The sequence below is a fragment of the Sycon ciliatum genome, chromosome 7 (assembly GCF_964019385.1).
Source record: "Sycon ciliatum chromosome 7, ocSycCili1.1, whole genome shotgun sequence".
In the NCBI taxonomy this organism is placed as follows: Eukaryota; Metazoa; Porifera; class Calcarea; order Leucosolenida; family Sycettidae; genus Sycon; species Sycon ciliatum.
Window position 1 is genome coordinate 6,905,056 of NC_088649.1, and position 72,089 is coordinate 6,977,144.

A 72,089-nucleotide genomic window follows, 5' to 3' on the forward strand; every position below is an offset into this window, starting at 1 on the left:
TCTGTCAGTTTTGTGCCTAGTTATTGCACTTTCTGACTGTATATAGTATCATGTTACAGTGATGGAGAGTTACTCTAAACTCGTATCCATATGTCCTTTTTTCTTTTACAACAATGGGTTTGCTAGAATTTTGGCAGCCCGCAATACGTGCCAATTGTATACGTGTGTTCTCAACTTCAAGTACATCACAACTTGCTGTTACCATATCAAGCTGTTAAGGGAATTTACAATTGTCGCACAAAAAGATGTTAGTTTTAAGGATAAATATCACTCATACCTTTCTTTGTCGCTGGCGACGCTACACTTCGTTCTTCAGTGCTCAGCTTCTATTCTGACACAAGTAATGAATCCATCACTCGCCAAAAACCGCTGTTTCGGAATGAAGAGTAAGAAGTGATACTCCAAGAGCAACGTAATCTAGTTTGGAAGCCACTGTGAATATATCCTGTGGTAGTCTGCATCATCATCATCATTACCAGCTCTCGAGCTAGTTAGGGTAGTACCTTCACTTCAGAATGTTCTGCATCAATCATTTGCGAATGACTTTGTAGGCTGTAGGCAAGCCGTGGTGAAAAGATTTCAAATTTGTCAAAGGTGCCATTCTTCTGCTGGCTGTTAGTAGTGTCGCGGAAGATATCATTATTGTTATGAATATTAAATAACTGCTATTCTGACACAAGCTGAGGATCTATCACTGACTGAGAATTCATCTTTTCAGAACATAAAAGGTCTATTGATAACTAGAAGTAGAGGAGGGGTGATCGTTCCTGCACAGGTATTATGTAATTTGTATGTCCGTATAGTGGAGTGGACAGATTCAAAAAGTTTCTTTTCAAGAAAACGCAACCATCATGATGGGGGACATATCCTCAGTGCTAGAATTGGTGTTCTACTATCTGCTCATGAATAGTTCTTGTTAAATGAGGATGTAGCCCTCTATTTTGTCCGTCCTTGTAATCTGGTCATTTTCAAGACCATCATTTGTTGCCCTCAGTCTGTTGGTGATGGCCCTCATTTTCTGGGATGCTTGCGTGGCTAAGCGGAGCCTGCCCCAGTCATGCACTTTTCTAAAGTAAGACAATGTCGGCTTGTTGGAGGTTTATTTGTAGCGTTTAGTCGTAGACGCTATGGCATGTCTCGTTAGCAGACCCATAAATAATGTAATAGTTTGACGATTATTGAGGGATGCAAATTTTAAGGTTCCCTTCAGACACCCTGCCAAGGCGCCTTTGAGCAGTCGATCTACACCCCAAGGAGACGTGGGGGAAAATTTGAGCGAAATCGGAGTGGTCCGCTTGCACAAATTGTTTAGAAGTTGCTCAGTCAACAAAGCCTTCCGTCATATCTTCGACCTAAATACAGTAAAATCTTCTCGGATCAAAGTTCCCTTCTGTAACTAGATACTATACACAGTCAGAAAGTGCAACAACTAGGCCCAAATCTGACAGGGTACTGAGACATTCGACGTCCTGACACCTAGGTTCAACACATCTCCGTAGCGCTAAACGACAGCCTTCCAACTTGGTAGGTTCAAGGTTATAGAAAGACCAAAGAGGGGAGAATTTTAAATTGCACACCTGATTAGCCGTCACGAACCATACGGCAAAACGTACGTCGTGTGAAACAACTTGTTTTTTAGTCAGGTAGTCCATCACAATGTCATGCATGAGGGGTACTGTAGGCGTTTCACCTTCGGCTTGTACAATTCGTGTTCACTAAGCTTCCCCTTCATTAACTTATCTTACGTAGTTAGACCGCTTTGCCAAATCGCCTACTGGTCTCGTCATCGTCCAGTAACAATCGACATTCTTTGTTCCGTTGGGACTGTACCTTGTGCTCCTTTTCGTTGCGCTTGCCTTCCCGTCTTTGGTCTTTCCCTAACCTTGAACCTTCCAAGTTGGAAAGCGGTCTGTTAGCGCTACGGAGATGTGTTAAAGCTAGGTGTCAGGACGTCGAATGTCTCAGTACTCTGTCAGTTATGTGCCTAGTTATTGAACTTTCTGACTGTATTATTGTATCTAGTTACAGTGATGGAGAGTTACTCTTAACTCGTTTCCATATATCCTTTTCCTTTCTTCTTTTATTATTGGCTCGATGCCCGAGTTTCAAAGTTCCCATCAGACAACTTTTCAAGAGCTTTGTACAGACCATGGAAACGTGCCTGCAAATTTTGAGCGAAATCAGAGTGATCAACTTTCACATAGTGTCTACAAGTTGTGGTCTTCTCAGACTTGCTCAGTCAAGAAAGCCTTCGCTCATATCTTCGATCTAAATAAAGTAAAATCTTCTAAGATCAAAGATTATGCACGAATAATACTATTACCTTCAAATATGATACATGAGAACGAGACAATGGAACAAAACTAAAATACAGAACTACATTATTCACATCAGATTGAGATTCTAGACTATCATAGTCTATCGCGTGTGTGACTATGAGCATATTCGTGAGAATAGGATCAGAGAGTGGAATATTCTTAAATTGCTGCGAATGTATACTATCTTTGTTACAGACAAACACACTCTCTCTCTCTTGTTTGTAGAATTCATAAGCACAAAGAGAAGAATGGAATTTTCACACATAGTAAAACACGTTCTAACGACGTTTAGGCAGTTAATTTTATGTTATGATAACACTTGTGTCCACGAACACTTGATGATGCTCTGAAGACCTTTGCGCTCTCTCTGCACCTATACGGACGGTCTCCTGTATGTATACGTTCATGGTCATGTAGCTACGATGACGGTGTGAATGGCCTTACACATGTCTAGAACGTGGAAGGTCTTTCTCCAGAATGGATCCGTTCATGTCTGCGTAAATTACAGGATTTTGTGAACGACGCACCACATGTCTTACAATTGTACGGTCTCTCTCCAGTATGAGTACGTTTATGAACATATAGAGTGCTTGACCGAGAGAAAGACACACCGCATACATCACACTTGAATGGTCGATCTCCAGTGTGAACACGCTCATGCTCCCGGAGGTGAGATGCTTTTTTGAACTCTTTTGGGCAAAACTGACACCTTTGCGAGCTCTTATATTTAGAACGCTTTTGCGAATCCTTATTCTGAGCCATAGCCTTTGAAGAGTCAGAATTTTGTCCGATAGGAGGCCTGCTTCCAACCGGCATGCCACACGCATCAGGTTGCTCCAATGTTTCATGTGGCCTTCCAACAGAAACTCCGGTATTTGACGCTGTGGCTTGAGTTAAGGCGTCCATTTCAAACTGAGCAGATGGTCTCACAGCCGATGCACGTTTCTCATACCCGCTGACCACTGAAGTCGAGTTCCATATGTCTTCCGTTTCAGACGGTGTACTAGAAGTTGCTTCATCCCTTTCGCTTTCGTCGGCTGTTTGAAAGATCTGTTCGTAAGCTGGCTGACGGTTAGAAGTGCTGCCTGAGTGAATTGTGTTCCTCGTCCAGTTTATTAATGGCGGGGGAGAAACAGGAATTAGGCTACTGGTATACTCAGGGGTATGTTGCTCGTGTCCTCTCTCTTTTCCAGTGAAGCGGATCTCATACACGACGCTTTCTCCGTCTTTGCTTCGCCAATGTTTGACCCAGAAGATATTTGAACGGACGATGGACCATGCTCTCTAGAAGTTTTGTCGAGCTTATTCCTCTTTGACTTCATCAATGGCGGCATTGGTGGTAGTCCAAAGGAATCCAGACTACAGTCAGACTTCAAGTCCTCAAAGTCTTCCATTTCGCTCTGGACTGCAGCAACTCTGGAAGGGAAATAGCACACAGAGTCAATATGACTCGCAACAACTTCACGCAGTGAACAAAACTGCGAATGCAAAAATGTTTCGCTCTGTGTACTCTAATATCGTGTTTTAGTGTGTCAAAAGCCATAATATTGTGAGTTGGTAGGAATGGGTTTACTCTATTTATGGCAGCTTGCAATACGTGGCAATTATTCGTATGTTCTCAACATCAAGTACATGGCAACTTGTCACCATCTCAAGCTGTCAAGGACTTTTGCATCAATTCTCCCACAAACAGATGTCAGTAGGCAAAGGAGTATCTTGTCACTCTATGTGATTTATGATAAGTCATACCTTTCTTTGTCATTGTTAACACTACACTTTGTTCTTCAGAGCTAAACTGACATTCTGACACAAGTAAAGAATATATGACTCACTCACAATTCGCCTTTTCAGAATGAAGAGTAAAAACTGGTGTATGTACTCCCTGAACACGGTGATGTGTTTCGGAATTCACTGTGAATATATGTAGGACTCAGTATAGAGTCCATGCACAATATGATGTCCAGCACCCTATATAGAGTCCATTGGTCCAAAATCCACTATACAGAGTCCAGGAGTCCACTCAGTTTTGATCAGCTTCATCCTGCCGCGAAATCCCCTATAAGGAGTACACCTTTTCTACAAGTCCCCTATTTACGGTCCAGGAGTCCAGTTTATCCCGTCACGCTGTCCTGTGTGTTGTGCCCATAAGAGAACAAACACCTTTTTCAGTTTTGCTTGCCTCGTGGCAGCGCATTCCTTTCTTCCCTTCAGCCATGGCTGCCAGTTCTGCTGTGCAGTTGCTGACAGTAATCTGTCTCGAGGTAACCAAGGAGGTTCTCTGAAGACGTTTCATTAGTGCGCGGGATAAAAGCAGAAATTGCAGAACGAGAAAAGTTCAGCACAGCTCAAATCTGACGAGTCAGGTACACTGACACTCTCTTTCGTTCGACGCCACAAGGATCCCCTGTTTGGCTGACCATTGCTGCCAGTAAGACGTTTGAACGGTTTCATCAGAGCGAGGGATGAAATCAGAAAGCGGAGAACGAGAAAAGTTCAGCACAGTTCCAATCTGATGAGTCAGATACACTGACACTCTCTTTCGTTCGACGCCACAAGGATACCCTGTCCACCGTGTCAAAAGGCTGTCCAACTACATGGCAGGACAATGACCGAGGTAAGGAAGCTTTTACTAGTTTCGATTGGTCTGCTGTTCTGTGGGTATGCTCAGTGATTTTTGTTCCATTTTCAAAGAGCGTATCGCGTTTGTTTGATGTTGCTTGAATGAATGCTCTAAAAGTAATCAACCACTTCGTAATAGTCCTCAAGGATTGCAAGGACTTTGCATCAATCGTATACGATCGTCTAGCTATCATCAATTATTATTGTATTTCATGAGAAATGTATTTTTATCCCTGTGATAATTATGTGAACTCCACGACACTCTTCTAGGCTCTAGTATGATGTCAAATACAATGGGATCCACAAACGCAGTGCCAGTGTACTAGTAGTAGTAGGAGGAGGATTTCTTGTAAACTTAGAACACATTCTTCGCCTGCAAGAAGGCCAGATTAACTGTCGACCATTACCTTCTCTCCATGTACTAATAGTTAGGCTATTGCCTTCGCAATGTTCTGCCTCCATCATTAGCGAATGACTTTATAGACTGTCCGTGGTGGAAAGGATCTCAAAACATTCTTCACCTGCAAGAGCGCCAGACTAGCTGACGATCATTACCTTCTCTCCGCGTACTAATGGTTAGGCTATTGCCTTCGCAATGTTCTGCCTCAATCATTAGCGAATGACGTTCTAGGCTATCCGTGGTGGAAAGGATTTACAATTTCTCGAGAATTCCGTTCTTCTGCAGGTTTCAGGGAAAGTTTTGTGAGAATTAAAAGCAATAATTATTATCAACACTGGATCGGTTGGAAAAGGATACCACCACTCTTCGTGACCCTAGGCTTGGTAGATGTATTTATTTCACATAATATATGGGAACAAGACCATTGAATAGAACACAAATACAAAACAAAATAATCCACGTCAGATTACGGTTCTCAACTATCATATCGTATCACATTTGTGGCTACGTTCAGACTTGTGTGAATGGTATAAATGACTGGACATTTTCAAACTGCTACAAAAATGTTCTCTCTTTCTAAGAAACACACACAATTCCTCTCTCACACAACCATACACTCTCATGCACAAATATCTCTCTCTCCTTCCCTCTTTGTCATTCACTTGCTCGTAAAATATGTTACAAAGAAAAGGAGAAATGCATTTTTTTCACATAGCAAAAATCTTTAAAACGACATTAATGCTTTTCATTTTTGGTTACGAATACGCTCGTCTTTAGGAAGACATGATCCACACCGGAAAACGTTGGCGTCCTCTTCGCACCTTTACGGAAGTTCTCTTGTATGTATACGTTCATGGTGACGTAATGTGTAACCGACTCAATGACCTTACACATATCTTGAATGTAAAAGGCCTTTATGCAGAATGGATACGTTCATGTGCGCGTAAATGGGACGATTGTGTGAACGATGTGCCACATGTCTTACACTTGTGCGGTCTCTCTCCAGTATGAGTACGTTTATGAACACATAGACTCCAGGACCGAGTGAAAGACTTCCCGCATACATCACACTTAAATGGTTGATCTCCAGTATGCGTACGTTTATGAACACACAGAGTGTTTGACCGAGAGAAAGACTTCCCGCATACATCACACTTGAATGGTCGATCTCCAGTATGAGTGCGTTTATGAACACAGAGGCTACTTGAGCAAGTGAAAGACTTCTCGCATAAATCACACTTGAATGGTCGATCTCCAGTATGAACACGTTCATGCTCGCGGAGGTGAGAAGCGTCCTTGAACTCTTTTTGGCAAAACTGACACCTCTGTAATGTCTTACACTTAGAACGCCTGTACGTATCCTGATTCTGAGCCATAACCTTAGAAGAGTCAGAATGTTGTCCGATAAGACGCCTGCGTTCGACTGGCATGCTAAGCGCATCAGGTTGTTCCCATGTTTCAGGTGTCCTTCCAGCAGAAACTCCAGTATATGGGGCTGTGGCTGGAGTGAAGACGTCAATTTGAAATTGAAGAGGCGGCTTCACAGGCGATGCACATTTCTTATACGCGCTGAACGGTGAAGTCCAGTTCACCACGTCTTCCATTTCAGACAATGTACTACACGCTGTTTCATCCCTTTCGCTTTTGTCGGCGGTTCGAAATGTCTGTTCCAAAGCTGGCTGACGATTAGAAATACTGGCTGAAGAAATTGTGTTCCTCGTCCATTTTATCAATGGCGGAGGAGATACAGGAATTATGATACCAGTATACTCAGGGGGTATATTACTCGTGTCTTTTCTGTTTTCCAGTGGAGCGGATCTCATACACGACGCTTTCTTTGAGTTTGCTTCGCCAATGTTTGACCCCGAAGACGGTGGGACGGACGATGGACCATGCTCTCTAGAAGTTTGGTCGAGCTTCTTCCTCTCCGACTTCATCAATGGCGGCATTGGTGGTAGTGCACAGGAATCCAGACTACAGTTAGCCTTCAAATCCTCAAAGTCTTCCATTTCTCTCTTGACTGCAGCAACTCTGGAAGGGAACTTGCATAACACATGTAATATTACTGGTAACCACTTCGCGCAGAGAATAAAACCACGGATGCAAAATGCTTCGCTCTGTGCATTCTAATATCGTGTTCTAGTGTGTAAAATGCCATTTCAGTTGATATAAATTGGTTTGCCATAATCCTGGCAACCCGCAATGCGTGACAATTATACGTTTGTTCTCAACTCCAAGTATATGGAAAGTTGCTGTCACCATCTCCAGCTGTCAAGGACTTTTGCATCCATTGTCGCGCGAAAAAATTTTAGTTGCCAAAGGACAATCTTGTCGTTTGTGTGACAAATGATCACTCCTGCATTTATTTGTCGGTGTCAATAATACAATCTGTTTTTCATTGCTCAACTGTGATTCTGACACAAGTAAAGGATCTATCACTCACTCAAAATGCATAATTTCAGAACGGAGAGTAAAAACTGATAATCCCAGGGCAATGTAATTTGATTTGGAAGCCACTGTGATTATATCCTGTTGTAGTCCGCATCGCCATCATCATCACCATCATTACCTGCTCTCGAGCAAGTTAGGCCATTCTCTTCAGAATGTTCAGCCTCAATCACCCTTCTTCTTAGTTATTGCTGCACTATTCATGCCCACTTTTCACACTTACAGTCCATCTGTATCTTCGGCCTCAATTCTTGTAATACTTGCGCCTCATTTGTAACCGTGACTTACTTGGATTTTTACCCTTCCTTTTTCGCTTGATCACGTTAGTTCCGTATTTTCCACTGATGATCTGACCTTGAAAATCGATTCTGGAAACACACAGTTTCAAACCTTGAGCAAGTTGTCATGTTCCGTGGTGATATCTGTGGCATTCATACTTTTCATAATTATTAAACTGTTATCAACATTCCCTGTACTATTCTGAAGAGAAGGGAAAGAAAACGTTTGATAGAAGAAAGGGTCTACTGAATTGTGTGGATTTGAATTGTTGCATGCGAAGGTACAGATTGCGAAACTGTTATCTACACGTAGATTATTTCTCAATCTTTAGCCGTGGTGGAAAGGATTTCAGTTTTCTCATATCTGCTATTCTTCTGCTGGTTTCAGTAGACGTCTCTGAAGATATTATCAATAATTATGAACACTGGATCGGTTTTAAGAGGATACCAGTATCCGTGACCATAGCCTTCCGGCGGCCTTTAAGCTTAGAACCATCTGACATATTTTGCAAAAGGTCTTTTGCTGACTAGACGTAGCGGAGGGATAAGCCTTCCTCCGCAGGTATGAGTTTGGACGTACATTGTAATTCAGCATGGCGGGGTAGAAAAATTCAAAATTGTTTATTTCAAGAAAATTCAAAAGGATGATGGGGGACATGTTCTCAGCGCTCGAAGAGGTGTTCTACTATCCGCCAGTATATGGGCCTTGCAATTTAGGACGAAGCTCTCTGCTTTCTCAGCGCTTTTATTTGGACTATTTTCATTGGTAGCGTCAGGGGGCGATGGCCCTCATCCTCTGGGATACTGGCGTGGCTAAGCGATGCTGCCCCAGGAACTCTTCTAAGGTGCGGCAATGTTGGCTTGATGAACAAGAAAACACAATTTGCCAAGATGAAAGATGTTAACAGAAATGAAGAGAATAATTGTATGGAGAAAAAAAGGAAAGAAAAAGAACCGCATTTCCACTGATCATCGGAGCTTGAAAATCGAAAGTGTCTACTGAATTGTGTGGGTTTGTGTCGTTGCATGCGATGTTACAGATTGCGAAACTGTTACTTCCACGTAGATTATTTCTCAATCTTTAGCAGATTACTTTGTAGGCTGTCCGTGGTGGAAAGGATTTCAAATTTCTCAAATCTGAATGTCTCAATACTCCTTGTCATTTTTTTGCCATTTTGTCGCATTCGTTGACTGTATATGATCTGGTTACGTTTGTGGACAGTAACCAATCATAAGTCGTAATATCTTGTCCTTCTCCCTATTTACCGTAACTTTTATGTGAGTGACAAAACACGTTCTCGTTGTGCATGTTGTCACAGTGTGGCTATCATGTCCTGATGTCCATTGTCATGCCACGCAACGCGCCTTTTCAGTTTGGTCATCAATGACTTCTATTCCTAAGGCCCCGGTCACACCGAAACAAGCCACTTTGGGCTTGTTATCGCTGGCGCTCAGCTGGCTTGCGTGGTCCCTGTGACGCGGTCACACCAGACTTGAGTGCAAAGCTTGAATGGCTTGTTTTTCTTACCCGCCAAATTTTGAATATCTCGAAACACACCAATGTTTGCAAGAAACCGGAAAGCAGAACGTTCACGATCTACAACAACAGTACTTGTTCTAGTGTTCAGTTTTGATGAAGAAGCAAAGGAAGCCCGGATTCTGAATTGCGAAGTCGTGCTCTTTTTATTTGTTCGGTGTGCATGGACGCGATGGTTCGGGTGGTGTTTCCTGATGTCGAGCTTTCTGCCCCGCCGGTTGCCGTTCTTCAACTCAGTTGCAATCCACTCTCTTCTTCGTACCCGGCTTTCTTCATGAATTCGGTCGTGAGTGTGGTGCCTTGTCTTGGCCTCAAACCACAGCTCCAACAATCTACGCAGCAGTCTAGAGGCACAGCGGCAGAAATCCAGGGTCGTCGGACAAAATCCAAATCAAACTGAATACAGTGTACAGTTTGTAGTTGGATAGACAGACTCACGGTCAAAACCAAAGGCACAGGGATAGCACGGTTCCACGGACACAAGAATGAACATCAATATCGGTTCATCATGTCAACTAGCTGCAAACATGGTGTGCTCCCAGCGCACTCAAATTATTTTTTGAATTTCGGCTTTCAGCCGCTTGTACAAGCTGTGGCTGAAACAAGCCGGCTGAAAGTCGTTTGTAGGACCTTTTTCAGCCATTTCCATGGTAATAGTGACGTGAACAAGAGCTTTTTTCGGCTGTTGCCCCCGTAGGCGACGTTGGCGACAAGCAACACCCGTCGTATGCAACTCACTTTGTATCCACTGCTACACTTTCTGTAGTGACGTCTGAACTTCATGTATGACTAACACTGCTATTGATGTATTGACTTTCAGTCGGTTCCAGTTACAACTGCCGGTTCACATGATACATGAACTGTCTGACCCCTTTCATGCATTCGTATGCAGCTGTCACCTAACACCGGCACCGTTTTTGTCATCTACTTGTACTAGTATGTATCATTTGCCTCTACGCTAGGATCGGTAGTCCGTGATCCGTAGGCGTAGAGGGGGCTTGTTTCCCTTGGTGTGGGTTTTAGGTTCCTGCTTCGGTGGTGCAGGTCACTAGTTGTTGGTCTTGCTTTACTGGAGTTAGTTGTTTGGCATGAGAATGAAAGAGTAATAATACCGTATTCTTATAGTACAGTAACGACGTTACGTTTGTGGAATGGTGAATCAAAACGAGAGGTAGAAACACTTGCTGTTTGGCTTGTGACAAGGAGCCTCCTACGTTATGCAACTGTTCAAAAACCACTCTCTATTTCTTCCAAATCAGCTTGTCAACACGCGAGTAAAGGGTAGAAAGTGAATACATGACCTGCATCAGTAGAAACATTCAAAGGTGTTACACCTTACAACACATCCTTCACCTGGAAGAGTGCCACCCTAGCTAAAGATCATTCCTTACCTTTTCTCAAGGTACTAGTAGTTAGTTTATTCCGTTCAGAATTTTCTGCCCCAATCATTAGCGAATGACGTTGTAGTCTGTCCGTGGTGGAAAGGATTTAAATGTTCGATGCCGTTCTTCTTCAGGTATGAGTAGAAGTTTCGGGAGGATTTAAGAACAATCAATACTGGATCCGTTGGTAAACGATACCAGTCCTCGTGACGCTAGGCTTGGTAGGTTCATTAATAATTCCACATAATACATGAGAACAAGACCAACGAGTAGAACACAAATACAAAACAAAATAATCCACATCACATTACGGTTCTCCACAATCATAACATATCACATTTGTGGCTACGTTAAAAAACTGGACTTTTTTAAACTGCTGAAAATGGTTCTCTCTTTCTAAATTCTAAGAAAAACGCACACTCCCTCTCTCACACATACACATACACTCTCATGCACTCACTCTCTCTCTCACCTACTTGTTCGTAGAATTTATTAGAACGAAAAGGAGAAATGCATTTTTACAGTCAGTAAAAAACTTTCAAACGACAAGTATGGTTTTCATTTTAGGTTATGAACACGCTCGTGTTAAGGAAGACATGATCCACACCGGAAAACCACGAAGACATGATCCACACCGGAAAACCTTTGCGCACTCTTCGCACCTTTACGGACGTTCTCCTGTGTGTATACGTTCATGGGTACGTAGGTTGTGTAACCGATTGAATGACTTTCCACATGTCTTGCACGTAAAAGGTCTTTCTCCTGAATGGATACGTTCATGTCTGCGTAAATCGAACGATTGGGTGAACGACGTGCCACATGTCTTACACTTGAATGGTCGATTTCCAGTATGAGTACGTTTATGAACACATAGAGTGCTTGACTGAGTAAAAGACATCCCGCATACATCACACTCGAATGGTCGATCTCCTGTATGAATACGTTTATGCTCGCGGAGGTGAGAAACTTGTTTGAACTGTTTTTGGCAAAACTGACACCTCCTTGATGTCTTACACTTAGAACGCTTGTCTTGATCCTGATTCTGAGCCATAACCTTAGAAGAGTAAGCATTTTGTCCGATTGGACGGCTGTGTTCAACTGGTATGCCAAATGCATCAGGTTGCTTCCATGTTTCAGGTGTACTTCCAGCAGAAACACCAGTATATGACGCTTTCGCTGGAGTTACGACGTGAATTTCAATTTGAAGAGGTGGCTTCACAGGCGATGCCCGTTTTTCATACGCGCTGAACTTTGAAGTCCAGTTCACCACGTCCTCAATTTCAGCCAATGTACTAGACCGTACTTCATTACTTTCGCTTTTTCCGGCGGTTAGAATAGTCTGTTCGAGAGCTGGATTACGATTAGAAACACTGGCTGAAGTAATTGTGTTCCTCGTCCATTTTATCAATGGCGGAGGAGAAACAGGAACTATGCTACTGGTATAATCAGGGGGTATATTACTCGTGTCTTCTCGGTTTTCCGGTGAAGCAGAACTCATGCACCACGCTCTCTCTGTGTTCGGGTCGCCAATGTTTGACTCAGAAGATGGTGGAACGGACGATGGACCATGATCTCTCGAACTTTGGTTAAGCACATTCCTCCTTGACTTCATCAATGGCGGCATTGGTGGCAGTTCATTAGACTCCACGCTACAGACAGACTTTAACTCCTCAAGGTCTTCCATTTCTCACTGAACACTGACAACTCTGGTAGGAGAAATTCAATTTGACCAATGGACGACTTACAGGATCAGTGCATAACAGAGCCAATACCACTCGTATCCACTTTACGCTGCGAAAAATAATTTTAAGGATGCAAAATGGTTAGCTCTGAGCTTGCTGTTATCGTGTTCTAGTGTGTCAAAAAGCTATGATCGTTGAAAAAAAGAGGTTTGCCATAATTATGGCAGCCCGCAATGCGAGACAATTGAAGGTATGGTTCCATCTTCAAGTATATGGCAACTTGCTGTCACCATCTCAAGCTGTGAACATACATGGCTCATTTATCAACTGTCGCACAAAAACATGTCGGTTTGCGAAAGCAGAATCTTGTCGTTTACAAGTAAGTGGTAAAATATCACTACAACTTGTCATTGTCAATGTCGTGATCAACAAAACTCTGAAGCGCTGAACTGATAACCTGACACAAGTAAAGTATCTATCACTCACCAAAAATGCACCTTCTTCAGAATGAAGGGTACAAACTGATACTCCTAGGGCAACGTAATCTGGTTTGGAAGCCACTCTGAACATATCCTATGGCAGTGCCCGTCCAATACGTGCCATACCTGATTGGCAGGTACTTGTAGAACGTCAGTATCGTTGGCCAGTGTCGTGCAATGTTATCTACAGAGATGATTATCAAAATAACTTGTGGTGCTAGTGGACATTATGACGTTACACGTGAATGGTCGTTCCCCGTTATGAACACATTCATGCCCAATATGTGCAGATGCGGACGTCAAGTCCTTCGGGAAAACGGTTAACCTGACACTTATCAATATGCCGTTACTTGTACCTTTAAATGTGGCCTCCGAGGTTTCAATTTAAATGTTAATGTCAGGGACGGGTGTAGGCTCCGATTGTGGCCGCATAAATATTGCCGTAATTTGATAGCGGAAAATGTGGAGCATGATTTTGCATCCTTCCGCAGGTAGGAGCATAACAAGATGATGGCACTAATTGTAAAGCTCTAGTATGTAGGCTACACTATTGTGTACAATGCACCTGATCCATGCTGGTTGTCTGCAGGGTAAAGGATTCGGAGCTCATACAGACAGTTCAAGTATTTCAGTAACAAGAAGGGTTCTGTATAGAAATCATGGCGATGCATCGTTGTATTCTCAACATCGTCTTCTTGAAAATTCTTTCTCATGATGTTTCAGTACTTATAACAGAAGATAAGAGTAAATCAGCATTTTCAGGTATCTTGGGGTAGACGAGATATCGACGGGTAGTAGGCAAAACTCTGTGTGCGTAATGTTAAGCATGATACGAAGTTATGACTTTCGCCGTTTTGGAAGTTACCAGCCATGGCTGTGCAGGCTGTAATCTTACAACTGCCATTGCAAATATCGATGCTGGTGTTTGCTCTAGGTCTAGCCGATATCGCTCTAGAAATTGATAATTTAGGCGGCAAAGTTATTGGGAGTTTTCGATTGCACGCATATCGGTCAATTCTAGAATTAGTAATTGTTGATGCCCGGTTCGATTACACAAAAAGTGACAAATTCCGTCGTTGGAATTGATTTTATCCTATTCCGTCAAATCCATCAATTCTGATATATGAAGAGAGGGCGGAATTTCTCTGATTCTGGCACCAGAATTGCACACTCGGTGTGTTACCGGTCAGGTCATGCATGACCCAATTCAAGGAAGAGCCTCCCTCATGGCCGGGGTGCGCGAAAGCAGGAACAAGTGCATGTACCGGTAGTTGCTACTTCTGTCGTCCCGAAAAGCTAATTGCCGCTGTTGAGTTTCCGCTGGGAGCTGATTATTAGACCAGATCATTTTTGGTGGTCCTTTCGTACAGGCGTTCAGCTTTATCGAAGCCCAACATGGAGCCTTCGCCGGGATGGATGGGTACGCGAAGCTGGGTCGACTCGCACGCGAGGGTGTACGTGATATCTTTTTATGACCAATTTTGTTTGTTCGTTTACATGGCCGGAATTCGTACATTTTGGTCATTCGAGAATTACAAAACCCAGTTCGAGAATTGTGTAAACATGTAATCGAAAGCGCCCATTATTTATTATTGTTTGTGTCAGCAAGAGTACATGTACTTGTAGTACAATTTGCTCCCAAAATAACTTCGGGACAGTCTGTTCATGGTTTTCATTTGTATTGGGCTCGTTCTCTGCACTTGCGATAATTTAGCGGCAATTCTAATGTTGTAGCGTTGTTCTCTTGTAATTTAGTGGAGCCTGTATTGCGTAACTGAGTTTTAAGTTTCGTTACATTGTCGACAGATCTTCTGTGTACCGGTTTTGTGGCACAATATTTATATCCATTTGTCGGCTCCATTCTTGTGCAATCATGCATATGTAGGTTGGTTCTCTTCATGTTATTGTGACCTATTTCATAGATGTTGGTTGCCTTGTTGCTTTCTCTCCCTCTCCTCTCACCCAAGCCATACTGCATAAGCGAAGCTGTTGAGGCAGCATACTGCTGCTACACTGCAACGCGGGAATGCGTATAAACAATATTTATAAATTCGGAACGACGCTTCACGCAGCTTCATTATAGCATCTTGTATTGTGGCAACACTGGCCAAGACTCAGATGCACTGCTTCTTCACACAGCTGAACAATTCTTCTTTCTTCTCCACGTTTCGGTCACTCTGACCATCTTCAGGATGAAGCAGACACGGAAGCAAGGCAGACTTTAAAACAACAAGCTGGCTAGGTGCGTGCGGAATACAGCGGGGAAAAAAAAAAAAAAAAACAACAACTCCCAAGCGAAAAATGACACATGCCACATGATCACAATAGGGGTGCAAGTCCTGCGTGTGAGAGACTAGGGCGGTGACAATTATGTACAACCTGTGGAATACAGCAGGGGGAGGGGGAGGGGGGGGGGGACACTCTCAGGCGAGAGAAAAAAACCCGGCAACAGCCACATGACTACAGTAGTGTGGACAGTGCTAACATTTTTTGTTTTGTTTTCCCCGCTGTATTCCGCACGCACCTAGCCAGCTTGTTTTAAAGTCTGCCTTCCTGCCGTGTCTGCTTCATCCTGAAGATGGTCAGAGTGACCGAAACGTTGAGAAGAAAGAAGAATTGTTCAGCTGTGTGAAGAAGCAGTGCATCTGAGTCTTGGCCAGTGTTGCCACAATACAAGTTGCAACAATTTACTAATAATAATAATAATAATAATATTACCATTCAGATGGAGAGCCAAGGTTTAATTTATACAAAAGAGAAAGTTAGTAGTTGGAACTACAAGTTACGCTATACTGTCCACTAACACCACCAGTTACTAACCTTCCCCTCCTTCTGTTATTTCTATAACTTAGAACCTTCCAAGTGGGAAGGCTGTTGGAGTGCGCATCCAAGATGTTCTAGAGCTTTTAGCCAGTTAGTTGTAGAACGTCAGTACTGTCGGTCAGTGTCGCGCAATGTTATCGCATGAGCTGATTGTTTAGTAACTGGTGGAGTTAGTGGACAGTATAGCGTAACTTGTAGTTCCTTGGTCATTCTCTTTTGTATAAATAATACTATTTTTTGAACTAGCTCTGCGTTTCGGTACTGAGCACTCTGTTAGACAGCGTGGAACCACTCAGGATTAGAGGCATAGCTGATGTTCTCTCAATCTCATGATGGAAGGAGCTACGGGGGAGATGGGTAGATTATTCGCAAGGAGAGGTTGACATGTTGAACGAGTATGACGGTTACGAGTACGTAGACTAATAAAAAATGAAATGTTCAAAGGTAACTCAAACTATGAGCTGATTGTGTTGTAACTGCTGGAGTGAGTGCACATTATAGCGTGACTTGTAGTTCCTTGGTCAATTTCTTTCTTAGATAAATATGGTGGTAAAGACACACCTGGCAATATGGCGGTAAACACACGCCTGCCCACACACGCTCTCTAGGGTGCAAAGTTCCGGCACAGAGCTCTCCTTCTCACCACCACCACCATCAGTTCGCGCCTGGCGCCTGGTCGATGCATGGCTGGCGGTATCCGGCATAGCAGGCTGGTACATCAAGTAGCGCATGGCACATAGATGATGACACAGCAACGACATAGCTCTGTGCCAGAACTTTGCAGCCTAGAGAGCGTGTGTGGGCAGGCGTGTGTTTACCGCCATATTGCCAGGTGTGTCTTTACCACCATATTTATCTACCATAAGTACAGCTGCAGTGGTGTCTTCATTTTCATTCTCCAGAATTTCTTTCTTCTACAAACTAATTTTGGCAATGAAATATGTTTTTCAAAATATTTCAACTAATGAATATAAGAAGTAATGTAATGTTTTCTCTTTTCTATGTTGATCTCTGGCATGCATGGACACCTTGGTCAGGGGATACTCTATTTTTGTGTACTGAGTATGGCCATGCGCTACTTGAAAGTACGAAAACGCACACTTTTCCCGACTTTGAGGCTCCATAACAACAACGAATTGAATAATGATCTCCCTTGCCAAAGCATAATGTGAAGATTCTGCGAGCATAATGCGAGCATCCATGAAGTCATAATTCCATGATATCGCGAGCATAATCCACCGGAGCTTAGTCCCGTGCAAACCATGCAAGAAAATACTGTGTTCATCCAGTGTTTCCTTGGCAGTGTGCGGTGCTGTCACTGTCAAACCGAGAAAAGACCTGCGGATCACCTGCCGCAATGAATCCTAAATGAACTCTGTTTTGACTCACTTTGACTCATTGATTCTATTTTTTATTCCTGCGTCTTTGCAAGTCCCGTTGGCGCTTTTTCAGGAACTTCTGGTATGATGCATTAAATTTTTGGTGTGATTGTGTGCGATTTGTGTTTCTTGTAGGCATTATTTTCATTTCTATTTTGTCATTGTGTAGCTGTTTCTGTTGTTGGGGATTACTGTTTCGTTTTTGTATTCTTTTATTTTTTAAATCTACTTCAAAGTCCTTACAAATAGTCTACATGGAGATAATAATTTTAATATAGCTATGAATAGGATGAAGACCGCAGACATCACGCAACCAACGTAGTTGCGTGATGTCTGCGGCCGTCATCCTATTCATAGCTATATCAAATTTCTTAGTTGATTATTGTTCTGGGCGTGCCAGAGTCCCGGCGTACTGTTCGAAAACTACTCTCTGCCTTCCAAGTCCGCTTTTCAACACGCGGGTGAAGGGTAGGAAATGACTACATGTACTGTGCGAGTAGAAACATTGAGAGGTGTTGCAACTTACAACACATTCTTCACCTGCAAGAGTGCCAGAATATCTGACGATCGTTACCTTCTATAGCTTATAGTGACATGCTCTTCCCTTCGCAATGTTCTACCTCCATCATTTGTGAATGACTTTATAGACTGTCCATGGTGGAAAGGATCTCAAAACATTTTTCACATGCAATAGAGCGAGGCAGCTAATGGGGTCATTTTCGGCACTTGTGCCAGGGGTTGTGAGACGTATCCACTCACCCCACCGTTAGGCGCTGCATCTGCCGCTAGGGTTTATCGGGTGTTACTTTTTTTTTTACTTTTTACTTTTAATGGCGAGGCTAGCTGACGGTCATTACCTTCTCTTGAGATACTACATGTTAGGCTATTGCCTTCAGTATTGTTTGCCTCAATCATTAGTAAATGTCGTTTTAGGCTGTCCGTTATGGAAAGGATTTAAAAGTTCTCAAATGTGCCCTTTTTCTGCAGGTTTCAGCAGAAGTTTCGTGAGAACTAAAAACAATTATCAACACAGGATCGGTTGGGTAAGGATACCTGTCTTGGTGACCCTAGGCTTGGCAGATTTATTAATTTCACATATGATACATGAGAACGAGATCATTAATTACAACACAAATACAAAACAAAATAATCCACCTCAGAATACGATTTTGGACTACCAAATTCTATCACATGTGTGGCTACGATCAGACTTGTGTGAATAGCATCGTAGGCTTTTTTTGGACTTTTTCAAACTGGTGGCAATGCATTCTAACTTTCTGATAGACACACACAGACAGTCTCTGTCTCTCTCTCTCTCTCTCACACACACACACACACGCACGCAAACACTTTCAAACACACACAAACACTCTCAAACACACACACACACTCACTCCCTCACTTTTATGCACTCTCTCTCTCTCTCGCTCTCTCTCTCGCTCTCGCTCTCTCGCTCTCGCTCTCTCGCTCTCTCTCTCTTGCTCGCTCTCTCTCTCGCTCTCTCTCTCTCGCTCTCTCTCTCTCGCTCTCTCTCTCTCGCTCTTGTTCGTAGAAATTGAAAGCACGAAAAGGCTAAATGCATTTTTACACATAGTAAAACACTTTCAAACGACATTTTGGCTGTTCATTTTATTGTATGAATAGTACGCTCGTGTCTACGAAGACTTGATGCACACTGGAAAACCTTTGCACACTCTTCGCACCTATACGGACGTTCTCCTGTATGAATACGTTCATGGTCACGTAGATGGCTTGACCGCGTGAACGACCTTACACATGCCTTGCACTTAAAAGGTCTTTCTCCAGAATGGATACGTTCATGTTTGCGTAAATTTGACGAATCCGTGAACGATGTGCCACATGTCTTACACTTGTGCGGCCGCTCTCCGGTATGAGTACGTTTATGAGAACTTAGAATGCCTGACTGAGTGAAAGACACCCCGCATACATCACACTTAAATGGACGATCTCCAGTGTGAATACGTTCATGCTCGCGGTTATGAGAAACGTTCCTAAACTCCTTCTTGCAAAACTGACATCTTTGTGATGCCTTACACTTAGAACGCCTGGATGGATCCTGATTCTGAGCCCTAACCTTAGAAGAGTCTGATATTTGTTGGATAGGACGTCTGTGTTCAACTGGCATGTCACACGAATCAGGTTGTACCGATGCTTGACGTGTCCTTCCGGCAGAAACTCCAGTGTTTGACGCTGTGGCTGGAGTTAAGACGTCCACTTCAATCTGAAGAGATGGTTTCACTGGCCATGCGCGTGTATCATAGGCGCTGAACGCAGAAGTCCAGTTCTCGACGTCTTCCATTGCTGTTGGTGCACTAGAAGTAACTTCATCCCTTTCGCTTTTGCGTTCGGTCCCATGTGTCGTTTTGAAAGCTGGTTGACGATTAGAAATACAGGCCGAAAGAATTGTGTTCCTCGCCCGTTTTAGCAATGGCGGAGGAGAAACAGGAAACGTGATACTGGTATATTCAGGGGGTATACTACTCGTGTCTTCTCCGTTTTCCAGTGAAGCGGATCTCATACACGACGCTTTCGCCATGTTTGCTTCGCCAATTTTTGCCTCAGAAAATGGTGGAACAGACGATTGGCCATGCCGTCTAGAACTTCGGTCGAGCATATTCCTCTTTGACTTTATCAATGGCGGCGTTGGTGGTAATTCATTAGAATCCACACTGCAGCCAGGATTCGACTCCTCAAAGTCTTCCATTTTCACAGTCAGAACCGAAGCAACTCTGGAAGGGAAATTGCATAACCGAGCCAATATATCGTGCTCTAGTGTGAAAAGCCATTATTAGTTGATGACGGATTTGCCATAATTCTGGCAGCCCGCATTTTACGTATATTCTCCACTTCAAGTATGTACATGGCAACTTGATGTCACCATCTCAAGGTGTCATGGACGTTTGCATTAATTGCCGCAAAAAAGGTGTTAGTTGCCAAAGAAGAATCTTTTCGTTTTAAGTGATAAGGATCACTGCTTCTGTTCTTTGTCAGTGTCAACATTACAAGTTATTCTTCGGCACTGAACTGCCATTCTGACACAAGTAAAGTATCTATTACTCACCAAATATTTACTTTTCAGAATGCAAAAGGTTTATTGCTGACAAGAAGTAGCGGAGGAGTGAGATTTCCTGCACGGTTATGAGTTTGGATGTACATTGTATTTCAGCATGGTGGAGTGGAAAAATTCAAAAAACAATTTTAAGGAACAGGCCAAAAGGAGGATGGGGTCGTCGGTGCTAAAAGAGGTGTTCTACTATATGCCAATGAATAGTTCTTACTAAAGGAGGGCGTGGCTGTCTATTTTGTCTCCCCTTGAAATATGAATATTTTCAAGACGATCATTTGTTCCGTCAGGGGATGATCGCCCTTATCTCTCTGGGATGCTGGCGTGGCTAAGCGGTCCTGCCTCGGGAACTCTTCTATGATCTTCTATGATCAGGCAATTACGGCTTGAAGGAGTTATATTCGTACACACCCACCGTGGCAAGTCTCGTTTGCAGACCCATTAATCATGTGATGTTTTGACCATTTGTTAGCTTATGCTAATTTCAAAGTTCCTTTTCAAACTACTTTTCAAGGGCTTTGCACAGTCGATCTACACACCAAGGAAACGTGCCTGCATATTTTGAGCGAAATTGGAGAGATATTATCTACAAGTTGTAGTCTTCTCAGACATGCTCAGTCAGCAAAGCCTTCGCTCATATCTTCTTTCTATATAAAGTAAAACCTTCTGAGTTCAAAGGCTATACCAGAATAATACTATTAACTTCTGACTTAATACATGAGAACAAGACCATGGAATAGACCAGAAATGCAGAACTACATAATCCACATCAGCTTGCGATTCTGGACTATCATAGTCTCGATTGATGATTTCATTTTGTTTAATGTGGTGCGAATCTATATTATCTTTCTAACAGACAGACAGACACACACACACACCCACTGCACTCTCTCTCTGTATTATATTTGTACAATTCATGAGCACGAAGAGAAGAAAGTCATTTTCACAGATCGTAAAACACTTTCTAACGAAGTTTAGGCTGTTCATTTTATGTTATGACTACACTAGTGTCTACCAAGACTTGATGATGTTCTGAAGTATTTTCGGAACTCTCTGCACCTATAAGGACGTTCTCCTGTATGTGTACGCTCATGGCTGTGTGGATGACCTCACACATGTCTTGCATGTAAAAAGGTCTTTAAAGCAGAATGGATACATTCATGTCTGCGTAAACTGAATGATTGTGTGAACGATGTGCCACATTTCTTACACTTGTGCGGTTTCTCTCCAGTGTGAATACGTTTATGAACACATAGAGTGCCTGACTTAGAGAAAGACATCCCGCATACGTCACACTTGAATGGTCGATCTCCAGTATGGGTACGTTTATGACCACAGAGAATGTCTGACCGAGTGAAAGACTTCCCGCATACATCACACTTGAATGGTCGAACTCCACTATGCGTACGTTTATGAACACAGAGAACGTCCGACCGAGTGAAAGACTTCCCGCATACATCACACTTGAATGGTGGATCTTCAGTATGAATATGTTCAAGCTGGCGGAGGCGAGAAACTTGTTTGATCTTTTAGGCAAAACTGACACCTCTGTGATGTCTTACACTTAGAACGCTTGTAAAGATCCTGATTCTGAGCCATAACCTTAGAAGAGACAGAGATTTGTAAGATATGACGCCTGCTTTCAACCGGCATGGCACGCCCATCAGGTTCCTTCCATGTTTCACGTGTCCTTCCAGCAGAAACTCCAGTATATGACGCTGTGGCAGGAGTTAAAACGTCCATTCCAAACTGAGGAGTTGGTTTCGCAGGCGATACACGTTTACCATAAGCGCTGAACGCAGAAGTCTGGTTCTCGACGTCTTCCATTTCAGGCGGTGTACTAGACGTTGCTTTATCCCTTTCGCTTTTTCCGGCTGTTGGAAATGTCTGTTGGAAATGTCTGTTGGAAATCTGGTTGAGGAGTAGGAATACTGGCTGAAAGAATTGCGTTCCTCGTCCGTTTTATCAATGGCGGAGGAGAAACAGGAAATATGCTACTGGTATACTCAGGGAGTATATTACTCGTGTCTTCTTTGTTTTCCAGTGAAGCGGATCTCATACACGACGCTTTCTTCATGTTTTCTTCTACAAAGTTTGACGCAGATGGTGAAACAGACGACGGACCATACTGTCTAGAACTTTGTTCAACCATATTCCTCCTTGATTTCATCAATGGCGGCATTGGTGGTAGTTTATTAGAATTCAGACTACAGTCTGACTTCGACTCCTCAAAGTCTTCCATTTCTCACTGAACTGCAATAACTCGGGTAGGGGAACTTCAATTTCACCAATGCACGATTTACAGGATCAGTGAAAAACAGAGCCAATATTCCTCCCATCTAATTCACGCAGCGAAAAAAAACTACCAATGCAGAATGGTTCGCTCTGTGCGCGTGAATATCGTGTTCTACGGTGTAAAAAGCCATGTTAGTTGATAAAAAAAAGTTTGCCATAATTATGGCAGCCCGCAATGCGTGACAATTGAAGGTACATTGTAGTAGTAGTGACAATGCATGGTGACATTCAGTGAGGCCTTGACCAGTCTAGCCTGCAGTGTCCTGAGAAGCTGACTAGGCGAGAGATCTTTTCTTGGTGTGGTCGTCTCACAAGCCACTACCTGGTCCTATCTTGGCTTCGACCGGCATGTTCGTTTCTGAACCGTTTGGCTTCCTCTAATGGTGCTGGGTGGGACTCTGACTTGCCTTTTGCTGTTAGGTTGTGTTGTGTTGAGCTTACAGATCGCCTTTCTGCACAAGACCCCACCACTGGTAGCTAGAATGTTCCAACATCGCCTGACTCGGAATGGACTCTGTATTGTGATGCTTCTTATGTAGCTCTTGGTGTCGTTCTCGAGGTAAATGGCACTGCTGTTGAAGATGCATGTTGGCTGCGACAAGCAGGTGGGAAAAAGCACATCAATGTAGCTGAATTATAAGCCGTTGTGAAGGGTCAGAATCTTGCCCAACAAAGGAAAGCACAGAAAGTGAACATTGTTACCGATTCCAAACCAGTGTATCGTTATTGATTTCCTGCCAACTATGTCACTGTCTGTCCGGTGGGTTCCATCGAAGCAGAATAAGGCTGATGTTTTGTCGCGTGTTCCAGCGACATTTCTTACCGTGTTCAAGTCCTTTGCTAAAACCAGTGATGTTGTGTCTGCTGCTGTTCCCTTCCGAGACAGTGTTATCAGTTTAGCAGATATTGCTCACCACCAGTCAGCTGACAGCACTATTGCAGAAGCCATTCTGCATATAGCTGAAGGTCAGCCTATGTGTCCTGCCGCCTTCAAGAAGATCAGGAGCCAACTCGTCGTGGAAGATGGCGTACTGAAACGCAGCATCAAGCTACCGCTCGGGGAGATTGTGAATGTGCCTGTTATTGCCAAGTCTCTTGAGAGTAGTGTCCTCACTCACTCGCATACACGGACTTGTCATGGATGCTGGGAAATTATGTACCGTTTTCTTCGTGAGCGTTGTCTCGTCGCTGATCTTGCTTCTAAGTGCCAGAAGTTTGTTACGTCGTGTCGTGAATGCTGTGCAGCCAATCCTCGACGAGGTGAGTCCGTACCTCCTGCACGTGCTAGTATTGCTGAGGGTCCTTGGAACATTGTCCAAATTGAGACTTTGGAGCTAGGAGCTGCTACTGACTACCACTGTGTACTTGTTTATTACGATACCTTCAGGAAGTGGGTAGAAGTTGTGCCCGTCATGATACTAAAAGTGTTGCGTCTGCCTTTGTTAACGTATGTGCCTGCTGGGGCCCGCCATCTGTTGTGCGATGTGACAATGGCACTGAATTGTTCAACCAAGTAACTTCTGCGCTGTATGATGCATTTGGAGTTACAGTTAAGAGAGGTGCAGTAAGGCATCCACAGTCACAGGCAGTCGCTGAACGGTTTAACCGGACATTGGTAAACCTGATTCGCAAGACATTAGGTGATGCAGTTGATTGGCATGCTGAGCTTGATATCTTGCTGTACTACCATCGTGTACGTCCACATGCACAAACACACATTTCGCCATTCCAGGCTATGGTGGGATGGCAACCACGCAAGTTACTGGTTGAAAACGTACAGTGTGAGAAGTCTGGTAGTACTTGGGCTGATTACATTGAAGCTGCAGCTGCACGAATTCGTGATTATCTTGAGCTTGAATTGTCGACTACTGATTTTGTTGAAGATGTCACTAATAATCCTTATGTTATTGGAGACTGTGTCATGCTGCGTAGGTCTGCCCGCAGGCAAAAGTGTACTTCTCCTTATAATATGAGCCAGGCTGGAAAGTTGAATCTGTTATTTCCCCTAGCACAGTTGTTATTATGTACACTGCTGATAATAGGCGACACTCGAAGCGTGTGAACGTCGACTTTCTGAAGCTGGACCCTGGTGAGTCACTGGAAGAGTCTCCAGATACCTCTGATGTTGACGATCTCCCTGATGATGATAACCTGGCTGTTGTGTTCGATTCGTCTATCAGTGAACCTGCTCGCTATGGTCTGCGGGACCGACACCAGCTACGGCCGCCTGCACGGTACACTTGACTATTGTGCTCAGAGTTTCTAGATTGACTGTTTCTGCTTGATTTGCAATTGGGTCCTTTATTGTTTTTTGTTTGTTTGTATTTGGTTTGTTTTGCCTTATGTCACCAGGGGGCGTGTAGTAGTAGTGACAAAGCATGCTGACACTCAGTGAGGCCTTGATAGAAGTTACTGCTAATTCATTGACCTTTGGAATGACTGTTGCCGATTCGAATCCCACAATTGCATGTGTTACCTTTTTGTGTCTTTTCCCATTTATGCCAATGATGTAATCATTACTCATTGTAGTAGATAGAGTAGTCACCTGAGCTTCTCTGCTTGGCTGTTGCTAGGCGCCAGTGCCTGGCCCTGGTATAAAGGCAGTGGTTTCTCCTCATTTCACTCTCTTTCTCTTCGGTCCTGATGGCGTCGTGAGCTGCTGCTGGCTACTGTTCAAGTACTGTAACTATGATCCTCTCTTCCCTCTTCTTCTATTCCTCCATTGTTGTATGAAACTATGTATAACATCAAGAAAGAGTGTCTTGTTGTAGATGCGTGAGTGCTTTATGGGCGCTAGAGTTTGAGCTGGTTACGATTCAGTAACAACACGCATGTTCTTGCTGTCTCAAGCTGTCAACAGATATACTTTGAAGTAGCTTTAATATGCATCAACTGTCGCACAAACCAATGTTGGTTTGCCAAAGGAAAATCTTGTGGTTTTACAAGTAAGTGTTAAATGAACATTACTATCAATTTTTTCATTGTCAATGTCGTGACCAACAACGTAGAGCAACGTAATCTGGTTTGGAAACCACTGTGAATATATCCTGCTGTTGTACGCATCATCGACATCGACATCACCATCATCATCATTACCTGCTCTCGAGTTAGTTAGGGTAATACCTTCACTTCATAATGTTCTGCATCAATCATTAGCGAATGACTTTGTAGGCTGTCCGTGGTGAAAAGGATTTCGAATTTTTCAAAGCTGCCATTCTTCTGCAGGCTGTTAGTGGTGTCGCGGAAGATATCATCATTGTTATGAATATTAATAACTGCTATTCCGACACAAGGTGAGGATCTATCACTCACTCCAAATTCACATTATCTGAATTCAAAAGGTCTAATGCTGACTAGAGGTAGCGGAGGGGTGAGCTTTCCTGCGCAGGTATGAGTTTGGAAGTACATTGTATTTCAGCATGGTGGAGTGGACAAATTCAAAATCGAGAAAAAACAAAAATAATTATGGGGACATGCCCTCGTTGGTAGATTTGGTGTTCTACTATCTGCTCATGACGACGTAGCTCTCTATTTTATCCGCTCTCGTTATGTGGCTATTTTCAAGACGATAATTTGTGGCCTCAGGGGGTGATGGTACTCATCTTTTGGGATGCTTGCGTTGCTAAGTCGAGCTGCTCCAGTCATGCACTTTTCTAAAGTGACACAATGTTGGCTTGATGGAGTTTTATTCATTGGTTGGTCGTAAGCGCTGCAGCATGGCTCGCTTTTTTCAAGACGATAATTTGTGGTCTCAGGGGGTGATGGCACTCATCTTTTGGGATGCTTGCGTTGCTAAGTGGAGCTGCCGCAGTCATGCACTTTTCTAAAGTGACACAATTTTGCTTGATTTAGTTTTATTCATTGGTTGGTCGTAAGCGCTACGGCATGGCTCGTTTGAAACCAAAACATCATGTCATATTTTGACCATTGTTGAAGGATATGCCATTTTCAAAGCTCCCTCCAGACAATTTTCCAAAGCGGTTTTCCGCAAAGGAAACGAGTCTGCAAAATTTTAGCTAAATCGGAGAAGTCGACTTGCACATACTGTCTGGTCTTCTCAGACATGCTCCCAAAAATGGTCAAAATTGCCTTCGCACATATCTACGATCTGAAAAAATACACGTTCTCAGATCAATGGTTATGCTATAATAATGTTATTAACATCTGACATAATACATGAGAACGAGACCATGGATTACAACAGAAATACAGTATAACATAATCCACATCAGATTGCGATTCTCAACTATCATAGTCTATTACGTGTGTGGCTAGAACCAGACTTGTGTGAATAGCATCAAAGAGCGATTTCTTTTTTTAAATGCTGCGAATGTATACTATCTTTAAAACAGACACACACACTCTCTTTCTCTCTTGATCTTACAATTCATAAGCCCGAAGAGAAGATAGGCATTTTCGCACATAGAAAGCACCCTTCTTACGACTTTAGGCTATTCTTTGTAGGTTATAAATACACTGGTGTCTAGGATAACATGATGATGTTCTGAAGAACTTTGCGCACTCTCTGTACCTATATTCACGTTCTCCTGTATGTATACGTTCATGGTCATGTAGTTAGGATGACTGTGTGGATGACCTTACACATGTCTTGCACGTAAAAGGTCTTTATGCTGAATGAATACGTTCATGTTTGCGTAAATGGGACAATTGCGTGAACGATGTGGCACATGTTTTACACTTGTGCGGTCTCTATCCAGTATGAGTACGTTGATGAACACGTAGATTGCTTGACGTAGTGAAAGACTTCTCGCATGCATCACACTTGAATGGTCGTTCTCCGGTATGAGTACGTTTATGAACACATAGACTGCTTGACAGAGTGAAAGACCTCCCGCACACATCACACTTGAATGGTCGATCTCCAGTGTGAACACGTTCATGGTAGCGGAGGCGAGAAACGTATTTGAACTCTTTTTGGCAAAACTGACACCTCTGTGATGTCTTACACTTAGAACGTTTGTACGGATCCTGATTCTGAGCCATAACCTTAGAAGAGCCAGAATGTTGTCCCATAGGACGCCTTCGTGCAACTGGCATGCCAAACGGATCAGGTTGCTCCCATGTTTCAGGTGTCCTTTCAGCAGGAACTCCAGTATAATACGCTGTGGCTGGAGTTAAGACATCCATTTCAAATTGAAGAGGTGGCTTCACAGGCGATGCACGTTTCTCAAACCCGCTGAACGCTGAAATCCAGTTCACCACGTCTTCCATTTCAGACTGTGTACTAGATGTTGCTTGTTGAAATGTATGTTCGAAAGCTGGCTGACGATTAGAAATAAAGGCTGAAGGAATTGTGTTCCTCGTCCATTTTTTCAATGGCGGAGGAGGAACAGGAATTGTGCTACTGGTATACTCAGGGGGTATACTACTCGTGTCTTCTCTGTTTTCCAGTGAAGCGGATCTCATACACGACGGTTTCTCCATGTAATCTTCTAAAAGGTTTGACGCAGGAGATGGTGGAACGGACGATGGACCATACTCTCTAGAAGTTCGGTTGAGCTTAGTCCTCTTCGACTTCATCAATGACGGCATTGGTGGTAGATCATTAGAATCTACACTGCAGTCGGACATCGACTCCTCCAAGTATTCCATTTCTCACTGAACTGCAACAACTCTGGAAGGGAAATTGCATAATCAAGGCAATATTACTCGTAGCCACCTCACGCAGTGAAAATGAAATAACGGATGCAGAATGGTTCGCTCTGTGCACTTTAATATTGTGCTCTAGTGTGAAAAGCAATATTTGTTGATAAACTATCAAACATGGGTTTGCCATAATTCTGGCAGCCCGCAATGCCTGACAATTGTACGTATGTTCTCAAAATCAAGTACATGGCAACTTGATGGCACCATCTCAAGATGTCATGAACGTTTGCATTAATTGTCGCGCAAAAAAGTGTTAGTTGATAGTGGAGAATCTTGTCGTTTCAAGTGGTAAATGATCACTCCTACTGTTCTTTGTCAGTGTCAACACTACACGTTGTTCTTCAGTGCTGAACTGCCATTCTGAAACAAGTAAAAGATCTAGCTCTCACCAAAAATTTACTTTTCAGAATTCCAAAGGTCTATTGCCGACTAGACGTAGCGGAGGGATGAGCTTTCCTGCACAGGTGTGAGTTTGGATGTACATTGTATTTCAGATGGTGGAGTGGAAAAATTCAAATTGTTCTTTCAAGAAAACGCGAAAAGGAGGATGCGCTACATGTCCTCAGTGCTAAAAGATGTGTTCTGCTATCTTGTTGTTTTGTTGTTGTTTGTTTATTTAGAGTCGAAGACCATACAGGCAAAATTTGTCTAAATCCATGATATCGACTAAAAAGGAGAATAAAGTATTAACGATTATCTGCTGATGAATAGTTCTTGCTATATGAGGACGTAGCTCTCTATTTTGTCCGCACTTCTAAATTGGCTCTTTTGAAGACGATCATTCGTGGCCTCAGGGTGTGATGGCTCTCATCTTCTGCGATGCTTGCGTGGCTAAGCGGAGCTGCCCCAGTCATGAATTTTCTAAAGTGAGTAAATGTTGGATTGATGGAGTTTTATTCGTAGTTTGGTCTTAAACGCTGTGGCATGTCTCGTTTGCAGACCCACAAATCATGTGATGTTTTGACCAATGTTAAGGGATATGTCCATTTCAAGGTTCCCTTCGGACACCTTTTCAAAGGATTTGAACAGTCGATCTACCCCCCCCCCCCCCCGCCTCCCGAAGAAAACGTAACTGCCAAACTTGAGGGAAATCAGAGAGATCCACTTGCACACATTGTCTAGTCGTCTAAGACGTCTCTTAAAAGTCAAAAAACGCTTCGCAGAAATCTACGATCTGAATTAATTAAACTTTCTCAGATCGAAGGCTTTGCTTGAATATGATTATTAACTTCTGACATAATACATGAGAACGAGACCATGGAACAGAACACAAATACAGAATTACATAATCCACATCAGGTTGCGATTCTCTACAATCATAGTTTATCGCGTGTGTGGCTAGGACCAGACTTTTGTGAATACCATCAAAGAGTGATTTCTTAAATGCTGCAAATGTACACTATCTTTCAAACAGACACACACACTCTTTCTCTCTTGTTTTTACAATTCATAAGCGCAAAGAGAAGAAAGACATTTTCACCAATACAAAACACTATCTAACGACTTTTAGGCTATTCATTGTAGGTTATAATATAACTTATAAATACACTGGTGTCTAGGATAACATGATGATGTTCTGAGGAACTTTGCGCACTCTCTGCATCTATATGCACGTTTTCCTGTATGTATATTCATGGTCGTGTAGTTAGGATGACTGTGTGGATGACCTTACACATGTCTTGCACGTAAAAGGTCTTTATTTAGGAATGGATACGTTTATGCCTGCGTAAATTAGACGAATGTGTGAACGATTTTCCACATTTCTTACACTTGTGCGGTCTCTCTCCAGTATGAGTATGTTTATGATCACATAGATTGCCTGACTGAGTGAACGATTTCCCGCATACATCACACTTGAATGGTCGATCTCCAGTATGAGTACGTTTATGAGCACAGAGATGGCCTGAATAAGAGAAAGACATCCCGCATAAATCACATTTAAATGGTCGATCTCCAGTATGAGTACGTTTATGAGCACAGAGACTACCTGACTGAGTGAAAGACTTCTCGCATACATCACACTTGAATGGTCGATCTCCAGTATGAACACGTTCATGCTCGCGGAGGCGAGAAACGTACTTGAACTCTTTTTGGCAAAACTGACACCTCTGTAATGTCTTACACTTAGAACTCTTGTACGAATCCTGATTCTGAGCCACAACCTTAGAAGGTTCAGAATGTTGTCCGATAGGATGCCTTCGTTCAACTGACATGCCAAACGCATCAGCTTGCTCCCACAGGTCAGGCGTCCGTCCACCAAAAACTCCAGTATTTGACGCTGTGGCTGGAGTTAAGCCATCTATTTCGAACTGAAGAGGTGGCTTCACAGGCGATGCATGTTTCTCACGCCCGCTAAACGTTGAAGTCCAGTTCACCACGTCTTCCATTTCAGACTGTGCACTAGACGTTGCTTCATCCCTTTGGCTTTTGTCTGCAGTTTGAAATGCCTGTTCGAAAGCTGGCTGACGATTAGAAATACTGGCTGAAGGAATTGTCCATTTTATCAATGGCGGAGGAGACACAGGAATTGTGCTACTGGTAAACTCAGGGGGTATACTGCTCGTGTCTTCTCTGTTTTCCAGTGAAGCGAATCTCATACACGACGATTTCTCCATGTTTTCTTCTAAAAGGTTTGACGCAGGAGATGGTGGAACGGACGATGGACCATGCTTTCTGAACGTTCGGTTGAGCTTAGTCCTCTTCGACTTCATCAATGGCGGCATTGGTGGTAGATCATTAGAATCCACACTGCAGTCAGACATCGAATCCTCCAAGTATTCCATTTCTCACTGAACTGCAACAACTCTGGAAGGGAAATTGCATACCCGAGGCAATATTACTCGTAACCACCTCACGCAGTGAAATGAAAATTTTGGATGCAGAATGGTCTGCTCTGTGCAATTTAATATCGTGCTCTAGTGTGAAAAGCAATATTAGTTGATGACATTAAAAAATGTGTCTGCCATGATTCTGGCAGTCCGCAATGCGTGACAATTATAAGTATGCTCTTAAAATCAAGTTCATGGCAACTTGATGGCACCATACCAAGATGTCTTGGACGTTTACATTAATTGTCGCACAAAAAGATGTTAGTTACTATGGGAGAATCTTGTCGTCTTAAGTGATAAATGATCACTCCTACTGTTCTTTATCAGTGTCAACACTACACGTTGTTCTTCAGTACTGAACTGCCATTCTGACACAAGTAAAGGATCTAGCACTCACCAAAAAATTCCTTTTCAGAATGCAAAAGGTCTATTGCCGACTAGACGTTGCGGAGGGGTGAGCTTTCCTGCACAGGTGTGAGTTTTGATCTACATTCTATTTGAGGTGGTGGAGTGGAAAAAGTCATAATGTGTTTTTTAAGAAAAGGCAAAAAGGAGGATGGGGTACATGTGCTCAGTGCTAGAAGAGGTGTTCTACTATCTTGTTGTTTTGTTGTTTGTTTATTTACAGTCGAAGACTAAACAGGCAAAAGTTGCCTTATTCCATGATATCGACTAGAAAGGAGAATAAAGTATAAAAGACTATCTGCCAATGAATAATTTTTGCTAAATTAGGACGTAGCTCTCCATTTAGTTTGCCCTTGGAATTTGGCTCTTTTGAAGAGGATCATTTGTGGCCTCAGGGTGTGATGGTCCTCGTCTTCTGGGATGCTTTGGATGGCTAAGCGGAGCTGCACCAGTCAGGCACGTTTCTAAAGTGACAAAATGTGGGCTTCATGGAGCTTAATTCTTAGCTTGGTCGTATACGCTGTGCATGTCTCGTTTTCAGACCCATAAATAATGTGATGTTTTGACCAATGTTAAGGGGTATGTCCATTTCAAAGTTCCATTCGGACACCTTTTCAAGGGCTTTGAAGAGTCGATCTACCCCCCCCCCCCCCCCCTGAAAGAAAACGTTCCTGCCAAACTTGAGAGAAATCGGAGAGATCCACTTGCACACATTGTCTGGTGGTCTAAGACATGGTCTCTTAAAAGTCAAAAACGCTTCGCACACATCTACGATCTGAATAAATTGAACTTTGTCAGATCGAAGGTTATGCTAGAATACGATTATTACCTTCTGACATAAAACATGAGAACAAGACCATGGAAGAGAACAGAAATACAGAACTACATAATCCACATCAGATTGCGACGCTGGACTACCATAGTTTATCGCGTGTGCGGCTAGGACCGGACTGTGAATAGCATCAAAGAGAGATTTCTTTTTTTAAATGCTGCGAATGCATACTATCTTTCAAACAGACACACACACACTCTTTCTCTCTTGGTCTTACAAATCATAAGCGCAAAGAGAGGAAAGACATTTTCGCCCATACAAAACACTATCTAACAACTGGTAGGCTATTCATTGTAGGTTGTGAATGCACTGGTGTCTACGATAACATGATGATGTTCTGAAGAAATTTGGGCACTCCCTGCACCTATACGGCCGTTCTCCTGTATGTATACGTTCATGGTCATGTAGTTGGGATGACTGTGTCGATGTCCTCACACCTGTCTTGCACTTAAAAGTTCCTTATGCAGAATGGATACGTTCATGTCTGCGTAAATGGGACGATGTTGTGAACGATATCCCCCATTTCTTACACTTGTGCGGTCTCTCTCCGGTATGAGTACGTTTATGAACACATAGACAGTATGACTTAGAGAATGACATCCCGCATACATCACACTTGAATGGTCGACCTCCAGTGTGAACACGTTTATGAGCGCAGAGACTGGCTGACTGAGTGAAAGACTTCTCGCATACATCACACTTGAATGGTCGATCTCCAGTGTGCACACGTTTATGAGCGCAGAGATTGCCTTACTGAGTGAAAGACTTCTCGCATACATCACACTTGAATGGTCGAACTCCAGTGTGAACACGTTCATGCTCGGGGAGGTGAGACTTTTTTGAACTCTTTTGGGCAAAACTGACACCTTTGCGAGGTCTTATACTTAGAACGCTTTGGTGAATCCTGTTTCCAAGCCATAGCCTTAGAAGAGTCAGAATTATGTCGGATAGGACGCCTGTGTCCGACCAGCATGTCATATGCATCAGGTTGCTCACATGTTTCACGTGTTCTTCCAGCGGAGACTCCAGTATTTGACGCTGTAGATGGAGTTAAAGCGTCCATTTCAAACTGAGGAGATGATCTCACCACCGATGAACGTTTCTCATACCCGCTGACCGTTGAAGTACAGTTCACTATGTCTTCCATTTCAGAAGGTGTACTAGAAGTTGCTTTATCCCTTTCGCTTTCGTCGGCTGTTCGAAATGTCTGTTCGAAAGCTGGCTGACGGTTAGAAATGCTGCCTGAGTGAATTGTGTTCCTCGTCCATTTTATCAATGGCGGAGGAGAAACAGGAATTAGGCTACTGGTATACTCAGGGGGTATTTTACTCTTGTCCTCTCTGTTTTCCAGTGAAGCAGATCTCATACACGACTCTTTATTCATGTTTTCCTCTAAAATGTTAGACGCAGGAGATGGTGGAGCAAACGATGGACCTTGCTCTCTAGACCTTTATTTGAGCTTCTTCCATTTCGACTTCATCAATGTCGGCATTGGTGGTAGTTCATTGGTATTCACACTGCAGTCAGACATTGACTCTTCAAAGTATTCCATTGCTCACAGAACTGCAGCAACCCTTGAAGGGAAATTGCATAGCACAGCAAATATAACTCGTAACATTTTCACGCAGTGATCAAAACTACGGATGTAGAATGTTTACCATCTGTGTACTTTAATATCGTATTCTAGTGTGTCAAAAGTCATAATATTATTAGTTGATAACAATGGGTTTGCTATATTTATGGCAGCCTGTAATATGTGCCGAATACACGCACGTTCTCAACATCACGTACATGAAAACTTCCTGTTACCATCTCAAGCTGTCATGGAATTGTGCAACAATTGTGGCACACAAAGAGGTTAGTTGTCAAAGGATTATCTTGTCGTTTTTAATGACAAATGATCACTCATACCTTTCTTTGTCACTGTCAACGTTACACCTCGTTCTTCAGTGCTCAGCTGCTATTCTGACACAAGTAACGGATCCATCACTCACCAAAAATGCACCAACTCACCAAAAATTCGTTGTTTCAGAATTGTTGAGTTCAAAACAGGACGATTGACAACGGGAACAAGTTAGTGGGAACGACATTTATTATAGACGACGAGACAAGAGACCAAGACGAACGAAACGACTACATGGTGATTATTGACGAGTGAGAAAAGAGAGAGAGAGATCAAGTCTGAACGGCAAGATAAAGGGCCTGGGTAGCTATGGCAAATATGGGCGCGCAAGTAGCTACCCAGGCCAACGGAACAAAAGGAGACAAAAGGTGAGTACGTAAGTGCATGCAGGCCAACTAGAAAAGGTACGGGAGGAGGTACCTAACATACAACCCCTCCATGAAAAAAAATCCCGCGTCCTCGCGGAGAGAAAAAAAAGAGAGAAAAAGATTTAAAAAAATTAACTGGAGGAGAAAACACACACACACACACTCACGGGCCTCACAAAAGTGTGGACTAAAAAATGCACTACAGATCATTACAACCGTCAACGTTCCTGTACTACTCATACTATAGTGTGTACATTGCCAATAACAACGGGCCCAAACGCCCCTTCAAAACATGGCCCAAAAAATAACTATTGGAGTTCGACGAGGGACTTGAATTGTATTCTGATGACTAGTATTTTGCACGGCTAATAGAGCCTAGTTACACTTTAATAAACGACATAAATAAGAGAGCGTGGCTCACCATGATCGGACCCCTAATATTAATGAAGGACACCCGCGCGCACACACACTACAAAAAAATTCACCAAAATAAATTTGACGAAGAAGGAACGCATACAAAAAAAAGAAAGAGAGAAAGGTAGCTGACCTGCATGGCTTGAACGACACGAGGTTGATATAGACGAGACGATGTTGGCGTAGGAGAGACGAGGTTGATAGAGACGAGACGAGGTTGGCGTAGGAGAGACGAGACTGACATGGACGAGACGAGGTTGACATAGACGAAACGAATGGCGGTTGAGGACGGCTGGGCATGGGATGATCTCAGGGTCGTGGGTCGATTAATAATCGGGCGCCAATGTTGAGTTCGAAACAGGACGATTGACAACGGGAACAAGTTAGTGGGAACGACATTTATTATAGACGACGAGACAAGAGACCAAGACGAACGAAACGACTACATGGTGATTATTGACGAGTGAGAAAAGAGAGAGAGAGAGATCAAGTCTGAACGGCAAGATAAAGGGCCTGGGTAGCTATGGCAAATATGGGCGCGCAAGTAGCTACCCAGGCCAACGGAACAAAAGGAGACAAAAGGTGAGTACGTAAGTGCATGCAGGCCAACTAGAAAAGGTACGGGAGGAGGTACCTAACAGAATGAAGAGTAAGAACTGATACTCCGAGGGCAACGGAGTCTGGTTTGGAAGCCACTGTGAATACATCCTGCTGTTGTATGCATCATCGACATCGACATCACCATCATCATCATCAGTACCTGCTGTCGAGCTAGTTACGGTAGGACCTTTACTTCAGAATATTCTGCATCAATCATTAGCGAATGACTTTGTAGGCTGTTCGTCGTGAAAAGAATTTCAATTTTTCAAAGGTGCCATTCTTCTGCAGGCTGTTAGTAGTGTTCCGGAATATATTATTATTTTTCTGAATGTAAAATAACTGCTCTTCTGACACAAGTAGAAGATCTATCACTCACTCAAAATTCACATTTTCAGAATGCAAAAGGTCTTTTGCTGACTAGAGGTAGCGGAGGGGTGAGCTTTCCTGCGCGGGTATGAGTTTGGAAGTACATTGTACTTCAGCATGGTGGACTGGACAAATTCAAAATCAAGAAAATCCAAAATAATGATGGTGGGACATGTCCTCGTTGCTAGATTTGGTGTTCTACTATCTGCTCATGACGACGTAGCTCTCTATTTTGTCCGCTCTCGTGATTTAGCTATTTTCAAGACGATAATTTGTGGCCTCAGGGGATGATGGCACTCATATTCTGCGATGCTGGCGTGATTAAGCGGAGCTGCCCCAGTCATGCACCTTTCTAAAGTGACTCAATGTTGGCTTGATGGAGTTTTATTCGTTGGTTGGTGGTCGGCGCTACGGCATGACTCGTTCGCAGACCCTAACAATCATGTCACATTTTGACCATTGTTGAGGGGAATGCCATTTTCAAAGTTCCCACCAGACAATTTTCCAAGGCGGTTTTGCGCCAAGGAAACGTGCCTGCAAATTTTTAGCTAAATCGGAGAAGTCGACTTGCACATAATGGCTGGTCTTCTCAGACATGCTCCCATAAATACAAAATGCCTTCGCACATATCTACGATCTGAATAAATACACTTTCTCAGATTAAAGGTTATGCTATAATAATGCTATTGACTTCTGACATAATACATGAGTACGTGACCATGGAATAGAACAAAAATACAGAACTACATAATCCACATCAGCTTGCGATTCTCGACTATCATAGTTTACAGCGTGTGTGCTAGGACCAGACTTGTGTGAATAGCATCAAAGAGTGGTTTCTTTTTTTAAGTGCTGCGAATGTATACTATCTTTCAAACAGACAGACACTCACACTCTTTCTCTCACAATTCATAAGCGCAAAGAGGAGAATTTCATTTTCACACAATATTTAAACACTATGTTCCGACTTTTAGGCTTTTCATTGTAGGTTATGAATACACTCGTGTCTAGGGTAACATGATGATGTTTTGAAGAACTTTGCGCACTCTCAGCACCTATACGGACGGTTTCCTGTATGTATTTGTTCATGGTCATGTAGTTAGGATGACTGTGTGAATGACCTTACACATGTCTAGCACGTTGAAGATCTTTCTCCAGAATGGATACGTTCATGTCTGCGAAAATTGGACGAATCATTGAACGACGCACCACATGTCTTACACTTGTGCGGTCTCTCTCCAGTATGAGTACGTTTATGAACACATAGACTCGATGAGTGAGTGAAAGACTTCCCACATACATCACACTTGAATGGTCGATCCCCAGTATGAGTACGTTTATGAACAAATAGATTGCCGGATTGAGTGAAAGACTTCCCGCATACATCACACCTAAATGGTCGATCTCCAGTATGAACACGTTCATGCTGGGATAGTTGAGAATCGTTCTTGCACTCGATATGGCAAAACTGACACTTCCGTATTGCCTTACACTTAGAACGCTTGTCTGGATCCTGATTACGCGTCATAACCTTAGAATAGTCAGCATTTTGTCCGACAGGACGCCTTCGTGCAACTGGCATGCCAAACGCATCAGGTTGCTCCCATGTCCCACGCGTCCTTCCGGCAGTAACTCCAGTATATGATGCTGAGGCTGGAGTTAAGACGTCCATTTGAAATTGAAGAAGTGGCTTCACAGGCGATGCACGTTTCCCATACCCGCTGACCGTTGAAGGCCAGTTCAATACGTCTTCCATTTCAGACTGTGTACTATACGTTGCTTCATCTCTTTCGATCTTTTCGGCGGTTCGAAATGTCTTTGTGAAAGCTTGTTGACGATTAGAAATACTGGCCGAAGGAATTGTGTTCCTCGTCCATTTTATTAATGGCGGAGGAGAAGCAGGATTTATGCTTCTGGTATACTCTGGGTGTATCATACTCGTGTCCTCTCTGTTTTCCAGTGAAGCAAATCCCATACAAGACGCTTTCTCTGTGTTTGCTTCCCCAATCTTCGACCCCAAAGAGGGTGGAACGGACGATGGACCATGCTCTCTAGAAGTTTGGTCGAGCTTGTTCCTTTTCAACTTCATCAATGGCGGCACTGGTGGCAGTTCATTAGACTCCAGACTACAGTCAGACTTCGACTCTTCAAAGTCTTCCATTTCTCACAGAACTGCAACAACTCTGGAAAGAAAATTGTATAACAGAGCCAATAATACTCGTAACCAATTCGCGAAGTTAAAAAACCTGCAAATCACAACGTTTCGCTCTGTGTACTCTATTATCGTGTTCTAGTGTGTCAAAAGCCATATTTGTTGATGACAATGGGTTTGACATAATTCTGGCAGCCCGCAATGCGTGAGAATTTTACGTTCTCAACTTCAAGTACATGGCACCTTACAGATCTCAAGCTGTCACGGACTATTGCATCCTTTGTCGACCAAAACGATGTTAGTTGCCTTAGAAAATCTTGTCGTTTTAAGTGATAAATGAACACTTCTACGGTTCTTTGTCAGTGACAACACTACACGTTGTTCTTCAGCACTGAACTGCCACTCTGACACAAGGATCTATCACCCCCAAATATTCTTTTTCAGTATGCAAAAGGTCTATTGCTGACTCGACGTCGCGGAGGGGTGAGATTTCCTGCACAGGTGTGAGTGTGGATGTACATTATGTTTCAGCATGGTGGAGCAGAAAAATTCAAATTGTTTTTTCAAGAAAACGCAAAAAGAGGAGGATGGGCTACATGACCTCAGTGCTAGAAGAGAAGTTTGACTATGTTGTTGTTTTGTGATTGTTTGTCTATTTAGACTCGAAGACCACACAGGCAAAATGTTCCTAATTCCATGATATCGACTAAAAAGGAGAAAAGTATAAAAGAAATCTGACAATTAATAGTTCTTGCTAAATGAGGACGTAGCTCTCTATTTTGTCCGCCCTTGTAAATTGGCTCTTTTAAAGACGATCATTCGTGGCCTCAGGGTGTGATGGCCATCATCTTCTGGGATGCTTGCGTGGCTAAGCGGAGCTGCCCAGTCATGCACTTTTCTAAAGTGAGACAATGTTGGCTTGATGGAGTTTTATTCGAAGCTTGGTCGTATACGCTGTGGCATGTCTCGTTTGCAGACCCATAAATCATGTTGTGTTTTGACCAATGTTTAGGGGTGTGTCTATATCAAGGTTACCTTCGAAAACATTTTCAAGGGCTTCGAACAGTCGATCTACCCCCCCCCCCCCCCGCCCCCCAAGGAAACGTACCTGCCAAATTTGATGGAAATCAGAGAGATCCACTTGCACACATTGTCCGGTCTACTTAGACAAGGTCAATTGAAAGTCAGCAAACGCTTCGCACAAATCTACGATCTGAATTAATTAAACCTTCTCAGATAGAACGTTATGCTAGAATAAGGTTATTGACTTCTGATATAAAACATGAGAACGGGACCATGGAATAGACCAGAAATACAGAACTACATAATCCACATCAGATCGCGATTCTGTACAATCATAGTTTATCTCGTGTGTGGCAAAGACCAGACTTGTGTGAACAGCATCAAAGAGTGATTTCGTTTTTTAAATGCTGCGAATTTTAACTATCTTTCAAACAGACACACACACTATCGTTCTCTCTTGATCGTAAAATTTATAAGCACGAAGAATAGAAATACATTTTCACCCATACAAAACACTATCTAACGACTTTTAGGCTATTCATTGTAGGTTATAAATACACTGGTGTCTAGGATAACATGATGATGTTCTGAAGAACTTTGCGCACTCTCTGCACCTATATGGACGTTCACCTGTATGTATACGTTCATGGTCACGTAGTTAGGATGACTGTGTGAATGACGTTACACATGTCTAGCACGTGAAAGATCTTTCTCCAGAATGGATAAGTTCATGTTTCCGTAAATTTGACGAATCCGCGAACGACGCACCACATGTCTTACACTTGTACGGTCTCTCTCCAGTATGAGTACGTTTATGAACGCAGAGATGGCCTGACTGAGTGAAACACTTCCCGCATACATCACACAGGAATGGTCGATCTCCTGTATGAGTACGTTTATGAGCACAGAGATGGCCTGACTGAGTGAAAGACTTCCCGCATACATCACACCTGAATGGTCGATCTCCAGTATGAACACGTTCATGCTGGCGGAAGCGAGAAACGTACTTGAACACTTTTGGGCAAAACTGACATCTCTGTGATGTCTTCCACTTAGAATGCTTGCACGGATCCTGGTTCTGAGCCAAAAGCTTAGAAGATTCAGAATGTTGTCCGATACGACGCCTTCGTTCAACTGGCACGCCAAACGCATCAGGTGGCTCCAACGTGTCAGATGTCCTTCCAGTAGAAACTCCAGTATTTGACGCTGTGGGTCGAGTTGAAACGTCTATTTTAATTTGAAGAGGTGGTCTCACAGGCGATGCACGCTTCTCAGACCCACTGAACGTTGAAGTCCAGTTCAACACGTGTTCCATTTCAGCCAATGGACTAGACGTTACTTCATACCTTTCGCTTTTGTCGGCGGTTAGAATGGTCTGCTCGAAAGCTGGCTGACGATCAGAAATACTGGCTGAAGAAATTGTGTTCCTCGTCCATTTCATCAATGGCGGAGGAGAAACAGGAATTATGCTACTGGTATACTCAGGGGGTATATTGCCGGTGTCTTCTCTGTTTTCAAGTAAAGCGGATCTCATACGCGACGATTTCGCATTGTTTGCTCCGCCAATGTTTGACCATGAAGATGGTGGAACGGACGATGGACCAGGCTCTCTAGACGTTTGGTCGAGCTTATTCCTCTTCGACTTCATCAATGGCAGCATTGATGGTAGTCCATAGGAATCCAGACTACAGTCAGACTTCAAGTTCTCAAAGCCTTCCGTTTCTAACTCAACTGCAGCAACTCTGGAAGGGAAATTGCATAACACAACCAATATTACTCGTAACCACTTCGAGCAGTGAACAAAACTACGAATTCAAAATGTTTCGCTCTGTGCACTCTAATATCGTGTTCTAGTGTGTCAAAAGCCATAATAGTTGATAATAATGGGTTTGCCATAATTATGGCAGCCCGCAATGCGTGACAATTTTACGTATGTTCTCAACTTCAAGTACATGGCACCTTGCTGTCACGATCTCAAGCTGTCGTTGAATTTTGCATCAATTGTCGCACAAAAAATGTTAGTTCCCAAATGAGAGTCTTGTCGGTTATGTGACTAATGATCACTCCTGCATATGTTTGTCAGTCTCAACAGTATAATTTGTCCTGCAGCGTTCAACTGCTATTCTGACGCAAGTAAAGGATCTATCACTCGAAATTCACTGTTTCAGTATAAAGAGTAAAAACTGATACTCCAAGGCCAACGTAATCAGGTTTGGAAGCCGTTGTAAGTATGTCCTATTGTAGTACGCATGTTATCATTATCATCATCATCATTACCTGCTCTCGAGCTAGTTAGGCTGACGCCTTCACTTCGGAATTTTCTGTATCAATCATTGGCGACTGACTTTGTAGGCTGTCCGTGGTGAAAAGGATTTCAAACTTCTCAAAGTTGCCATTCTTGTGAAAGCTGTGTAACAGGGCGTCACACCTCATCCTTACACGCTTAGTCATACTCACTCATCTGACTTATACTATCAGTATCTCACCTTGTGTTCTCACCTACATCCTTTAGCATACCTATGTTGCTAATAGACAACCTCTTACCTTCCACAACGTCTCACCGGTTACAGGCTGGTAGTGGATGTCGATGAAGATATTATCATGGTTAGGACGTAGCTGTCTATTTTGTCCGCCTTTGTAATCTGGCTATTTTCAAGGCCACCATTTCGTGGCCCATCAGTTCGGCGGTAATGGCCCTCATCTTCTGGTATGCTTGCGTGGCTAAGTGGAGCTGCCCCAGTCGCGTTTCTAAAGCGAGACAATCAGTTGGCTTGACGGAGCTTGATTCGTTAGTTGGCCGTAAACGCTGTGGCTTGTCTCATTTGCAGACCCATAATAATGTGATGTTTTGACCATTTTTGAGGTCAAAACAACATACCTGACAACTTGTGTGTCTCTAGGGATTCGAAGATCGATTGGAGGGGAAGCTATGCAAACACGAATTATGAGTAACCAAAAGGCTCAGTACTAAAATGCAGTATATCGACCAAAGGAAAATGAAATTGAAGACACCACTGCAGCTGTACCTATGGTTGATAAATATGGTGGTAAAGACACACCTGGCAATATGGCGGAAAAACATACACACGCTCTCTAGGCAGCAAAGTTCTGGCACAGAGCTCTCCTTCTCACCACCACCCCCATAAGTTCGCGCCTGGCACCTGGTCGATTCATGGCTGGCGGTATCGGGCATAGCAGCCTGGTACATCAAGTAGCGCATGGCACATAGAAGATGACATGGCAACGACTTAGCTCGATTGTGACGTACGTTTTGTCTACGCTGGACTCATCAGGCGATCTTCTTCTTGGACCTCTTCATACGGAGCTTGACTCGGGAGAATAAAATTGAAGACACCACTGCAGCTGTACTTATGGTTGATAAATATGGTGGTAAAGACACACCCGGCATTATGGCAGTAAACACACGCCCGCCCACACACGCTCTCTAGGCTGTGATAATGAGCCTCTTACGTTAAGCAACTGTTTGAACACCACTTTTTATCTATCTACCTCTCTCTCTCTCTTTCTCTCTCTCCCTTCCAAGTCAGCTTGTCAACACGCGAGTAAAGGGTAGAAAGTGACTACATGTACTGCACCAGTAGAAACATTGATATGTGCTGCAGCTTAGAGGACATTCTTCACCTGCAAGAGGGTCAGAATAGATGACGATCATTACCTTCTATACCTATAAGTGTCAGGCTCTTCCCTTCGCAATGTTCTGTCTACATCATTAACGAATGATTTTATAGACTGTCCGTGGTGGAAAGGATCTCAAAACATTCTTCACCTGCAAGAGGGCCAGGCTAGATGACCATCACTACCTTCGCTCGAGGTACTAATAGTTAGGCCATTGGCATCAGAATTGTCTGCCTCAATCAGTAGCAAATGTCTTTCCAGGCTGTCTGTGGTTCAAAGGATTTCAAATTTCGCAACGGTGCCGTTCTTCAGCAGCAGGTGTCAGCAGAACATTCGGGAGAATTAAATACAATTATCAACACTGGATCTTTTGGGAACTAATGCTAGTCTTCGTGACCCTTGGCTTGGTAGATTTATCAATTTCACATAATAATACATGAGAACAAGACAATTGAATTGAACTCAAATACAAAACAAAATAATCCACATAAGATTACGGTTCTGTACTATCATAGTCTATCACATTTGTGGCTACGATCAGACTCGTGTGAATAGTATCAAAGACAGTACCTTTTTTCAAACTGCTGCGAATATATTTTCCTTTTCTAACCGAAACTAACACAATCTCTCACACCCACCCATGCACTCTTATTAACTCTCTTTCTCTCACTCACGTGTTCGTAAAATTCATTAGATCGAAACGGAGAAATCCTTTTAACACACAGTAGAAAACTTTCAAACGACATTTATGTTTTCACTTTAGGTTATGAATCCGCTCATGTCTACGAAGACTTGATGCATACTGGAAAACTTTGGCGCACTCTTCCCACCTTTACGGATCTTCTCCTATATGTACCGGTATACGTTCATGGTGACGTAGATTGTGTAACCAGTTGAATGACCTTCCAAATGTCTTGCACGTAAAAGGTTTTTCCCCAGAATGGATACTTTCATGTCTGAGCAAATTGGACGGTGTTGTGAAAGATGATGCACATGTCATACACGTGTACGGTCTCTCTCCAGTATGAGTACGTTTATGAACACATAGATTGCCTGACTGAGTGAAGGACTTCCCGCATACATCACACTTGAATGGTCGATGTCCACTATGCGTACGTTTATGAACACAGAGATTGTTTGATCGAGTGAAAGACTTCCCGCATACATCACACTTGAATGGTCGATCTCCAGTGTGAACACGGTCATGCTCGCGGAGGTGAGATATTTGTTTGAACTCTTTTGGGCAAAACTGACACCTTTGCGAAGTCTTATACTTAGAACTCTTTTGCGAATCCTGATTCTGAGCCATAGTCTTAGAAGAGTCAGAATTTTGTCGGATAGAACGCCTGTGTCCGACCGGCATGTCACACGCATCAGGTTGCTCCCATGCTTCAAGTGTCCTTCCAGCAGAAACTCCGATATTTGACGCTGTGGATGGAGTTAAGGCGTCCATTTCAAACTGAGGAGATGATCTCACAGGCAATGCACGTTTCTCATACCCGCTGACCACTGAAGTCCAGTTCACCAAGTCTTCCATTTCAGAAGGTGTACATGTACTAGAAGTTGCTTCATCCCGTTCGTTTTCGTCGGCTGTTCGAAATGTCTGTTGGAAAGCTGGCTGACGGTTAGAAATGCTGCCTGAGTGAATTGTGTTCCTCGTCCATTTTATCAATGGCGGAGGAGAAACAGGAATTAGGCTACTGGTATACTCAGGGGGTATGTTACTCTTGTCCTCTCTGTTTTCCAGTGAAGCAGATCTCATACACGACGCTTTCTTCATGTTTTCCTCTAAAATCTTAGACGCAGGAGATGGTGGAGCACACGATGGACCTTGCTCTGTAGACGGTTGTTTGAGCTTCTTCCATTTCGACTTCATCCCTGTCGGCATTCGTGGTAGTTCATTGGTATTCACACTGCAGTCAGACATCGACTCCTCAAAGTCTTCCATTGCTCACAGAACTGCAGCAACTCTTGAAGGGAAATTGCATAGCACAGCAAATATAACTCGTAACATTTTTGCGCAGTGATCAAAACTACGGATGTAGAATGTTTACCATCTGTGTACTTTAATATCGTATTCTAGTGTGTCAAAAGTCATAATATTATTAGTTGATAACAATGGGTTTGCTATATTTATGGCAGCCTGTAATACGTGCCGAATACACGCACGTTCTCAACATCAAGTACATGGAAACTTCCTGTTACCATCTCAAGCTGTCATGGAATTGTGCACCAATTGTGGCACACAAAGAGGTTAGTTGTCAAAGGAGTATCTTGCCGATTTTAATGATAAATGATCACTCATACCTTTCTTTGTCACTGTCAACGTTACACCTCGTTCTTCAGTACTCAGCTGCTATTCTGACACAAGTAACGGATCCATCACTCACCAAAAATTCACCAACTCACCAAACATTCGTTGTTCCAGAATGAAGAGTAAGAACTGAGAGTCCGAGGGCAACGGAGTCCGGTTTTGAAGCCACTGTGAATACATCCTGCTGTTGTATGCATCATCGACATCGATATCACCATCATCATCATCATTACCTGCTGTCGAGCTAGTTGCGGTAGGACCTTTACTTCAGAATATTCTGCATCAATCATTAGCGAATGACTTTGTAGGCTGTTCGTCGTGAAGAGAATTTCAATTTTTCAAAGGTGCCATTCTTCTGCAGGCTGTTAGTAGTGTTCCGGAATATATTATTATTTTTAAGAATGTAAAATAACTGCAATTCTGACACAAGTATAAGATCAATCACTCACTCAAATTTCACATTGTCAGAATGCAAAAGGTCTTTTCTGACTTGAGGTAGCGGAGGAGTGAGCTTTCCTGCGCGGGTATGAGTATGGAGGTACATTGTAGTTCAGCATGGTGGACTGGAGAAATTCAAAATCAAGAAAAACCAAAATAATGATGGGGGGGGACATGTCCTCATTGCTAGATTTGGTGTTCTACTATCTGCTGATGAGGACGTAGCTCTCTATTTTGTCCGCTCTTGTAATTTGGCTATTTTCAAGACGATAATTTGTGGCCTCAGGGGATGACGGCACTCATCTTCTGCGATGCTGGCGTGACTAAGTGGCGCTGCCCCAATCATGCAACTTTCTAAAGTGACTCAATGATTATGTTGGCTTGATGTCGTTTTATTCGTTGGTTGGTGGTCGGCGCTACGGCATGGCTCGTTTGCAGACGCTAACAATCATGCCACATTTTGACCATTGTTGAGGGGTATGCCATTTTCAAAGTTCGCTCCAGACAATTCTCCAAGGTGGTTTTGCGCCAAGGAAACGTGCCTGCAAATTTTCAGCTAAATCGGAGAAGTCGACTTGCACATAACGTCTTGTCTTCTCAGACATGCTCCCATAAATACAAAAATGCCTTCGCACATACCTACGATCTGAATAAATACACTTTCTCAGATCAAAGGTTATGCTATAATAATGCTATTGACTTCTGACATAATACATGAGTACGTGACCATGGAATAGAACAAAAATACAGAACTACATAATCCACATCAGCTTTACAGCGTTTACAGCGTGTGTGCTAGGACCAGACTTGTGTGAATAGCATCAAAGAGTGATTTCTTTTTTTAAATGCTGCGAATGTATACTATCTTTCAAACAGACAGACACTCACACTCTTTCTCTCACAATTTATAAGCGCAAAGAGGAGAAATTCATTTTCACACAATAGTAAAACACTTTGTAACGACTTTTAGACTCTTCATTGTAGGTTATGAATACACTCGTGTCTACGGTAACATGATGATATTCTGAAGAACTTTGTGCACTCTCAGCACCTATACGGACGTTCTCCTGTGTGTATACGTTCATGGTCATGTAGTTGGGATGACTGTGTGAATGACCTTACACATGTCTAGCACGTAGAAGATCTTTCTCCAGAATGGATACGTTCATGTCTGCGAAAATTGGACGAATCCTTGAACGACGCACCACATGTCTTACACTTGTGCGGTATTTCTCCAGCATGAGTACGTTTATGAACACATAGACTCCATGATTGAGTGAAGGACTTCCCGCATACATCACACTTGAATGGTCGATCTCCAGTATGAGTACGTTTATGAACACATAAACTCGATGAGTGAGTGAAAGACTTGCCGCATACATCACACTTGAATGGTCGATCCCCAGTATGAGTACGTTTATGAACAAATAGATTGCCTGATTGAGTGAAAGGCTTCCCGCATACATCACACCTAAATGGTCGATCTCCAGTATGAACACGTTCATGCTGGGATAGTTGAGAATCGTTCTTGAACTCGATATGGCAAAACCGACACTTCCGTATTGCCTTACACTTAGAACGCTTGTCTGGATCCTGATTACGAGTCATAACCTTAGAAGAGTCAGCATTTTGTTCGACAGGACGCCTTCGTGCAACTGGCATGCCAAACGCATCAGTTTGCTCCCATGTTCCACGCGTCCTTCCAGCAGTAACTCCAGTATATGACGCTGAGGCTGGAGTTAAGACGTCCATTTGAAATTGAAGAAGTGGCTTCACAGGCGATGCACGTTTCTCATACCCGCTGACCGTTGAATGCCAGTTCACTACGTCTTCCATTTCAGACTGTGTACTATACTTAGCTTCAGCTCTTTCGATCTTTTCGCCGGTTCGAAATGTCTTTGTGAAAGCTTGTTGACGATTAGAAATACTGGCCGACGGAATTGTGTTCCTCGTCCATTTTATTAATGGCGGAGGAGAAGCAGGATTTATGCTTCCGGTATACTCAGGGTTTATAATAATCGTGTCCTCTCTCTTTTCCAGTGAAGCAAATCTCATACAATACGCTTTCTCTGTGTTTGCTTCGCCAATCTTCGACCCCGAAGATGGTGGAACGGACGATGGACCATGCTCTCTAGAAGTTTGGTCGAGCTTGTTCCTTTTCAACTTCATCAATGGCGGCACTGGTGGTAGTTCATTAGACTCCAGACTACAGTCAGACTTCGACTCCTCAAAGTCTTCCATTTCTCACAGAACTGCAACAACTCTGGAAAGAAAATTGTATTACAGAGCCAATAATACTCGTAACCAATTCGCGGTCTTAAAAAACCTGCAAATCAAAGGTTTCGCTCTGTGAACTCAATTATCGTGTTCTAGTGTGTCAAAAGCCATATTTGTTGATAACAATGGGTTTGACATAATTCTGGCGGCCCGCAATGCGTGACAATTTTACGTACGTTCTCAACTTCAAGTACATGGCACCTTGCTGTACACATCTCAAGCTGTCACGGACTATTGCATCCTTTGTCGACCAAAACGATGTTAGTTGCCTAAGAAAAGGTTGTCGTGTTAAGTGATAAATGAACACTTCTACGGTTCTTTGTCAGTGTCAACACTACACGTTCTTCTTCAGCACTGAACTGCCACTCTGACAAGGAAGACCACACAGGCAAAATGTTCCTAATTCCATGATATCGACTAAAAAGGAGTACAAAGTATAAAAGAAATCTGACAATTAATAGTTCTTGCTAAATGAGGACGTAGCTCTCTATTTTGTCCGCCCTTGTAAAATTGGCTCTTTTTAAGACGATCATTCGGGGCCTCAGGGTGTGATGGCCCTCATCCTCTGGGATGCTTGCGTGGCTCAGCGGAGCTGCCCAGTCATGCACTTTTCTAAAGTGAGACAATGTTGGCTTGATGGAGTTTTATTCGTAGCTTGGTCGTATACGCTGTGGCATGTCTCGTTTGCAGACCCATAAATCATGTGATGTTTTGACCAATGTTTAGGGGTGTGTCTATATCAAGGTTACCTTCGAAAACCTTTTCAAGGGCTTCGAACAGTCGATCTACCCCCCCCCCCCCCCCAGGAAACGTACCTGCCAAATTTGATGGAAATCGGAGAGATCCACTTGCACACATTTTTCGGTCTACTAAGACAAGGTCAATTGAAAGTCAGCAAACGCTTTGCACAAATCTACGATCTGAATTAATTAAACTTTCTCAGATAGAACGTATGCTAGAATAAGATTATTGACTTCTGACATAAAAAATGAGAACGGGACCATGGAATAGACCAGAAATACAAAACTACATAATCCACATCAGATCGAGATTCTGTACAATCATAGTTTATCTCGTGTGTGGCAAGGACCAGACTTGTGTGAATAGCATCAAAGAGTGATTTCTTTTTTTTAAATGCTGCGAATGTTAACTATCTTTCAAACAGACACACATACTATCGTTCTCTCTTGATCGTAAAATTTACTATATGTATAAGCACGAAGAATAAAAATACATTTTCACCCGTACAAAACACTATCTAACGACTTTTAGGCTATTCATTGTAGGTTATAAATACACTGGTGTCTAGGATAACATGATGATGTTCTGAAGAACTTTGCGCACTCTCTGCACCTATATAGACGTTCTCCTGTCTGTATACGTTCATGGTCATGTAGTAAGGGTCACTGTGTGAATGACGTTACACATGTCTAGCACGTGAAAGATCTTTCTCCAGAATGGAGAAGTTCATGTTTCCGTAAATTTGACGAATCCGCGAACGACGCACCACATGTCTTACACTTGTACGGTCTCTCTCAAGTATGAGTACGTTTATGAACGCAGAGATGGCCTGACTGAGTGAAAGACTTCCCGCATACATCACACATGAATGGTCGATCTCCAGTATGAACACGCTCATGCTGGCGGAAGCGAGAAACGTACTTGAACACTTTTGGGCAAAACTGACATCTCTGTGATGTCTTCCACTTAGAATGCTTGCATGGATCCTGGTTCTGAGCCATAACCTTAGAATATTCAGAATGCTGTCCGATACGACGCCTTCCTTCAACTGGCTCGCCAAACGCATCAGGTTGCTCCAACATGTCAGATGTCCTTCCAGTAGAAACTCCAGTATTTGACGCTGTGGGTGGAGTTAAACGCCTATTTTAATTTGAAGAGGTGGTCTTACAGGCGATGCACGCTTCTCAGACCCACTGAACGTTGAAGTCCAGTTCAACACGTATTCCATTTCAGCCAATGGACTAGACGTTACTTCATGCCTTTCGCTTTTGTCGGCGGCTAGAATGGTCTGCTCGAAAGCTGGCTGACGATCAGAAATACTGGCTGAAGAAATTGTGTTCCTCGTCCATTTTATCAATGGCGGAGGAGAAACAGGAATTATGCTACTGGTATACTCAGGGGGTATATTGCCGCGGTCTTCTCTGTTTTCAAGTAAAGCGGATCTCATACGCGACGATTTCGCATTGTTTGCTCCGCCAATGTTTGACCATGAAGATGGTGGAACGGACGATGGACCAGGCTCTCTAGACGTTTGGTCGAGCTTATTCCTCTTCGACTTCATCAATGGCGGCATTGATGGTAGTCCATAGGAATCCAGACTACAGTCAGACTTCAAGTTCTCAAAGCCTTCCATTTCTAACTCAACTGCAGCAACTCTGGAAGGGAAATTGCATAACACAACCAATATTACTCGTAACCACTTCGAGCAGTGAACAAAACTACGAATTCAAAATGTTTCACTCTGTGGACTCTAATATCGTGTTCTAGTGTGTCAAAAGCCATACTAGTTGATAATAATTATGGCAGCCCGCAATGCGTGACAATTTTACGTATGTTCTCAACTTCAAGTACATGGCACCTTCCTGTCACGATCTCAAGCTGTCGTTGAATTTTGCATCAATTGTCGCACAAAAAATGTTAGTTCCCAAATGAGAGTCTTGTCGGTTATGTGACAAATGATCACTCCTGCATATGTTTGTCAGTCTCAACAGTATAATTTGTCCTGCAGCGTTCAACTGCTATTCTGACGCAAGTAAATGATCTATCACTCGAAATTCACTGTTTCAGTATAAAGAGTAAAAACTGATACTCCAAGGCCAACGTAATCAGGTTTGGAAGCCGTTGTAAGTATGTCCTATTGTAGTACGCATGTTATCATCAACATCATTACCTGCTCTCGAGCTAGTTAGGCTGACACCTTCACTTCGGAATGTTCTGCATCATTCATTGGCGACTGACTTTGTAGGCTGTCCATGGTGAAAAGGATTTCAAACTTCTCAAAGTCGCCATTCTTGTGAAAGCTGTGAAACAGGGCGTCACACCTCATCCTTACACGCTTAGTCGTACTCACTCATCTGATTTATACTATCAGTACCTCACCTTGTGTTCTCACCTACATCCTTCAGCATGCCTATGTTGCTAATAGACAACCTCTTACCTTCCACAACGTCTTACCAGTTACAGGCTGGTAGTGGATGTCGATGAAGATATTATCATGGTTAGGACGTAGCTCTCTATTTTGTCCGCCCTTGTAATCTGGCTATTTTCAAGGCCAACATTTCGTGGCCCATCAGTTCGGCGGTAACGGCCCTCATCTTCTGGTATGCTTGCGTGGCTAAGTGGAGCTGCCCCAGTCGCGTTTCTAAAGCGAGACAATCAGTTGGTTTGACGGAGCTTGATTCGTTAGTTGGCCGTAAACGCTGTGGCTTGTCTCATTTGCAGACCCATAATAATGTGTTGTTTTGACCATTTTTGAGGGGTATGCCAATTTCAAGGTTCCCTTCAGACACCCTGCTAAAGCGGCTTCTAACAGTCGATATTCACCGAAAGAGACGTGCCTGCAAACTTTGAACGAAATGGGAGAGATCCACTGGCACATATGGTCTACAAGTTGTGTTCTTCTGAGACTTGCTCGGTCAACAAAGCCTTCGCTCATATCTTCGATCTAAATAATTATAAATTCGACGACTAGACAATCATTTTAATATGGCAATAAGTAGGACCAGTAGGACCAGTAGTAGTACCAGTAGGCCAGAACCGAGCAGACCCCACTATCTCAAGTCTGCAGGCAACGGAGACTGCTGTGGTTCGGCCATGTAGTGAGGGAAGGCGAAGAATCGTCCTCGTTCCAAGCCCTCCTAATGTCAATCAACACAACAGACATACGACGACCCCGAGGACGACCACGTCTGAGATGGATCGACGTTGTCAAGAAAGACTTACAATGCATTAATCTGTCGCTTCTGGATGCTGTGCAATCTGCTTCTGATAGAGCTGCTTGGCTCGAAATTGTTAACAGATGCGTTGACCTCATGCAATGAGTGAAATGCGAACTGTCATTATTATTATTATTATTTATAAGTAGGACGAGCTGAAGCGACATGTGGACTACTTTATTAATAATGTAAGCGATGGAGACGATGCAAGAAACAACCTAAAGGGTAAGGAAAAATACATGTAAGAAGAAAAAGGATAATGGAAAAAAAGAAAGATGATTTGAACAAGTTTTCGTACAACACTCTTCAGGAATCACCGTTGTACTAAAGAACCAAATGAGAACAAAGGAAATAATATAGCAATCAATGTAGGGTGACACGATACAATGACAGCACTGGAATATCGAGGTGCGATTTCTCACAAAAGTGTGCAGAAAACAAGGGTATATGTAGGACTCAGTGAGCAGTCACGTCTCGATGACCGATCACGATCCCCGTGACCAATCAAACAGTCACAAATCCCCGAAGAGCAGTCATAAAGTCACACACCAGTTTGAATCCCGATGACCAGTCAGAAACAGCCGCGACTTTCTCTGTGAACGGTCACAGGATCCACGTCAAAATATTACGACTCAACTGTAGGCATTCACGCGTTCAGCATACTTTTTTCCTTCACAGGTTTCAGAAGTGAGCAAGAAAGATTTCGATCAACTCTCGATCTCCGCGTAGTTTACTTGTAGCTCGAGTCTGGTGTGTGTGGGCTCCTCTCCAAAACGAAGGGTGGTCGAAAATCTTGCAGGCTTCAGATAGAATCTCTTTTGAGAGGACGTTCTGGCTAGTAGGTTGTGCTATTCATCATATTTGAAGAACAAACTTCGTCGTTAAGAAAAGCTATTTCGGAATATTTTCAGTCATGTAATTTTTGCATGCCGATCTTGCTAGAGCAGAGACTGACTTCAACTGATCCAGTGTGCAAGCAGCACTCGATTTGTGTTTTTGGAGATGATGGAGTCAGAAGTGGACATCGTCGACGATGCAGAGACGAAAATATAATGAAGATGGAAATGAAAATATGTTCATTTCCAAGAAGGTAGTGAGTACATCAAGCACCTTCGTGTGTGTAGCTCTGTCTTTCTTGTGGAAGACTCTTGTGGAAGACTCCACAGAAAAACAATGTCCAGCTTGTTGAAACTGAAACTGCCTCTCAGTTGAAGTCGTTCAGGAAGACATCTCTTCAAGACATCATTGATCCATTCTCAAGAACCATCGTAAGAAATTAAATCAAGTCAAGTTTATCGATAAGAATGGCGAACTAGACCAGAGAAGTGTGAGTGTCTTGTTTTGACTGCAGGAAACTGTATTTCAATATTCTGGCTCAACGTAGTGCTTACGCAGTTTACTGCTTCGAACACATCTTCATTTCTACTCCCAAAATACCTCTGTAAAATTTATTGATGCAACATTAATCATCATGCATCATGGTCTTTCTCGTTGTGCTGCAATAACGTGTATAAGTACATGCATACGAGTACTGTGTACCGTTTACTGTCTCCTTGTCAGTGTTTTTGGGCGATCCTCCACACCTTCATTTGTCTTCCAATTATTAATTATTAATTTTGCGAATGTAGCCTGCGATGCCTGCTTGTTAGTGAGAGTGCACCAGACATGTATCGATATGTATGTCTGACGAGATGTTCTTGAACTGGCATGCTGCGTTGCTTAGATATGGTTTAGAATTGGGTGCTCAATGGCCTGGAGGAATTAATCATGTTTGCGGTCAGTATCACCAAGAGTACGGTTCTTCCGTCTACGCATCTCTTCTTGGCTTGTGGATTGGTTGAAAAGAGATAAAATAATAATACAGAAGTACTTGTGTCCAAGCGTCGTCATGAAAACAAGTTCTACCTCCGTAACTTTGTCCGCAAGGTCACGTGAATCTAGCTGGTAGTCCCGCTGCCTATTTGTGTGTATGTGTGTGTGTGTGTGTGTGTGTGTGTGTGTGTGTGTGAGTAAGTGTGCGCGCGCATGCGTGTGTGTGTGTGTGCATGCGTGAGAAAGAGAGTGTGTATATGTGTGAGAGAGAGGGAGAGAGAGAATGTGTGTGTGTGTTTGTGTGTGCGTGCGTGGATGTGTGTGTGTGTGTGTGTGTGTGTGTGTGTGGATGTGTGTGTGTGGATGTGTGTGTGTGTGTATGGATGTTTGTGTGTGTGTATGTGTGTGTGTGGATGTGGGTGTGTGTGTCTCAAAGTCTCTCTTCTACTCTCCCCCTGTCTCGGGGGGGGGGGGCGTGGCCAGCTGTACACCAGGCCAGGTGTGTGTGTGTGTGTGTGTGTGTGTGTGTGTGTGTTTGTGTGTCTCAAACTCTCTCTTCTACTCTCCCCCTGTATCAGGGGCGGTGTGGCTAAGCATTTGGCAGCTGTGCACCAGGCCAGGTGTGTGTGTGTGTGTGTGTGTGTGTGTGTGTGTGTTTGTGTGTCTCAAACTCTCTCTTCTACTCTCCCCCTGTCTCAGGGGCGGCGTGGCTAAGCATTTGGCAGCTGTGCACCAGACCAGGTGTGTGTGTGTGTGTGAATGTAGAGAATGAGTGACATAATTATGTGCGTTTGTGCGAGAGAGATTTAGAGAATGAGTGTGTGTGTGTGTGTGTGCGCGCGTGTGAGTGTATGTGAGAAAAGGGAGAGAGTGTGGGTGTATGTGTGTGTAATAGTGTGGGCATGTGTGGTCCCCAGCTCTATTCTATGTCATTCACGCTGGAACTGCTGCTGCATAGCCCCAAGTCTGAAGACTTGGCAACTTCACGCCTGCACCTGACTCTTGCACTATAATACCCGTCGCCTATGATACCCCTTAGAATTTCCCACCTAACCCCTTGCTCCCCCTTATGTTCAGGCTGCCCGTTTAGGAGCCATCAGTTGCCTGACGATCGTAGTAATACGTGAAACTCAGAGTTGTGACAAAGCCTCCAATCTCTCTTGTAATACAGATATACCATTATTCTGCCTGTGACTACTCACAGAGAAAGAGTGGTCACAACTGTACATTCCGCATGGAATTATAGTGGTCACAACTGTATTCTGTGACCGCTCATAGGGTATTATAGTTTCCACAACAAATCCTGCAGTACGAAGCACCCTGCGAGCAGTCACGAACTGTGTACTTTACACATGTACATGTATGGTGATTTTTGACTGGTCATGGGGCATTGTCACTGGTAAACTAATTTGGGACTGGTCATGGGGGGTTTGTGACTGTTTGACTGGTCACGGGGACCGTGATTGGTCACGGGCCTTGACTGGTCACTGAGTCCTACATATAAAAGTAAGAACTAAGCGTGACAAGTGTGTATCAGCAACAAAAACAAAAAAGTGAGAACGAATGATAATAATAACAATAATAAACAAGAAGGTGACAAAACAAATTTAGGCACAAGTGGCAACAACGTTGCCACACTACACAACAGAACATTATTTGAGCAATTTTAGGGCAATAACGCTATATTTCTGGACACACAAATTTGGCTTATGAATGCGCTGACAAACAGCTTCCAAAACTTGTAACTGCAAAAGATAACCATGACGAGCACGGCACAAAACAGAAAAACAGGAATCAGAATAAGTACGACAACAGTCAGTACTAGAAACCAAATGATTGTATACTGAAGACTTGTTATTACGAGACGGACGCACACAATCTCGACTCACGGGCACACCCTCATACTCACTCTCACCCTCACTCAGCTCACCTTCTCCCTCACTGTCCGAATCAGAACCTGCTCCGTCATCCACCGCGGTTTGACTCTCCTCCTCACTTGCATCGTCCTGCGTCTCACCTTCACCACCCACTATTTGCGTGGGTGGTGAAGGTGAGACGCAGGACGATGCAAGTGAGGAGGAGAGTCAAACCGTGGCGGATGACGGAGCAGGTTCTGATTCGGACAGTGAGGGAGAAGGTGAGCTGAGTGAGGGTGAGAGTGAGTGTGAGGGTGTGCGCGTGAGTCGAGATTGTGTGCGTCCGTCTCGTAATAACAAGTCTTCAGTATACAATCATTTGGTTTCTAGTACTGACTGTTGTCGTACTTATTCTGATTCCTGTTTTTCTGTTTTGTGCCGTGCTCGTCATGGTTATCTTTTGCAGTTACAAGTTTTGGAAGCTGTTTGTCAGCGCATTCATAAGCCGAATTTGTGTGTCCAGAAAGATAGTGTAATTACCCTAAATTTGTTCAAATAATGTTCTGTTGTGTAGTGTGGCAACGTTGTTGCCACTTGTGCCTAAATTTGTTTTGTCACCTTCTTGTTTATTATTGTTATTATTATCATTCGTTCTCACTTTTTTGTTTTTGTTGCTGATACACACTTGTCACGCTTAGTTCTTACTTGTATACCCTTGTTATCTGCTAACTTTTGTGAGAAATCGCCCCCTCGATATTCCAGTGCTGTCATTGTATCGTGTAACCCTACCTTGATTGCTATATTATTTCCTTTGTTCTCATTTTGTTCTTTAGTACAACGGTGATTCCTGAAGAGTGTTGTACGAAAACTTGTTCGAATCATCTATTTTTTTCTCCATTACCCTTTTTCTTCTTACATGTATTTTTCCTTACCCTTTAGGTTGTTTCTTGCATCGTCTCCATCGCTTACATTGTTAATAAAGTAGTCCACATGTCGCTTCAGCTCGTCCTACTTATTGCCATATTAAATAATTATAGTCAAATCTTCTCAGATCAAAGGTTTTACTAGAATAATGCTATTAACTTCAGATATATTACTTGAAGTACATGAGAACGAGACCATGGAATAGAACACAAATACAGAATAACATAATCCACATCAGATTGCGATTCTAGACTATCATAGTCTATCACGTGTATGGCTACGATCATACTCGGTTGAATAGCATCAACGAGTGGAATATTTTTAAACTGCTGGGAATTTATACTATCGTTTTAACAGACACACACCTACACACACCCACACTCTCTCTCTCTTGTTCGTACAATCCGCGATATTCATGTTAAAACAAAATGGCGTCACGATTTATTGAAAGTGGTATAGTTGGTGGTACGAGTGTTCAAAACCATTTGAACTTCATACTGTTCGTCTTCTTTTTGACATGCTCTCTTTCCATCGTCCTTAGCTTTTGTTTGTTGAGAGCTGTTTTGGCTTTCTCCTATACCTCTGGGGGATGCCAAGTGATGGTTTTGAGAGGCTGGTGATGGCTGTGAGCGAGAGTTTGCCGATCGGCGTCGTCCTCGCTATAGCGATGAAAATACTAGTTACTGCGCACCTGGCAGATATCACAACACGTCGGAGCGTCCAGGAGCAAAGGAATCTTGGGTTTTCACTGGAATCTAGTTCCTCCAGCATCGTGTAGCCCACCGTCGGTGAATGGCGGTCCAGAAAGGTCGAACCTGGTCTTCTGCAGCATCTCGCAGTCCTGCGAGGCACACTGAATACGCCTGTCATGTATTCTACAAATAAAAATCACGAAGTAGTGGACTTTACAGTGATGAGTCTATCCTGTATGCTGCAAAAGACGCAGGAAATGTGACTGGTGTCTGTACACTCAGTGACTGGACGCCATCACCCCAGTCTTCTCCTGCAGGATCTGTTTGACATTGACATTATGCAGTAGGTCGGCATTGACCTGGTTTGGCAGCTATCGTAATAGTATCTGCCTGGTTGGATGTAGCAGGTTGGTGTTTGCTCGTCGTCCAGTCCGGAATTTTCTTGTAACTCACGGTGGAGTACGCGCAGGGTTTGTGATCATCCCTGTTCACTTCGATATTATCAAACACAACATTCCCTTTGTCACTCATCTTATCCTGAGTACTGAATTTGCTGACAATATTGCACCACACTTGTCACAACCTACCGCCACTGCTGGCGGTGGCGACTGGTTCGTCAATGGCGGTGACCAGGCTGACTGACTAGCTTCGAGACAGCGGCCTCGTTGTCAACCCCGCGGCAGTCTAAAGGTTGATTTTATCGATCCAGCCTCAGCGCCATGTTGACGATGCCCTAGTGACTGTGTGTCATGGATTGCCTTGCCATCAGCGGTCATTGCCGTCCACCTTGATGCAGCCCTCAACAACTGGCTCAGCCCATGGGAGCCTCAAGTGGACAAAGTTGTTGCCAAAGTAGCTCAGAAGATTGGTGCATCATGGTGTAGGTGAGCACATAACTAGGACTTCCCAGCGCCTATTTGTCCAGGCTGCGATACTATGTGACATGCTGTACTGCACATTCTTTTCAGAACTGCAAGGCCGGCAGCTGGACCGACTGCAGGGGTCGCGCACATGCAGGCCGCCTGTTGCCAGTGCAGCATTCTGGAACGTTCCTTCCTTCTGAGATCCGTGGAATAATAACTTTCTTTGCTTCAAAGCAAGTTGCTTACCTTTCTGTTGTGCTCCCAGTGTCCTTACAACAATAACCTACAGCAATGTTTTATTTTCCTTTCCATTCCCCAACCAATGAATACTACGATGTCGATTCTATTTCTTCATACCTTGGTGTGTGCCCGCGCACGCACGTGTGTGCGTGTATACCTCACTCGGCACTCGAAGTTCTGTTCCCCATCACTGGAACACTGCCTGTTCTTTCAGGACCTGCCATCATCTGCAGATGGGCATTCAATGATTGTATTGTGTGTGTGTTTCATTCAGAATCAGATCCGCTATCGTTGCTATAAGAGAAAATCTGTGTGTTCACATCCAGCGCATTTTTAGGTTTGCGTGCTTTTCTCGCCACGGGCGCATACATGGGACATTGTGTGTGTGTGTGTGTGTGTGTGTTTGTGTGTGTGTGTGTGTGTGTGTGTGTGTGTGTGTGTGTGCGTCTGTGTGTATGGGGATTTATTTATTTATTTATTGCAGCATCTCATAGCACAGTGAGAACACCGGCCAATACAAAGAGAGAGGGTGTTAGCCAACCACGGCAATTGGATATTGTCTGTATCGGCTTTTGGTACTAATGTTCAGGTCTGTGCTTGCATGTGTGAACATGAAATTGTTCGGTTCTGTGCATGCTATTGCTATGTTGTATATTATTGTATGTATGTGTGCATTTCCACGAACAGTGTAGACGAGCGTGGAGAGTGCATTCATCCCTCATCAACCACTTCCCCTTGGGCTTACGAGAGTTTTTTCTGCGTACCTCTCATTTTTGTTTGTGTCTCTCTGATACTGTATTGATGCCGGTACCTGTACCTCGATGTGTTCCTCTATCTGCAGTCGCCTTTAACCGTCGGTCAAGTTAACGTTTATTGTGCTCTAGGTATCGTGCGAATCAAAATGAACAATAATAACACAAGTCGTGCTAGAGTGACGACATGTGCGTGTAGTAGGGTTGATGCGATGGGACGTTATAATTAGGTGGAACAGAACACACATTGGGCAGATTGATTGGGCATCATTGATTGTGCTCAGTCTAAACAGTGAACATAATAATTATCTCCAGTGACAGACTGTAGCGGCTAGCCTCCAATAGGTAGCTGGCACTAGTCGCTACTGCTTGTTTGACAGGTGCCGCCAGAACCCCTGTTGTGTCATGCTATAGATGCACATGCCCTGTTCTGGGGCATACTGAGGTACTTTGATTTTGTTGACTGCATGTAGACAGCATCCAATAGTAGTACTCGTAGACCTTGGCTCTTTGTAGGTCAACCACCATCGCATGGATCGATCGGTGACTATGCACTTGGAGGTTGGAATAGCCCGCGCTGAACAGATCTTGCCATGGCCCAGGGAGTGAACTCGCTTACTCGACTATCCCGGTTTTAGTTAACCAGCATGAGTGGTGCAATTTGTCCATACCATGTTGCGAGCTCACAGTTGTTTGGGCAGGTTTTGAGCTGCACCACGAAACAAAGCGAAATAACGGCGTGACTGTAGAGCAAGGAAGCGGCGAGACGGCACTTCCAGGACGAGACAGGCAGTAGAGATGTGTTCACAGCACGAGCAACCTCTCAAACCCTGCCGGTACTCCACAGTTACAAGAAAATGTCGGACTGGACGACGCGCCAATGCAAACCTGCTACATCCAACCAGGCAGATAGCTGCCAAACCAGGCCAATGTCGACCCACTGCATACCGGTATGTCAATGTCAAACAGATCCTGCAGGAGAAGACTGGGATGATATTGGCGTCCAGTGTACGGACACCAGTCACATTTCCTGCGTCTTTTGCAGCATACAGGATAGACTCATCACTGTAAAGTCCACTACTTCGTGATTTTTATTTGTAGAATACATGACAGGCGTATTCAGTGTGCCTCGCAGGACTGCGAGATGCTGCAGAAGACCAGTTTCGACCTTTCTGGACCGCCATTCACCGACGGTGGGCTACACGATGCTGGAGGAACTAGATTCCATTGAAAACCCAAGATTCCTTTGCTCCTGGACGCTCCGACGTGTTGTGATATCTGCCAGGTGCGCAGTAACTAGTATTTTCATCGCTATAGCGAGGACGACGCCGATCGGCAAACTCTTGCTCACAGCCATCACCAGCCTCTCAAAACCATCACTTGGCATCCCCCAGAGGTATAGGAGAAAGCCAAAACAGCTCTCAACAAACAAAAGCTAAGGACGATGGAAAGAGAGCATGTCCAAAATAAGACGAACAGTATGAAGTTCAAATGGGTTAGAACACTCGTTCCACCAACTATACCACTTTCAATAAATCGTGACGCCATTTTGTTTTAACACGCATACGGTCCATTCATGAGCACGAAGAGAAGAAAGGCATATTAACACATAGTAATACCAGGCAGGCACAGTGGGTTGGTCAAAGACCATGATTGAGATACGAGAGGTACCTGGTTCAAGTCCTGCCTGGGAGCGGTTTTTCCAGCCGTGCTGCTACCCACAGTCAATTGGGAACTTGTGGCCAGGCACAAGGGGTACATGTATGCAGCTAATGGGGTCGCTTTCGGCACTTGTGCCAGTGGTTGTGAGACTTACCCACTCACCCCCACCGTTAGGCGCTGCATCTGCCGCTAGGGTTTATCGGGTGTTAGCGGCCGTCGTGAGTTCCCTTCGGGAACGGATACGATAATTTACTTTACTTTACTTAATACACTATCTAACGATGTTTAGGGTGTTCATTTTATGTTATGATAACACTTGTGTCCACGAAAACTTTACGTTGTTCTGAAGACATTTGGCCACATTCTGCATCCATATGGACGTTCTCCTATATGTATACGTTCATGGTCATGTAGTTGGGATGCCTGTGTTAATGCCTTTACACATGTCTTGCACGTAAAAGTCTTTATCCAGAATGGATACGTTTATGTCTGCGTAAATGGGACGATGTTGTGAACGATGTCCCACATTTCTTACACTTGTGCGGTCTCTCTCCAGTATGAATACGTTTATGAACACCTAGATTGCCTGACTGAGTGAAGGACTTCCCGCATACATCACACTTGAATGGTCGATCTCCAGTATGAGTACGTTTATGAGCACTGAGACTGTATGACTGAATGAAAGACTTCCCGCATACATCACACTTGAATGGTCGATCTTCAGTGTGAACACGTTCATGCACGCGGAGGTGAGATACTTTTTTGAACTCTTTTTGGCAATACTGACACCTTTGCGAGGTCTTATTCTTAGAACGCTTTTGTGAAACCTGATTCTGAGCCACAGCCTTAGAAGAGTCAGAATATGGTCGGATAGGACGCCTGTGTCCGACTGGCATTTCACACTCATCAGGTTTCTCCCATATTTCAGGTGTTCTTCCAGCGGACACTCCAGTATTTGACGCTGTGGCTGGAGTTAAGTCCATTTCAAACTGAGGATATGATCTCACAAGTGGTGCACGTTTCTCATACCCGCTGACCGCTGAAGTCCAGTGCACCACGTCTTCCATTTCAGAAGGTGCACTAGAAATTGTTTCATCCCTTTCGCTTTCGTTGGCTGTCCGAAATGTCTGTTCGAAAGCTGGCCGACGGTTAGAAGTGCTGCCTGAGTGAATCGTGTTCCTCGTCCATTTTATCAATGGCGGAGTAGAAACAGGAATTAGGTTGCTGGTATACTCAGGGGGTATGTTACTCGTGTCCTCTCTCTTTACCAGTGTAGCAGATCTCATCCACGACACTTTCTCCATGTTTTTCTCTAAAAGGTTGGACGCAGGATATGGTGGAATGGATGATGGACCATGCTCTCTAGAAGTTTGGTCGTGCATATTCCTCTTCGACTTCATCAATGGCGGCATTGGTGGTAGTTTATTCGAATCCACACTGCAGTCAGACATCGACTCCTCCAAGTCACCCATTTCTCACTGAACTTCAACAACTCTGGAAAGGAAATGGTATACCGAGCCAATATTACTCGTAGCTACTTCACGCAGTGGTTTTAAATTTCGGATTTAGAATGGTTCGCTCTGTTCACTTTAATATCTTGCTCAAGCGTGAAAAACAATATTAGTTGATAACAATAACAGATGGGTTTGCCCTAATTCTAGCAGCCCGCAATGGTTTACAATTGTACGTGTTCAATCAAAACCTGCCATATAATTTTGCATCAATGGTCGTACAAAAAGATGTGAGTTGCCGAAAAAGAATCTTGTCGTTTTAGCAGCAGCGTCATACACAGGAGTTTCTACTGGACGGACGCGTGAAACATGGGACCAACCTGATGCGCTTGGCATGCCAGTTGCACGAAGGCGTCCTATCGGACAAAATTCTGATTCTTCTACGGTTGTGGCTCAGAATGAGGATTCGTACAAGCGTTCTAAGTGTAAGACATTAAAGAGGTGTCAGTTTTGCCGAAAACAGTTCAAGCACGCTTCTCGCCTCCGCGACCATGAACGTGTTCATACTGGAGATCGACCATTCAAGTGTGATGTATGCGGGAGGTCTTTCACTCTGTCAAGCAGTCTATGTGTTCATAAACGTACTCACACCGGAGAACGACCATTCAAGTGTGATGTATGCGAGACATCTTTCACTACGCCAGGCAATGTACTTGTTCATAAACGTACTCATACCGGAGAGATACCACACAGGTGTAATACATGTGGCACATCGTTCACTCAGTAGTGTAATGTACACAGACATGAACGTATCCATTCTGCATAAAGACCTTTTACGTGCAAGACATGTGTAAGGTCATCCACACAGTAATCCTAACTACATGACCACGAACGTATACATACAGGAGAACGTCCATATAGGTGCAGACAGTGCCCAAAGTTCTCCAGAACATCATCATGTTCCGTAGACACAAGTGTTATCATAACATAAAATGAACAGCCAGAATATCGTTAGATAGTGTTTTACTATTGTGTGAAAATGTCTTCCTTCTCTTTGTGATTATAAATTATACGAACAAGAGAGAGATGGTTTGTCTGTGCGTTAATGTTAGAAAAATAATATACATTCTCACCACTTTGAAAAAGTTCACGTTTTATTGCTATTCATACTAGTCTGTGGTCTTAGCCACACACGCGATAGACTTTGATAGTCCAGATTCGCAAAGCTGAGGTGGATCGTGTTGTTCAGTATTTCTGTTCCATTCCATGGTCTCGTTCTCATGTATTATGTCAGAAAATTACAGTACTTATCTAGGATAACCTTTGATCTCAGAACTTTGTCTTTATCTAGATCGTAGATATGTGCGAAGGCTTTGTTGGCTTTTAGGAGAGCATGTCTGAGGACGTCTGAGGAGACCAGACAATAATGTGGAAATGAATCACTCCCATTTCGTATAAATTATGCAAGCACGTTTCCGTAGGGTGTAGAACGACTGTGCAAAGCCGCCTTTGGAAAGGTGTCTGAAGGGAAATTTTTCGCGTTTTCTTAAACTTTTCTTTTACATATTTCCACTCCACCATGCTGAAATACAATGTAGATCCAAACACACAACTGTGCAGGAAAGCTCACCCTTCCGCTACGTTTAGTCGGCAATAGACGTTTCGCATTCTGAAAAGCAAATTTTTGGTGAGTGCTAGATCCTTTACTTGTGTCAGAATGGCAGTTCAGCGCTGGACAACAACGTGTAGTGTTGACACTGACAAATAACAGTAGGAGTGATCATTTATCACTTAACCTCAGGTATAATAAGGTGATCATGTGTGTACAAAACTTGTATTGGTAATAACTTTGGCATACATTAATATTTTTCAACCAAATTTTCTGTGGTGATACATTGGGTTAGTTGTCATGGATTTCCAATATCAAATTTAAATTATGAGCTGAATGACGTCATCAGTGCTACTTTTTATGTTCAGATTTCAACCCAAAACGCGGAGAAAACGAAAAAATTAATAGTAAGGCCACAAATCCTGGTGAACTGGATAGCCTTTGGGCCCTAGATAAAGGATATTGGTGGATATTGTACATAGATAACAACATTTCGCTGGAAACCAGTATCGACTTGTTTCACCATACGCACTGTATACATTTAGTATACGAAGCTGTCGTTCCTCGGGGTCTGTTCAGACTCACCACCGCGATGAACGGGTGTTTAGTATCGATATCCAGCACATTCCCGCTTGCTGGGATGTACAGCTAGCCAATGCAACAGCTCTCATTCGCCAAAGACATTCCCCACGCTCCGCGTTTATGGATGAAGCTGTCATTGCCGTTTCAAAATAGCCGACATTGTCTCTTACACATAAATGACTGCGCTTTACATGTAGTGCATCACACCAGCAATCTGCTGTAGATCTACAGACAGTGCATGCAGCGAGCCGAGCATGCGCACTTGAGTAGGGTACTTGACTCCCACGCGCGATCGCTGGTCACAACTGTGAACTGAGTCTGTACACGCGACTGTGCTCGTGTCGTTGTGACTTGCAAGTGCACTCTGTACTGCACTGATGTACTGTATGACTACTGACTAGTCGACTGGACAGGAACAATGCAAGTGCAGTTTTCAGTGCGTGGACTCGGCTACTAAAACATTTTGTGGAAGCAAACAAGCCTTCTTTATGACCTTGGTCATTTTTCTCAATCGACTCTGCGCTTCCAGCTAGATGTGTCCGTGGGGTATTGCCCAACTAGAACTGTAGTCCTCACATGCCCCAGGTCGCGAGGAGCTAATCACTTTTGTCACCAGAACTCCTGCTCGGGACTCGACACATTTATTCCGTCCGATGTCATCTCCGCTGCGAGTGGGGAGCTTCATGCCCACGATAAAAGAGAACGTCATCATATATTTTGAATCCTTCATCAGAGAAAGCTATTCGAGCTCAAAACGACACAAGACGCCATTATAAAGATACTCTTACAGATCGCGATGTGACTGGCCTCCAAAAGTGCTGCAAAAGACTTGAAGTATTTTTCAAAACAAGATTGTGAAAAAAAGGTGAGCGCTCGAGTGCGGCGAACACGGCCAAACGCCATGTTTTCCTTGGTAACATGACGTCAGCCACATTATCACCATGGCGAGTTGCAGCGCTGATCTTGAAGTACAGCGGCACCAGAAAAGTGTCCTTATTCTACCTGAGACCCTTTCAGCACGCATCACGTATATGTACGTGATGGTACATGTAACTTAAGACGTCCATTTGAAATCGAAGAGGTGGCTTCACAGGCGATGCCCGTTTCTCACACCCGCTGAACGTTGAAGTCCAGCAGGTGGCCATTTTCACACCAAGGTTCAACTCGAGTTCAACTCGAGTGACAGGACTGCACCCAAAAAAGGTCAAACAGGCTAGTAAGTTGTACCCTACAGGCACGGTGACCAGGTGACTGGTGTACGCAGGAGCACGTGACCGCTTGTTCAACCATGTTCGATTGGGAATAAAGGAGGAGCGCTGGATCGCAGCCTTTTTGGACCAAAACCAGTCGACTCAGCGTCCAAAAGACAACAACATGTGGGCCAACCGCGTTCATCCGTGCATTTATAAGAACGAAATGGCGCTTTTAGTGACATTTTGCATACAAATCCCCATCTAGTAGGGCGGAGTCACCCAGTTTCGGTGGAAGTGCGCGTGTTCGATTTGAATTCAAGTAGGAAGGGAGCGTCTCAGCTTTCTCGGACCAAGATCATTCGACCCAGCACCCCGAAGACTACAACTGGTGAAATTTACATTTTTGCCTTAACATCTCCTTTAACCACTGTGGCAAGTTTCTTTTGCAGACCCATAAATCATGTGATGTTTTGACCATTTTTGAGAGGAATGCCAATTTCAAAGTCCCTTTCAGACAATTTTCACGCGCTTTGCATAGTTGATCTACACACGAAGGAAACGTACCTGCAAACTTGTAGCGAAATCGGACAGATCGACACGCACACATTCTCTGGCCCTGTCACACATGCCGCCTAAAAAGTCCCCTACCGTTCACACAGAACTACGATCTCAATGAAACATGACGTTCTCACATCAAAGGTTTTGCTAGAATTATTATTAACTTCTACATAATGCATGAGAACAAGACCATGGAATAGACCACAAAACGATCCAGGGTGGTGGCGAGACTATACATTTGGATATCAGTGACCACTCTGCAATACGTGCCAGGCTGCCAATTTCAGCAAGTCACCACTTGAAGGGACAGCATCTGCGCAAGGCTCGTTGTTTGCACAAAGTGGATTGGAATATGTTTGCATGTGACCTAAAGAATACGCTTACTACCTGTGACTCTGTCTGTGTGGATGTGTTGTCTCGTACCTCACTGCGGGGATCCAGACCACTCTAGACAAACATGCTCCACTTCGGGAACGGCGCCGCAAATCTCGACGTCCTTGCCCCTGGATTACAGATAAGTTAGTGGCAAGTGTTCGTGAACGGAACCGGGCGCATCATCTCTGGCTCCGAGACAAAATCGATCAGAACCTTCAAGAAGCACGCCAATCAGCTCGCTCCAAAGAACGCAGAAGTTTGCGCAACTTGTACTTCACTAAGAGATGTGATACAACAGATCAACGGAAACTTTGGGCTGTCATGAACGATGTCACAGGCCGACAGAAGACACGGAAAGAACCTGAAGCGCCGCTTGAGTCAATCAGTAAATTGTTTGGAGACATTGTGCATGACCTATGCGGCCACCTGAGCTGCATATACCACATGGTCCAGCCTCTGCATCTAGCTTCTCAACATTTCAGCCGGTAAGCGTGTCTGATGTTGCACAATGCTTGCAAACTGTGAGTCCTCACAAAGCATCTGGGAGTGACAACATTCCTGGAATTGTACTGCAGTGGTGTTCAGATGTCCTGGCACCTCCATTTACCACCCTAGTCCATGCATCCTTGACATCAGGTACTGTGCCAGTGTGTTTTAAAACATCACACATTAGTCCACTGTTCTAGAGTGGCGATGCAACATCCCCTACTAACTATAGACCAGTGTCCATGCTCCCTATTCTCTCCCGGATTTTGGAGTTCTTTGTAAAGAAGCAACTCACAGCATACCTCACGCAACATAGCATATTACCTAGCAGTCAGTTTGCCTACAGGAAAATGCACTCTACCGAAGATGCATTAGTTCTAGCCGCCAACAGTTGGCTGTTGGCCAAACAAGAGCGAAAATGCACAGGCATTGTGAAGTTTGACATGTCAAAAGCGTTTGACCGTGTCCAACATCAACGTCTGATTGATAAACTATTCACCCTGGGAGTCAACGGCAGAGTATTGTTATGGTTGGCTAGCTATCTGTCTGGTCGTACTCAGCGTGTCAAGGTATGTGAGGCTCTCTTCGATGTGGTCCCATGCTCAAGAGGTGTGCCCCAAGGCAGTGTTCTCGGGCCGCTTCTCTTTGTCCTTTACACGAGTGGCATTTCCGACGTCATACCTTGCATTGTTGTTCATCAGCAGTTCGCAGATGACATCATCCTACTTAAATTTTTGAAGTAGATTATTCTGATTCAGATCTGGACACTGTTTGCAAGACGTTGACTACAACTGTGACACGTCTGACTGACTGGCTCTCCGAAATTGGGCTTCTGCTGAATACCGGCAAAACCCAAGTCATGGTAATTCAACCTCGGGGACTCACTGGCGACATACCAGTCCTGAAATGTAAGGATCAAGCCTTAACTGTTACCGCCACTATACCTTGGCGTAACCATTGATGACCAGCTATCCTGGCAGCCACATGTCTCCAGTGTTGTGCAGCAGGCGTCAGTCGCCATCAGCCAGCTATGGCGCCATGGGCGATCTCTGCCCATAAGAGCCCGCAGACTTTGGTACATTGGCATTGTGCAAGCACGACTAACGTACGCATCCAATGCATTCTTCCCGTCGCTGACACAGCAGCTGCAAAGTCGTTTAATCAAATCCAGCAAATGCGGAATTCGTGCAATTTTCCGACTCTCCAACCGTGCATCCAAAGCCCCCCTCCTCGTGCGCTTATCTATTCGATCCCTAACTCACATTTATAACTACAAGGTTTTGTTTTTTGTTTTCCGTTGCCTACATGATCTTGCAAGTCCTCTTTTCTGTACCTACTTTCAGTTGATGACTAATACAGGCCAAGCATCCCGGGATGATCGCCGAATTATTCGAGGACAGGAACAGCGGCTACTGCAAGTGCCTTTCCTTCCTGGACCTTCCGGTCGTCAGTCATTGACATTTTGGGAAGCATTCTTTGGAATGCCCTTCCCAGCGATATTCGCCTCCACAGTGCGGCGTTTGCCTTTAAACTGGCTTTAAGCAGAATAAATTGTAATTTGTAACCACCTTGCTCGGCATCCCTACACATTACTGCTTTTATCTCTGTGTGCTCTTCACTGCATGCTTACACATACACACACCCGTTTGAATTATATACAAACTTTGTGCTTTGGATTTATCATGTTCTTTTTAATATTTAAATAATCTACGTGGAGATAAAAGTTTAATAATAGCTATGAAAAGTACGAATGCTGCAGACATCCACCGTTGCCCTTGCCTCCACCAGAGCCACTACCAGTGCCGTTGGTTGCTGGAGTTGGGGAGGAGTCGGCAACAACGACAGTACCGCCAATCACAGAAATTGATCCCATTTCTTTGACACAGTATCCGGCTGTGCGGACACCGCAGCACCCTCCGGCGCTTGATCCGTGGGTCCAGAGATCACGGAGGTCGACCGCCAATTATTCAACCGAAATATATGCTAGGAATGGCCAAGGCCCACGCGGAGCATCGAAGGAGACCGGAAGCCGGGGGCAAAACGGAATACCATCTCGGGACGTAGATGAGGTAAGGACAGTGGCACGGGACAGACGTAGGAAGGAGAACATGGATGGTATCAGCCGACTGACTGGTGGTAAATATGAGTTGGGTGATGATGCGGCGGATGACGAGGATACAGATGACGACGAGGCGGATGACGGCGAGGATACAGATGACGACGAGGCGGGTGATGATGAGGCGGCGGATGACGACGAGGCGGATGACGTTGAGACGGCTGGTGGTGATGGTAATAAAAGGGACGAGGAGGAGTCAGGTGGCAGGGAAGGTGATGGAGCTGCTGAGGGGGAAATTCGTAAGAAGTCAGCTGTGTACTTGAATTTTTTATCTCGTCCCGATTGTTTGAGTGTGTATGATGATTCCCACTTCTCTGTACTGTGTCGTGCCCGTTATGTACAGCAGTCGAAGGTCCTTGAAGCTGTTTGTATTCGTACGCATAAGCCCGATTTGTGTAAGCAAAAAGAACAAGTTTTACAACTTAGGTTATTTTCGTGAGTTTACACCCGTGTTCATGAGTTGTTTCTGCACTGTTCATGCCCGTTTGTCACACTTACTCTTTATTTTAGTTCTCATTTTTTGTAATACTTCCCACAAGTTATCCGTCATGTGTCACACTTCTTTGGATTTTTAACCTTTGTTTTTCCCTTGATCTCTATAGTTCCGTATTTCCACTGATGATCAGAGCGTGAAAATCGATTTTGGAAGCACACAAAACCAAACCTTGAACAAATTGTCATGTTGCGTGGTGATGTCTGCGCCATTCATACTTTTCATAACTATTTTTAATATTTCCCTCTCTCTTAATATTATTCGTTCTTAGCAGGAACCGGAGATTTTCCTCTGGTGAGAAGGCAGAATTGCCTGTGCTCTAAACGAATTCAAAAAAAACGAAACAAACAAGAAACAAACAAATGCAGAACGACATAATCCACATCAGCTTGCGATTCTGGATTATCAGTCTATCGCATGTGTAGCTACGATCATACTTGTGTGAATAATATCAAAGAGTGGAATGTATTTTAAACTGCTGCGAATGTACACTATCTTTTTAACAGACACACACACACAGATACACACACACACAAAGACGCACACGCGCGCGCACACACACACACTCCCTATTTTGTTCTTAGAATTCATAAGCGCGAAGAGAAAAAAGGCATTTTCACACATAGAAAACACCCTTCTTATGAATTTTAGCCTCTTCATCTCTAGGTTATGAATACGCTCGTGTCTACGAAGACATGATGATCGTCTGAAGAACTCTGGGCACTCTCTGCACCTATATGGACGTTCTCCTCTATGTATACATTCATGGTCGCGGAGATGGGATGACGGTGCAAAAGACTTTCCAAATGTCTTGCACGTAAACGGTCTTTCTCCAGAATGGATACGTTCATGCCTGCGTAAAGCGGTTGATAGTAAGAATGATGTGCCACATGTCTTACACTTGTGCTGTTTCCGTCCGGTATGAGTACGTTTGTGGGCACATAGATTGCGTGGCAGAGTGAAAGACTTCTCGCATACATCACACTTGAATGGTCGATCTCCGGTGTGATCGCGTTTATGCTGGCGGACCTGGGAAACGTTCTTAAACTCCTCGGGGCAAAACTCACACATCTGCGAGGTCTTGCACTTAGAACGCTTGCACTGATCCTGCTTCTGAGCAAACACCTTGGACGAGTCAGAATTTTGTCGGATAGGACGCCTGATTCCAACCGGCATGTCACACGCATCAGGTTGCTGCGATGTTTCTCGCAGCCTTCCAGCAGAAACTCCGGTATTTGACGCTGTGGCTGGAGTTAAGGAGTCCTTTTCAATCTGAGGACATGGTTTCACAGTCCGTACACGTTTATCATAAGCGCTGAATACAGAAATCCGGTTCTCAACGTCTTCCAATTCGGGCGGCATACTATTCGTTGCTTCATCTTTTTCGGATTTTCCGGCGGTTGGAAATGTCTTTTTGAAAGCCGGTTGACGATTAGAAATACTGGCTGAAAGAATTATGTTCCTCGTCCATTTTATCAATGGCGGAGGAGAGACAGGAAATATGCTACTGGTATATTCAGGGGGTATAAAACTCGTGCCTTCTCTGTTTTCCAAAGAAGCTGATCTCATACACGATGCTTTCTCCGTGTCTGCTTCGCCAATGTTTGACCCAGAAGATGGCGGAACGGACGGTGGACCATGCTGTCTAGAACTCTGGTCGCGCACATTAATATTTTACTTCATCATTGTCCGCATTGGTGGCAGTTTATTATATTCCACACTAAAGTCAGACTTCGATTCCTCAAAGCCTTCCATATCTCCCTAATCTGCAATAACTGTGGAAAGAAAATTGCACAACAGAGCCAATATTACTCGTAACCACTTCACGCAGTGATTCAAAAACTACCTGTGCAGAATGGATCGCTCTGTGCAAGTAAATATCGTGTTCTAGTGTATCAAAATCCATGTTAGCTGGTATCAATGGGTTCGCCATAATCATGGCAGCCCGTAATACGTGCCAATTATATCCGTACGTTCTCAACTTCAAGTACATCGCAACTTGCTGTTACCATCTAAAGCTGCCATGGACTTGTGCGCCAATTGTGGCACAAAAAGATGTTTGTTGCCAAAGGAGGATCTTGTCGTTTTTAATGATAAATGATTATTCATAGCTTTCTTTGTCACTGTCAACGTTACACTTCGTTCTTCAGTACTCAGCTGCTATTCTAACACAAGTAACGGATCCATCACTCACCAAAATTCACTGTTTAAGAATGAACAGTAAGAACTGATAATCTGAGGGCAACGTTATCTGGTTTGGAAGCCACTGTGAATATATCCTGCTGCAGTACGCATCATCGACATCGACATCACCATCATCATCATTACCTGCTCTCGACCTAGTTAGGGTTGGACCTTCACTTCAGAATGTTCCGCGTCAATCATTAGCGAATGACTTTGTACGCTGTCGGTGGTGAAAAAGATTTCAAATATTTTCAAAGTTGCCATTCTTCTCCAGGCTGTTAGTAATTTTGCCGAAGATATTATCATTGTTATGAATATTAAATACATTTTTTCACTT

General features: G+C 43.7%; 7 protein-coding genes and 1 pseudogene across 7 annotated transcripts; all 8 read right to left on the reverse strand.

Moving 5' to 3' along the window:
* Positions 1–6,213: 6,213 nt before the first annotated feature.
* On the reverse strand, positions 6,214–7,442 carry LOC135820850 (zinc finger protein 678-like). Its single transcript, XM_065333893.1, has one exon. It carries the CDS (start codon positions 7,344–7,346, stop codon positions 6,252–6,254), a length of 1,095 nt encoding a protein of 364 aa, XP_065189965.1. The 5' UTR covers positions 7,347–7,442; the 3' UTR covers positions 6,214–6,251.
* A 10,975-nt stretch (positions 7,443–18,417) lies between these two features.
* LOC135820849 (zinc finger protein 813-like) lies at positions 18,418–20,079 on the reverse strand. Its single transcript, XM_065333891.1, has one exon. It carries the CDS (start codon positions 20,068–20,070, stop codon positions 18,970–18,972), a length of 1,101 nt encoding a protein of 366 aa, XP_065189963.1. The 5' UTR covers positions 20,071–20,079; the 3' UTR covers positions 18,418–18,969.
* A 1,460-nt stretch (positions 20,080–21,539) lies between these two features.
* On the reverse strand, positions 21,540–27,968 carry LOC135821561 (zinc finger protein 239-like; annotated as a pseudogene).
* Positions 27,969–29,536: 1,568 nt separating this feature from the next.
* Positions 29,537–31,243, reverse strand: LOC135820853 (zinc finger protein 79-like). Its single transcript, XM_065333896.1, has one exon. It carries the CDS (start codon positions 31,173–31,175, stop codon positions 30,093–30,095), a length of 1,083 nt encoding a protein of 360 aa, XP_065189968.1. The 5' UTR covers positions 31,176–31,243; the 3' UTR covers positions 29,537–30,092.
* Positions 31,244–36,768: 5,525 nt separating this feature from the next.
* On the reverse strand, positions 36,769–38,355 carry LOC135820856 (putative zinc finger protein 735). Its single transcript, XM_065333899.1, has one exon. The coding sequence runs from the start codon at positions 38,267–38,269 to the stop codon at positions 37,241–37,243; it is 1,029 nt and encodes a 342-aa protein (XP_065189971.1). The 5' UTR covers positions 38,270–38,355; the 3' UTR covers positions 36,769–37,240.
* Positions 38,356–39,467: 1,112 nt separating this feature from the next.
* Positions 39,468–41,112, reverse strand: LOC135820862 (zinc finger protein 184-like). Its single transcript, XM_065333905.1, has one exon. It carries the CDS (start codon positions 40,941–40,943, stop codon positions 39,975–39,977), a length of 969 nt encoding a protein of 322 aa, XP_065189977.1. The 5' UTR covers positions 40,944–41,112; the 3' UTR covers positions 39,468–39,974.
* Positions 41,113–46,494: 5,382 nt separating this feature from the next.
* On the reverse strand, positions 46,495–47,979 carry LOC135820848 (zinc finger protein 32-like). The gene has a single exon (XM_065333890.1). It carries the CDS (start codon positions 47,910–47,912, stop codon positions 46,800–46,802), a length of 1,113 nt encoding a protein of 370 aa, XP_065189962.1. The 5' UTR covers positions 47,913–47,979; the 3' UTR covers positions 46,495–46,799.
* Positions 47,980–61,016: 13,037 nt separating this feature from the next.
* Positions 61,017–62,219, reverse strand: LOC135820860 (zinc finger protein 195-like). Its single transcript, XM_065333902.1, has one exon. It carries the CDS (start codon positions 62,175–62,177, stop codon positions 61,170–61,172), a length of 1,008 nt encoding a protein of 335 aa, XP_065189974.1. The 5' UTR covers positions 62,178–62,219; the 3' UTR covers positions 61,017–61,169.
* Between the last annotated feature and the right edge of the window lie 9,870 nt (positions 62,220–72,089).

Bases quoted from the DNA above. Each gene is read 5' to 3' on its own strand.
- LOC135820850 (XM_065333893.1), bottom strand. From the start codon at position 7,346: ATGGAAGACTTTGAGGATTTGAAGGCTAACTGTAGTCTGGATTCCTGT.
- LOC135820860 (XM_065333902.1), bottom strand. From the start codon at position 62,177: ATGGGTGACTTGGAGGAGTCGATGTCTGACTGCAGTGTGGATTCGAAT.
- LOC135820856 (XM_065333899.1), bottom strand. From the start codon at position 38,269: ATGGAAGACTTTGAAGAGTCGAAGTCTGACTGTAGTCTGGAGTCTAAT.
- LOC135820848 (XM_065333890.1), bottom strand. From the start codon at position 47,912: ATGGAAGACTTTGAGGAGTCGAAGTCTGACTGTAGTCTGGAGTCTAAT.
- LOC135820862 (XM_065333905.1), bottom strand. From the start codon at position 40,943: ATGCTGCCATTGATGAAGTCGAAGAGGAATAAGCTCGACCAAACGTCT.
- LOC135820849 (XM_065333891.1), bottom strand. From the start codon at position 20,070: ATGGAAGACTTTGAGGAGTCGAATCCTGGCTGCAGTGTGGATTCTAAT.
- LOC135820853 (XM_065333896.1), bottom strand. From the start codon at position 31,175: ATGGAATACTTGGAGGATTCGATGTCTGACTGCAGTGTGGATTCTAAT.